Source organism: Furipterus horrens, unplaced genomic scaffold (assembly GCF_987537825.1).
Source record: "Furipterus horrens unplaced genomic scaffold, mFurHor1.1.pri manual_scaffold_10, whole genome shotgun sequence".
NCBI lineage: Eukaryota > Metazoa > Chordata > Mammalia > Chiroptera > Furipteridae > Furipterus > Furipterus horrens.
Window position 1 is genome coordinate 11,070,099 of NW_028327180.1, and position 71,810 is coordinate 11,141,908.

General features: G+C 45.6%; 1 protein-coding gene across 1 annotated transcript; it reads right to left on the minus strand.

Moving 5' to 3' along the window:
- Nucleotides 1-3,743: 3,743 nt before the first annotated feature.
- On the minus strand, nucleotides 3,744-44,752 carry SETD7 (SET domain containing 7, histone lysine methyltransferase). The gene is made up of 8 exons (XM_090288366.1): nucleotides 44,413-44,752; nucleotides 36,059-36,188; nucleotides 24,355-24,556; nucleotides 19,853-20,042; nucleotides 15,949-16,030; nucleotides 13,123-13,240; nucleotides 10,220-10,377; nucleotides 3,744-6,194 (listed from the first exon to the last, which is right to left on the minus strand). The coding sequence occupies exons 1-8, from the start codon at nucleotides 44,450-44,452 to the stop codon at nucleotides 6,014-6,016; spliced, it is 1,101 nt and encodes a 366-aa protein (XP_090144492.1). The 5' UTR covers nucleotides 44,453-44,752; the 3' UTR covers nucleotides 3,744-6,013.
- Between the last annotated feature and the right edge of the window lie 27,058 nt (nucleotides 44,753-71,810).

The following is a 71,810-nucleotide window of genomic DNA, read 5'->3' on the forward strand; positions in this document are numbered from 1 at the left end:
AGATACACTTGCTGGTCCCCCAAAGCCAGTCATCTGAGGGGAGGCGACCTCAATGGTTTGCTCATGAGACAGTTGACAATGTGCACGTGGCTTGTGATCGGGTGCGGCCTGTCGGCTGCTGTGGTGCGGACAAGGGACCAGTGACGGCAGGTTTTCCTGTGTTGTTGTCCCATCTGCCAGGGATTCTCCCCAATCATCTCGTTTATGGTCAATGCCCTGATCCATCCATCAGAGACACTTCGGGCTGATCTTGCTAAGGTTTCTGGATTCATGGGTGTATGTGAGTCATGCCAAGTACACAGCAAACTCCTAATCTTTCCACATGCCTCCTCAGGCCTTGCTACAATGCTCTGAAAATGGGAAATGATGAATAATATTTTTAAACAACTTAAAATGTAAAGTTTGCTTAGTGATTTAAATATATAGGTGGATGGGTCGTAAGAAAACGTTATTCCTTTTCTGCTCTTGACGCCCAAAGGAAGACAAGGACAGGTGATTGTATATTTTGTTTAATACTTGCATTGTTTCTATAGCGCAATTATAGCAATCTTTAAATTCTCTTTTCATTACAAATATTTGTCAAGTTTTGTTTCAGAAACATTTTTTCCTACTCTCTTGCACATGCACCCAGACACACTACAAAAAACTCATTCATAACACAGTAAGGGCAAACGTTATTCATGTAAACAGCTTTCATTAATTTCCCATTATTTAAAAAAAAATCATAGAATTACAGATATTGAATAAGGCTCATAGATTTAGTTCAAATTCCACAGAAGACCAGTCAAAGATGCTCATTAACTGCGCTGGGGTTAACTTTTGGTTGCGATAAATGCTGAAAGCGCCCCCCAGGCTTTCACTCCGTAAACATACCTCGCGACCTCATAAATGCATTTCACAATAAAAAGAGAATGTAGAAAACCCAGGAGGAAAAAACTGTTGAAGTAGGGAGCTGAGAACCATGAACTTAATTTCTTCTGTGATAAGCAGGCATTACTTAGTCCCTGTATTTCCCAATACATGAGTCAAGATTAATTATAGTAACCCAAAATGTAACCAAGTCAATATGTTAAGATACATTGGCATGTGTGTACATATTGCTAGTATACACAGTGAAATTTGTCATAAAAGTGATCATTTCATTATATCCAGGACCAAAGTTGAAAGAAGAAAACCCCCACTCAAGTTGAAAATCATTATAAAGGAGTATTTTAGTAACCTAAGAGTCAGGGAGGTTGGGAGGTATGTCCTAGGGATGTGATTGGTCTTGGGATTGAAGTCACAGCCAGAGGAAGCGAGGACTGGCATTATCCGAGGGTGTCTCTCTCTGGTCGGAAGTTTGGTGCCTTCTTCCATCGTCTCCCAGAGCTGAGACCGGAAAGGTACTGTGCTGAGGAACGGGCCCCTGGCCAGCTGCGCCCTCCTCCATCCTCTGCGAGGTGGAGGTCAGGAGGCAGGGACCGCTGGCAAAACCGCATAGTCCCACCCTGGGGTCTGAGCCCCAGCTCCACTGAGGGCAGCCCCCTGACATGTGAGACTAGGCAGTAAGGGTGGCGGTTGGTGGCGGCCAGAAAACCCAGTTCCGAGGTTCACATGGCCACGTCTGGCTTCGGATTCTGCTGCCCTGCAAAGAAATTGTGCTCTGGGTAAATGCACCAGTGTCTCTAATGCCTTGAATCCACTCGCAGGCCCCCCGAAGGCCCCGAGTGATGTCACTGAAAGGTGGACACACCTTCACGAGCACCGAACTTACACCAGGAAGCGGCTGAGGCACTGGGGCAGCCTACAAGCTCTCTCTGCACCGGGCGCAACCACACAGGGAAGTTGCCTTGGGTCAGAGTTATTTGTAGGCTTTTGATTTTCCAAAAAATCAAAACTGATCTGCATGATATCTCAATAGACTCAGATCATTCTCACCAAAAATTTTGTAATTTGTTTAAACAGCACTGGAATAATTCAACTTCATTTAAATATATTCATTCTACCATGAAAATATTTCATACAAACATCTATTTACATACAAACACATTAAAATTTGTGAAAAGGGTTTCCAACTCTGTGGTCGTATGGCTTGAAATTGTTTCATTGCTTTTGAATATTGTATGCACACGGTTGGCAAAATAAAACCATTAAAATTTAGAATTTTTAAAACAAAAAAGTGACACTGAGGCTCCAATTTCTGAAGGGAGAGATGAAAGAAAAAACCAGTCTATCAGGGTACCTCAAGTAGATGTAAATTTGATATATTTTGTGAACCTTTGATCTGTGGCAAATAAACATCATCACAGCGATCCGTCTTGCAACATAGTTTTGCTTGTTTTTCTAAAACAAAAGATGTCTGGATCCTAAATCACTACTCTTAAGACAAAAACTCGAGGCAACTGTTTTAAAACAAAGCAAAACAGAAAACTATTCCTTCTTGGAAGATCTTCAATGCATTTTGCAGTTGCGTGATTTAACATTTTATATATTAAAGCAAAGTTACTAAAGTGCCGCATACTGTCTCACTGAGAAAAATCCTTGAATTCATCATTCACAGTTAGCTCCTTTTTTAAGTTATAATTAAGTGTGGTAAATGGTTACACTCGGCCTCCACCTTGGCCTTGTCAGATTGTTGGTGATAAGGAAATACCTTTTCAAGTGTGAAGAACCTTCAGAACCTTAAGTCAGCCACAGCCCCAGGCAGGTTCAGAGAGGTCTTGAAAAATGAATCTCCTTCCTAGTTTCTCAGGTAGACCAGGGATGAAGCAGGTTAAAATAAGAATAGGTCCTACCAAACTCAAGTCTTCCTCGCCTGTTGCTTCTTAATTTCATCATTCCTTTGCCTCAGAAACTCAGTTCCTACAGTTGTGTTTGTGAGTCCGTTCCAGTGTCCATCTGGGGACATACTCCTACGGATTAGTTCCTATTTCTAACACACACAAGATACCACTTCATCACGGAAAAGCTGCGAAGGAACGTTCTAGTCATGCAGGAGTTGGGCTGAGATGGCTCTGAGTAAATCTGCTGGAGGCCCGGGGCGTCCTGCGCACCCCCAGGTGCCAGCGGGTCTGGGGGAGAGCAAAAGTGATTCCTTTATTTCCCACCACATGGAATCTTCCCCATTTCTGTGGGGATCCTGATGCTGATGAAATCACTATCTCCCACAGTGGATGCAAAGAGTCAGAAGAAAAGTACATGCCGAGGCTTTCCTGTCGCCTTTGGCTCAAACAGGGAACAATCCCTCACTTACTCACCAGTTACTCCTTAGGGAACGTCAACCGCCTCCACCTCTTTTCCCACCTATGGATCACGGTGAATCTCAAGTCCCCTCTAACTGTACTCCCCCCCCCCCCCCCTAGAAACACACAAAGCCTGTGTGCGTGTGCGGCGGGGGAGAGCAGGACCGAATGAGCCAGCCAGAAAGGGAGACTAAGAGGGTCTCGTGGGGGGGCTCTGGGAGCCAGAGAGACCGGCCAGGGAGGAGCGCAGACCTCGCAGGAGAGAGAGGGGAACAGAGTGGAAGAGATCGGCTGGGGGTGTTGTCACCCACAGACCCCCAAGTCTTGTCACAGACAAGAGAGCAGAGGGAGCAGAGCGCAGAACAGCAGGAAGACACGCGGAGGAGAGGAGGGAGACAGACCGACAGAGGGCGTGCTTGGGTGTGTTTCCTCTGATTTGTCTGAAGGTCAAGACACACTGCTGGGCTTTAAACTCAGAGTGTTATCAACCAATATGTAATGGATTAGTTGGGTAACCACTACTTACAACATTTTGATCCCTTTTATTAAAAAAAAGAAAGAAAGAAAAGAAACAGAGAGAGAAAGAAAGGAAGAAAGAAAGATCATTTGAACAGAGGAATTAGACTAACCTATTAGGACAGAAATTATGCCCACTGCAGTCTCAACCAGAGCAAGACGGGCCTCAGAAATGAAATCTTTCAGACTGTGGCTGCATCGGAGGTGGGACCCGGCTACCCTGTCCCTGACCTCCCTCCCAGGCCTGACTCCACAGCCCAACCCACGGGGGTTGATTAAAGCCCTTTTTCTCCTGCTAACAGTCATGCACCCTGGGACCCATTGAATCAAAGTGCCTATCAGAACACATGCCCCACAACTGCCTATCTGCCTCCGTTTACAGAATGGTCTCTTTCTACAGAATAGAAGCGATCCTATCCTGGTGCCTTTTCATCTAAAAACTCTCTCTGACCTTTTGTGGGCAAACTTCCTGGCAGCCTGGACAACTTCTCCTGTGTGAACCTTCAGCTGATCTCCCGGAACCTGCCACCTGCTGCTCTGGCCCTGCTGGGCAAGGAGCCCCCACAAGCTCGGCCTTGCAAAAAAAGGAAGGGCAGCTGCTGTCACTGTCTTTAGGGCTGAGTCCTGCACCCAGGGGCTGCCTGAACTAAAGGTTGTGAGCCGCCCCTCGTCCAAGAGCAACGTGAAACTGACAAGAACGATCACACTTCCTTCTGCCTGCTTCCTGACTCTTGCCCCCTCCCAGCAAGCCTTCTCTCCCTAGCCAGCACTCTCTTCCGGCTACAGCTTGGAAGGCTTGAGCTTTCAGGACCAAACTGGCTCAGGTGACAGGTGCCACCGCTGACAATTGCAGGTCAGAGTCACTGCTGCTGGCCAGATCTCCCAGCTACCTCGTTGAGGCATCCAGAGAAGACATAACTATGGTATGTGGTGAGGGGGCTTATGAAACCCCCCAACCCTCAGAATTCATTCAGAGCGATCCCACATATGTTACATACCTAATTAGCTAAACTAAAGACAGGGTTTCTCCTCCTTACTTCTGCAGCTGTGATTACACATGGCTTGCAAAAAGGCTGAAATGCTATTGATATCGTTGCTGTTAAACTATACAGGTGTTATTCTTAATTCACAATGCTCTGAAGCAGATAAGTGCTTTGAAATTACAACGATGAAGAGTTTTAGCGTTAAGGATTGATTTGTACCTAGTGAGCAGTATATCTCTCTTAATAGTAGCGATTTAAAAAAACCACAACTTCTGAATTCTGTGTGAGAATTCAAGTTTGCTATTTGACTTTTGAGTTCAATGCACTGTGCTATAAGCCAGACTGCTCTATATGTTATGTACATTTAATGTGTATGCACAAAGAAAAAAAGTACTAGCACTATTGAAGATATTGCAAAATCGCCACAGATACTGCTTAGAAATATTAATTTCCCTCTTTTCTTTCTTAAAATATATATTACAACTCTCCCATAACTTAATGCAGACAAAGTAAACTCTTTCTTCTCACATCTTAACGCAAAGATATCTTTGTTTACATGCGAGAATAATAATTCTATAATAATACCCCGGCTCTAGGAGCCAGTTCTTTATATTAGGACATAATAATAAAACAATGATATAGAAAGAGCCAGAGAGACCTACATACCGGCACCAACACAAAACCCATTTGGAAGTTTTCTCCTGTAGAAGGTATCTAAGATGGCAAACAGGACCGAGGCATTAAATGACTCAAGAATGGGGTTCTGTTTGCTAGGGAAAAAAACAAAGCCATTCTATTGCAAGATACAGATCAAAGGTTAAAAGGCAAATTATACTACATTTAGAGAATAAAAATGTAGTAATTCTCTATCCCCCTACGGCCCACCTGCAGGTGTGATAACAGCACCCTTTGCAATGGCCATAGGAAAAAACCTCATGGAAAAACCACTGGCTAAAAATGACTGAAACCCCCCCCCCTTTCCCTTTTTCAGTCTGATCATTTGGCATCTCTGAGCGTGGTCCGGAGGTAAACCGAACCACCCAAGAACATCATGCTATGTCAGATGCGTGACAATACCTCTCAGTAGGACGCTGCTGCAAGGCTAGCTAATTTTAAATCTGGTATGAGTAATACAGTCAAACCTAGTTAGTATGCGAGAAAGTCGTTGGGAACGCAGAGTGAGAGGATGTGATGTCACAGCAGGAGCAGTCCCTGGTTGTCCCTTAGTTGCGTGGACGTAGTGCATAGATCCAAGTTTCTATTCCAGGTCTCTGGTGCCCATAGCCAGGCCCTTCACTTCTGCTGGGAGGCCTGGAAGGCCTTCAGCTCCACCTGGTACCACTCGGGGGCTTCAGGCCCGCTCTTCCCTGGTGGGCTGTGGTCATAGCCGTAGGCCACGGTGAGCTCCTCGTCGGCCTCCACAGCCCGGAGTGTGCGGATGCACTTGATGGGCCCGAAACGGGGGTGGACAAACCTAGGCATCAAGAGTGCACAGTCATTCCCTGACATGTTAGGAGCAAAGACAGGCTGGAGTGTGGGGGGCTGATGCGGGAATCCCCCTGCGCGTTCTTCCCTGATGCCATGGGAAGGTCCTCAGTGGGTGGTCCCCAGTACAGCCAGCTCCCGCTTCACCCAGGAGGTGCTAACAGGGGACTCTCAGCCCCACCCAGACCTGCTGGATTGGCACCTACATTTTGATGACACCCCCAGGTGATCCATAGCCACATGAAAGTTTCAAAAGCACTGCTCTGTCTTCCCTTTTTGAGCACAGTTGGCCCTCTTTATTTATAAATCAACAATCCTGTTCAACAACAAGAATCTGTCCTCGATGAGAAATCCAATCCAGGGCAGGCTGCCCCTATTTCCACTCCCAGGACTACCCAGCTGTCACTGGGGGAGGGGTGGGGAGGGGAAGGGGAGACTTTACGAGGGTGCTCTGGAGTTGTAAGAAAGAGCCCTGTGGAGTTTCAAAAGCAAAAACTCTGTATTCTGCCCTACACAGATAGGGGACGTGTTCTTTTCTAGCAAAAACGTAGATGAAGATTTCTGTCCAAGAGGGAAGTCCAGGCCTCCCTGCCAGCCTGCTTTAGTATTTGCCTGTGGGGCCTCCCTGAAGGAAGCGGCCCTTCCTCCTGTCCCGAGCCCTCTCAGAAGCAGAGGCACGACCCCTCCTGTATTACGCTCCTCTGCCAAAGGCTCCCAAGCCGGCCACCTGCCCGGCGCTCTACGAGGGACAGGAGGCAAATAAGTCACGGACTCCCCCTTGCAGCTGCTGAAACCCGAAACAGGTGTCTGTAAGGCCTGGCCAAAAAAGAAATAAACTTGTTTTATGTACATCTGGCCAAAAACGCGTCATGCATTTATGGTCACATTGTAAACAAAGGGCATGGAGACATCAAAGGAGAAGCTTCCAGACCTAAAGTTAGGTTGGCACAGGGGGCGTGGCAGTAGGTCCTTGGCCGGTTCCCCGTCAGTGGTGGGAAAGGAACGTGTCTGTGGCTTAGGGATATCTTTTGTGTGGGGTTAAAAGGAACAATGTCAACCTCACTCGAGGGGACTGCTATGTCCACCCTGACCACCAGGGGTCACCTTTCCCAAAAAACACACGAGCTGGGGTCAGGCAACTTGACTGCATCCTGGTTGCACACATGATTGCTGCCTCCTCTTGGGAAGTTCAGCTCGTATCTCTGAATCTCACTGACCTCATCTGCAAAGTCATACTACTAGTAATTCTTATCTGGCAAGAGTGGTGGTTGTGACAAAATACGGCCACGTTATAAAGCACCTCACATAGTCCTCACTGGTAGTTACTATGCTGAGCGCGTGCACCTGTGAGCTGCACGTGTAGGAGCGTGCCTGCGTGAGTGCGTGCACCCGCACAGAATTCTCAGGTTGTGCTCCATCACGGAGCAGATCCCAGGACCAGGGATTCAGGAACTCCTTATTAAAATCACAGCTCTTTGTCTCACCTGAAAATAGTTGATTAAAAAAAAAAGAAACTTCTGAAATGGAACTCTAGTTAAAAAAAAAAAAATCCCGGGAGAAGCCTATGACTTCTCTTCATTGCCCTGCTCATTATCATTATTTTCAGCGTGGAAAATGGACAGACTGAAAAGCAACAGCTCGACTTCAGGTGTTGGGTCTTCAAGGCGGTGCTAACACGCAACGGTCAAGAACACTTAACCCCTTTGAGGGCGAGGCCTGCGGTTCCTGCCCGGGATCTGGGGCAGGAAGGCGCGCAGAGGCACTGGGAGGCCGGGAGGCGATTCTACAGGACCAGCTCGGCACCGTGCGGCCCGAGAGTAAGTGCGCGGTGAAGGCTGGCCGCACGGTCCGGCTTGGCCCTTTACCTGTGTTTGCCGCTGGGCACTTTGTACCGGACGACAGTTACAACAGCTTACAGAGGCACAGCTTTGTTTGTGTTGAGTGTGCATCACAGTTTAGAAGCAAATGAATGCCATGAATCGGTATCTGAATTTTACATTTGATCGTTTTCCATAGAGTCTTCCCATTGCCCCCCAAAACTAACTGGTCACCCTGGGCTTGAAAAAATAACCCTGAAGAGCACAGGGACTTGATTTTGCACAAATAGCCCCTTCTCTCGACTCCTGTTCCCTCTTTTTTTTGGTGAGAAAAATCATGTCCTTGCAGTGAAATCACAGAACTGATTTAAGACAGCAGCTGAACCAGCTTTTATAACTGTTGTTACCACTGCCTGAAAGGGTTGTTGTTAAGCCGTGTGCAGCTTGGAATGATGCTTCAGGCTAATTCACATTGGCCATGAAAGGCTTGGAGTCAGTTTCATTTCATATGACACATGTCCTTTGCCATTTCTACCTGCCCTTTAAACAGAAGTTGGAGCTTCAGTACTTCTTACTGGCTGCCAAGGAGAGCAAGTCACTACCAGAACAATTTTGAAGCCTTCTCAGGGATGCAATAAGGGACAGTCAAATCCTGGCAATTTTCCGACAGATTAAATGTACACGATGTGACCGTGCTTTTGGTAACAAGCTGGAGAATGAGGGACTGCAAGCTACAGCTGAGCGGGAGCGTGGGGCGGCTCTGGCTCCCAGGGAGTGAGCTCAGGACAGCAATGGCAACAGTACAAACAATCCCAGCTGTACCCTTTACGGAATTTAAGTCAGAGAGACCTGACTTTGGGAAGAGAGCTAAGGGGGCACATAAAAACTACTAAAATATTTGTACGGTTACTATGTGCAGGAAATGGACATTCGACACCAGAAAGGGAGATAATTAGGGCCAACGGCTGGATGTTACAGGGAAACCCATTTGGCCTCAATAAAAAAGAATATCCCACCCTGGCTGGTGTGGCTCAGTGAACTGGGCACCCACGTGAGAACCAAAAGGTCATTGGTTTGATTCCCAGTCAGGACACATTCCTGGGCTGCAGGCTAGGTCTCTGGTTGGGGAGGGTGTGCGAGTATCTCTCCCACATCGATGTTTCTCTCCCTCTCTTTCTCCCTCCCTTCCCCTCTCTCTAAAAATAAATAAATAAAATCTTCAAAAAAAAAAAAAAAATTCAGAGAGCCCAAAAGCTAATTTCAGAACATATATTTGTTTGTCCCGACAGCTGCCTTTGTGGATAATAGTAAGCTCCCCATCAGCAGAGGTTTCTAAGAAGAGGTTCAATGAGCAGTTGGAAGAAGACTCAACCCCCGAGAGGAAGGTAGGATTATTTGATTTAAAACCAAATAACAGCTTTGTTGAGATGTAACTCGCATTATCATAAAATGTATCCATTTAGAGTGTACAATGCAGTAGTCTTCAGTGATGCAACCGTCGACACTGTTAAATTTAAAAATCTTTCATCACCCTTAAACCCCATATTCAGTAGCCATCAGCCCCCACTTCTCCCCACTCCCCCCCACTCTAGGCAACCACTGGTCTGCATCCTGTCTCTATGAATTTGGCTACATTAGATAATTCAAATACATGGTCTCCTGTGACAGGCTTCTTGCACTTGGCCTAATGTTTTCAAGGCTCATCCATGGTGTAACATTTGTCAATACATCATTCTTCTCTATTGTCAACTAATAGGGATTCTTTGGTTTTATGGTCTTTTACAACACATAGGCCACATGCCCTGGGCTTAGGAATTGTTCCTCCCTCCTTTCCCGTCATAAAAGCCTTCTCTACTCCCCAGTATGCAAAGTAGTTTCAATGTTTACTATTATTTCGAATAATAATTTGACCAGAATGAGAACACTGATAGGCAAAAAAAACCCTACAGTAAGAGAGCAACCACTAAATATAGTATTTGGATAGCATTCCTACTCTTCAAAGTGCTTTCCATTTCTTAGCCTGCCCACGTCAGAGTGGGGTTGTTTAGATTCTGAGTTTAAAGTCATAACCATGAGGCCCTGGGCAGGGGACCCTTGGATATGCTGGGGCAGGCTAACAGGGCCACTTTTCACATGGCCTCTTCTGCCTCAGGGCCCCGAGGCGCAGACGTGCCCCGCAGCGAGGTGTCCTACTTACGTGTTGTAGATACAGTTTGGAGTGAAGGAGTGATTTGCCTTGTGTCCCAAGGAGGCACAGTAGTTGGACAAGTGGTTGTACGGCTCAGGCACGTCAATGACCGTTTCTTCATCAAGGGAGAGGGTGTTCCCATTGAGGGCCCAGTCCCTGCTGTCGACCTGCAGAAAACAAGACAGTGAGCATCAGAGCGGACCTTTCTCCCCAAACCTCAGAGATATCAGCTCCGGTGTGAGGGCCCCAAGCACGACAAGAGCCCAAGGCACCCTCAGTGGCTGATGGTGCCAAAGGCACAGGTGGCCATCGCCAGGGAGCTCAACTTATTATTTATTGATTTCTTTCTTTATCTCATGTGAAAAAAAGGATTAAAAATCCCTCACAAAGACACACACAAAAATATAACCAGCTGTCTCTCGGCTGTTTATTTCTTTATGGCATGCCAAAGCCTGGTACTTTAAAAGCCGAGCAGCATCAAACTCCAAGTTTTACACATCCGTTAGTTTTTTAAGTAGCCCAAACAAAGCAGAGTGGTAGCCATTTAAAACCTACTTTCAAGGGGACACCTCGCCCTTCTTCTGCGAGCAGTAGATGAGATAAACCCAGGACCATAAGGACCCCAGATGGCCACTGTCCTTTGGCGTGCCCCGGCCCAGACCCTCCTCACTGTGCTCCATCACCTGGACACAGCGTCCACTCTGACCCCCCTCTTTCCCAGGAGCTCCCCACCCTCTTCTCCTCTCTGGAAGGCAGCTCCGGGGCCATAAATGGTATATGCTGGGAGGACATCCCTTCCCCCGCAACCTGTCCAAACCCCACCCAAAGCTTGTTGGGTGTTGCTGCCTCTGCTGCTCAGATCTTTTTCTTTGATCAGCCCCCCAAGCCCTTGAACCCCTACAATGAGGAAGAGGAGGCAAATCAAACAAAAGTGAGAACATCAAATAGATCCAGGAATGTAAGGAATGTAAAACTGCTCCAGAACAGCCCCACACCTGTTACAGGTGGGCAATCACTGTGGCCAGCCTGGGCCACCGATTGGCAGCACTATCTTACCTCCGGTCAGACTCACTACCTACAGGGCAAGCAGCAGGCTTCCCTTCTCCACGCCACACCCCAGGATCTGCGGATGCCCACAGAGCAGCCGTTTGAAGCAAACTTTCATACAAAGCTGTTGACTCTCAGAGGTATACCATCTCTCCTGCCTCTAAATTACAATTAGGCTGTTATTTGTCTCTGATAATTCATTCAAGAGGTATTCACTGGGTGCCAGGCGCCCTTTTAGCTAGGGATACAGCAATGATGAACATGAAAAAAATATTTATGGCTCTTAATATTCCAGACCTGTGACATGATCCTAATATATGGCACGTGGTATTGTTGATGTTATGGTGCTATTAGTTGTGTATTCTTCTTATCTCCCCAACAGAATCTACGGTTCTTGCAGACCGGGGGTGGGGTGGGGGGTGTGCCTCATTATCCAGGATGGCACAGTGAGTCTCAGCACAGAGCCAGACTCTGCTCTGTGAGACCCTGCCTGAACTCTGTCAGGTACCGTATTGGTGACCTTGGGCCAACTGCTGAACCTTTCTGGGCTTCAGTTTCCTTCTCTGTAAAATGTTTGAATGAATAAATTTTAGATCAATGTCCTGAGTCATATTTCATATGCTGAATTTCTGAGACTTTCAGGATTGCCCACACAGAGTTCTAGCCATCACAGGGGCACATGGAGAACAAGGGGACACTGTGTGCCGGACCACAGCTCAGTGTGACTGCGCGTGCTTTGAATGAGCAATAACTTAGTTATTGCAGGGCATTCCCCCCCTAATCATCCCATAACAATAAGTGAACATTGAAGACATGAATGAGGGATATGAGCTGAAGCCCCATACGCTTAACCCAAGTCAGGCCAGCATGGAAAGTACAAGCTGTGCTAAAAGCATTGAACTTGTTGCCTTTAGGCAGACACCGAAGGAAGTTAATTGTGATGTGAAGAAATTAGAACAAAGACTATAAAATCTGGGAAATATATCAAAGATTGTGTCTTAAAGGCAAGAGGTGATTCAATTCTTTCACTTTTTGTTTTTAATTTTTTTGGGGGGGGGGCTGGTTAATAGAACCCTTCCTGGCTAGATGTAGGCAATTGTATGGCTTTTGCACAAACAGAAGTAGGGGGTCTTCTTACGAAGCACCCTGCCCAATATCAGAAATTAGATATTGACAGTCCAATTGGATCTCATGTTTTTAGACACTGGGTACCCCCCGATACAAAGCAATTACTGTCTCTTTGATGGCACCACCCCACTTTCTATAACATAGATGTGGAACTTAAGCATCATTTTAAGGCTCAATATGAAAAGGAAATTAAAAGTAATTATTTTAAGGCTCAAAATAAGGAGGAAAACATCTGCTGTATCTGAAAGTTTATGTCCCCCTGAAATTCATATGTTGAAACCTAATCTCCAGTGTGGTATTAGGAGGCAGAGCCCTCATGACTGGGATTAGTGCAAAAAGCACTGTAACCTTTCAAAATAGTCCTTCTCTAGCACTTTATAGAAGAGACCCCAGGGGGCTCCGTCACCTCCCACCATTTGAGGTTACAGAGCGAAGGAGCTGCCTAAGAACCAGGAAGCAGGCTCTCCCCAGACATGGAATATGCCCACAACTTGGTCTTGAACTTTGGACCCTCCAGAACTCTGAGAAATAAATGCGTGTTGCTCACAGGTCACCCAGTCTATGGTATTTTTTACTATAAGACACTAGCCAATCCATTTTACAAAAAAGTCTTTATGTTTGTTCCTTTTATATTTCTAGTGCACATCCTAAAGTAAAGGGACTAAGGAGAAAATTAAGGGTGCCTGAAACAAAGCTTTTAACCAATCATACTGATTTTCCACTTCTACCCCGCTCACCTCTTGGTGTGTAATTCGGACTCCATTATAAAAGGACATAACAGTTTGCGACCCCACGGCAACCTTTGAAAATAGTCCTTCTCCAGCACTGGAGATGAGCGATTCAGCAACATAAACCCTAAAGAGCGAAAAGAGTCAAATAATGGTTGTTTAAGTTTGAAATGTCTTGGATGTGCTCCTTCCATCAACCACCAAAATATCATTACGGCAACTGACTCCAAAACGTCAGTTCATAATAATCCAATGAGGAAGGAAGGAAGAAAAGTTAAACCCTAATATTTTGGCATTGGAAACTGAAGAACTGGTACTTATGTCTCTTTTTAAGAGTGGTGTTTATAAGTTGCTCTCTAATAAGAGGGTGATTATGATATATTCATAAAACAAGTCAGTGACTGATAGAAGGTTTTAATTTTTTTTCAAATATATTTTATTTATTTTTAGAGAGAGGGGAAGGGAGGAAGAAAGGGGAGAGAAACATCAGTGCGTGGTTGCCTCTCATGCACCCCCAACTGGGGACCTGGCCTGCAACCCAGGCATGTGCCCTTACTGGGAATTGAACCGGTGACCCCTTGGTTCACAGGCCAGTGCTCAATCACTGAGCCACACCAGCCAGGGAAGGTTTAAAAATTTTAAATGTTTTTAGCTCATGTCAATTTTCACTATCTTCCTGGACAAATAAAATATTTTCCCAAGTTAAAGCTATACCCAAGTTTGTCAGCACCATAGAGGAGGGAAAGTCTTTTAATTAAGCCACAGGATGAATGTTTTACATGACAGAGTGACAAACAGTCAATAAAATCTATCCAGTAAGCACTTCCCCGTAAAGGAGTTTATAATGGGTCAGCTAACTATGGCCTGAGGGCCAATTCTGGCTGCTGCGCATTTTCGTACATAAAGTTTTATTGGGACACAGCCACATCTATTTCTTTAGTGTCGTCTATGACTGCTTTCATGTTACAAAGGCAGAGCTCACTAGTTGCAATAGAGCCCTACGAAGCCTAAAATGTTTATTATGTAACCCTTTACGGAAAAACTTTGCCAACCACTTGTTTTATAAGAAAATAGCACTCGTGGGCTGGATTGAACAAGACAATGCATGTTCCATCAACAACTGTTTCAGTCCTTTGGGCACTGTGATGCCATGACTGGTGGAACTTTTGTTACATGGACTTTATGCTTATTTTACGGACTAGAAGACTGAATTATTGCTTCCAACTCTTTTCTCCCTCCCTGTCCTAGAATTATACCTTCTGCCGCTTTGCCATGTGACCACGTGGTGTTTCTTCAGAGCTGGCAGAGGCTAGACCCCCGCCTGCCTGACGTGGGGCCTGGCTGTAAGGTCTGTTCCCTACAGGAATGTGAGCAGCAGTGCCTGCCTGCTGGCTCTCAGGCGCTAAGGGGCGCAGCAAGTTCTGCCAGCCTCCTCCAGAGTTCCCATGCATCCCCTCAAGAAGAAGGTGGCCCAGGGGGCTGCTGGTCCTTCAGCTTCAGTCTTGGAATGAAGACACAGGAAACAGACCTGAACCCAACTTGAAATCTGGAGCCCAGCCTAGTCCAACTGAGCTGAGTTGAGCCCTGTCAAGAGTGGCTGAACCCCAGCCAACTCCAGAACCAGGAGCATAAAGGAAAATGTTGCATTTGCCCCCCACTGATAGTCTGGATATCATTAGGCAGCATCATCACAATGAGAGTGACATTGTCACAGTGACAAAAAAGACTGATACATACCATAATGTATTGTTGTGTTTCAGGGCTAAAAAGAGCCCAACCCCTCCCTTTCTGAGTGGGCCAGAGCCTCGTGCCAAGGAAGAGGCCGTTTATTCATTGTGACATTGTGGCGTCAGCCCTGCCCGTTAAACCAGGGAAAAGGGCCGTTTTCGAGATGGGAACAGAATAGAAACTGAATGGAGCTAAACCTCGCAAGCCAGGTTTACAAAAAGTGAGGCCAAGAGGAAACCACCTGCAGATGGTGCTCTTACTCATCAACAGGCCAGTTGCTGGGGAGTAAGAGCCCGGAGCAGGGCACCAGAAGCCATACCAAGGACCGGGAGCTGAGTTCAGATAAAACAGGGAATGGAGCAGGATGTCACACTCTGGGAGTGAGCTCATAGAATCAGGTACTCGTCATTTATAGGCTCATGAGTTTTATGCTTCATATGGTTTTTCATTCCCCTCCTGTTGTCTCTTAGTGAATAACTTGTCTTGTCTTCCAGACCCTCTCAGCTGGGCTGAGTAGAAAAGCAGGCATTCTGCCCTGGCGGGTGGGGCTCAGTGGATTGGGCGCCAGCCTGTGAACCAAAGCATTGCTGGTTGAGTCCCATCAGGGCACATGCCTGGGTTGTGGGTCAGGTCCCCAGTTGGGGGCATGCGAGAGAAACCACACATTGATGTTTCTCTTCCTCTCTTTCTCCTTCCCTTCTCCTCTCTCTAAAAGTAAATAAATAAAATTTTTAAAAAATGAAAGAAAGAAAAAAAGAAAAGAAAAGAAAAGAAGGCATTCTGGTGCCTGGCCATGCTCAAACTTTAAAGAGTGTGAAATGCTCCCCTAGAGGCCAGCATGTGGCTGCCACATAAATTGTGGCACCAGATCCCCATTCTAGGACTGACCCATGGGTTGTTCTGTGCTTTATGAGTGGGGCAACTCTCTTATAGGGACAGATTTTACATGAGAATAAAAACAGTCTTCTCAGAATACATGAACATTATTTTTTCTGGTCAGGAACTCAGACTGAGCAGACAGCCACAGCAGACCACGGGTCCCCACCACTAGAGTTATTTAACCGCACATAAACAGTGCCATTTAAACCACAAGGGGAAAAAAAATACCTGTCTGATTCATACGGATCTGGGAGAAGAGCATTGGTGGAAATGCAAGATGAAGTCGACTTATCGAAGTGGAACACGGAACCTAAGAAGCAAACAAAAGTCTCAGTCCAGGGACAGAGTGAGGGAAAAACATTGCAAACATTTCTCCTTATCCACGGGACTAGAAAGAGTTAAATAACAAAAAATGTTATTTAAGTTATGCCAACTAGAATGAAATTCTTTGATATAAACAGACAGTTTTTAGATTTGCTCTTGAGTGTTAGATTCAGGTGATAATGAATGGCCCTTACAGGTATCTCTTAAAATGCGATTTTTTCCTTTTGAAATTTCTTTATTCAAATGGTTTAAATGATGCTTGTGTAATTAAATTTTTTAATCAAGAAAATGCCTTGTCATGAAATTTTGAAATCTCTCTGTTTGGATCAGATTGGATAATGGTTTAAAATTTTTCTTGTGGTTTTCTTCATACTAGACACAGCCGGTAGAATCCAACCACCCAGCCCTGGCAATTGTCTCCTTCACTAAAAATAAACATTTGGCTTCAGCAGAGTTAAAGAGGACAGAACTGCTGTTGATGAAGCATTTACAGTCATCCTGTTTCTTGTATAGTGGTTCAGAAGCCAATTAGTCATTTATTCCAGAAACCGCAGCCCTAGAATTATCAACAGTTCTAGAATTAACAGTGGTTCTCTGCAAAGGATGAGCCTCAGCGGACCCTCCCAGAGTACAGTGAAGACAGATGCTGCTGCAAAGGCTAATGAATAAAGAAACAAGTTGTGGAACTCGAGGGCTTACTCCTGCAAAGTCAATTATTTTAGGCAATAAGGCATCACAAATAATTCCATTAAGCAGTTCCTTAGTGGTTCCCAATGGTTACCAGGTCCTTTTTCTGTCTTTTTGTTTGTTTGTTTGTTTTTAAATACAGTCAAAACCCAAATGACTGTCTCAAACTAAAAGACAGAAGACAATCCAGTCAGTCAGTGTCTAACTAGGAAACAGATTGCTTGAGTATTGCAAAGAGAGAGAACCGAGTTCAGGGAATTGGTAACACAGAGGATGGAAGAGCTGAGAAGCCAGGCAGGGCAGTGCAGGGCCTGGAAATTGCCAAGAGAAGGAAGCCACAACCCTGCACCCAAGGGACAAAGGCAGAACTGGGGTTCCTGAAACTGCAGAGTTCATGTTCCTGGAGCTCTAGAGCTAGAGTTCTGGAGCTCAAGAACTGATATTCCTGAAGCTCTAGAGTTGGGATTCTTGAAACTATAGAGCTGAGGTCCCTGAAGCTCAAGAACCGATATTCCTGGAGCTCTAGACCTGGGATTCCTGAAACTGTAGACTTGATGTTCCTGGAACTCCCGAGCTGGAGTTCCAGGAGCTCAAGTGGTATTCCCGGAGCTCCAGAGCTGGAGTTCCTGGAGCTTGAGAGCTAGGGCAGCCCAAGGAAGCTGGAACCATGGCATCTTCCTGGAATCGGGAGGCAGGCCACTGCTGGAGACACTGCTGGGCAGTGAGGGCTTCTCCCTGCCGCCTTCCCTCATGTCCCTGGCCAGTGCCTCTCTGTGGCCAAACCCAGAGGCACAAGAGCCTGGGAAATGCAGCCTGCAAGGGGCAGACTGCTGCATAGAAGCAGGGCAGGGACAGGCCGAGGCAGGGGTCTGACAGCACATCGGCAAGCCCTCTGGTAATGGACCAGCACATGCTCCATTGAAGGAAGTTAGTTCAAAACAGGAAAAAAAAAAACAACCCTGCACTTTTTAAGCGCTCTTCCGTGGAACACATGCTCTGTTGTGCAGAGGTGCTTCTGTGAACTTCCACCGCCTTTCCTTGGATGCACACTTCCATCACAAACGTACCGAGTGCCAAGCGCAGGTAAGGCACCGTGTTAGGGGCTGTGCAGGTACCAACAGGAGCGACATCTCTTCCCGCTTCCAAGGAGCTGATGGCACCTTTTCCGACGCTTGCTGCTCCTTCCGCTACTCCTGTAGGCAGCTTGATGCTCCAGGCAAACAGAAGGCACCCTTTACTGCTCCTCCTGTCCTCTAATTTATACTAGAACCTTTGACTAGAAGCCATTCGTTCACTTGACAAATGTTAATCCTAAAAGGTGTGCCAAGTCTTAAAGCTGGAATAGGAACTAGCCAGGGACAGAAATTCCTGTGTGCAGAGGGGATGTGATGGGGAGAAGAAACTCCAGCCCGAGGCATAATGAGGAAATCAGCAAGAAAAAAGTGGAGACCTAGATGCAAGTAGGCAGTGGTTGCAGAAGCATAAGGAGAAAGGGTGGGGTGGGGTGGTCAGGGGGAGAGGTCAAGGAGGAGAGGTCAGCGGGGAGGCAGGTCAGGAGTGTTTCAGGTGAGATATTTGCATTCTGTTTTCCTCCTCCTGCCCCAACCGCTGGGCCCGATGGCCACATGACCCTGTTAGACAGGATCTGTCAATGAGTCAGCACTTCAATAAATGTAGCTGAATGAGGCAGCGGGGGAGAAACAGAAGTGGCAGAACATTAGGGATCTGAGTCACCCAAAGCAGCCACAGTTCCTGACCCTCCTAAGACCCAAATTGTGCAACAGCCCTTTAAGGAGCTGCGGCCTGCCAGGACCTTGCCAACACACCATGGCCCACGCCTTGTTTTTGGCCTTCCGTTAGTTTGATGAGGGTATTTGTTATTTGCAACCAGGAGTTCTAAGAAAAACCATCATTCCCCTGAGAACTACCACTCTCACTTCCCAAAATCTGTTTCTTACTAATACCAAGAAGAATGTAATAACAAGAATTTCCATTATAACGTTTTATGGTAGGTGCCAAAATCTGTGTTTTATAATGAACAAACAGGTTCTGAAAAGATAAATGAAAATAACCTGCCTAAGAGTATAATCGAGGAAATGTTGGAGCTGAGACTCAAATTAGGTGACTTTTTTCTTTCCCACCGTCATTATTTATTCTTTTATAAAATTTTAAATTAAAGTTACTGGGATAATATTGGTGAATAACATTATATAAGTTTCAGGTATATAACTTTATAATAGAACATCTGTATTATAAAGTTGTATACCTGTTCATCATCCAAAGTCTAATCTCCTTCCGTTACCATGGATTTGACCCCCTTTACCTTCTTCACAAATAAGGTGACACTTAAGTTCAAGGATCTTGCCACTAAAAATGCTGCCACTTCTGACGTTTTAAAATTCGCATCACCAATTGGGATCCTCTGGCCCAAGTCTCCCTGTTGCTAAGCATTATGATGCTGTCTCCTTTCAGAACAAAATGTGAAGAGCACAGATACTAGAGTCTGAACTTCAAAGATTATTGTTTCACTTAAAATTTTTTGATTTTGGAATAATTTTAAATTTACAGAAAACTTGCAGAGATAGTACAGAGAGTTCCTAATACCCCTCACTGTTTCTCCTAATATTAGCCTTTCATGTTGCATGGTACATTTGTCAAAATTGAAAAACCAGCATAGCTACATAACTATTAACTAAACTCCAGCCTTTATTCAGATTTGACCAGTTTTCCACTAATGTCCTTTTCCGTTCCAAGAGCCAATCTAGAATCCCACATTATAATTAGATGGCCTAACTATTAACTGACAACAAAGACAAAAAAAAAAAAAAATGACACATTAAAGACAACCCAAGTTGGACCTAAATGCAAAATGCTAGATTTTCTATTCTTGGACAAGCTCCCCTTGGAGAATCTCTACAGATTATAAATAGCTAAAGATTATGTAGGCCCATTAATGCCTACATTTATTATTATCTTTTCTGCTTCTTTTTCCCCCCTCTGATAATTTAACTTGGATTGGAAATATACCATTAAAGTGGACCAGACAAAGAAATGAACTGTCAAGTAAGCCGTCACAACCTGCTTTGGAATCAGAACAGCCCGTCAAGCCCCCTCCACGTACCTCCAGGCATCAGCTCGAAGTGAGGCCTGCCTTCCTCCGTGGACGTGAGCACAGCCAGTTTCCCTTCTATCATCTCTCCGTCGATGAATTTTCCGTAAAGGGCCGTCCTCTTGTCCGGGTACACGTAGGCGATCTTCTCACCGGTCATTTCTCCGTCTTCATTTACTTCTCCTACAAGGCTGCCTCCATCCTGACGGGAGAAACCAAAATCCAGAAAAATTACATGTAGTATTGATCTAGATGCACACATTTCAAGAAATTTCTCTGGTGCACTCCTGTTCTTAAGAGCACTAACGTGGGCCGGGACAGGTGAAGAACTCAGAGCTCTTCAGATGAGCGAGAAAAATGGTGCCACCTGCCTGTCCAGGTCCTGCTCGGACAAGCTGCGGGCAGTGACGTGTGTGGGGGCGCAGAGCCGGGGACTGAGTGTAGAGGCTGGGTCGCACTTTACGACATTGGGCAAGTTCCTGATACTTGATCTTGGTTTGTTATCTAAGAAACAGATACAGGTACGTCATATTTGTAATATTAGTTACGAACAATGAAAGGAAATGAAACTAAGTGTTGCTTTGGGCCATGAGCAAAGATGATGAGGACCGGCGGTAAGACAGTCTTACCTACTATCCTCACGCTCTCACTCCTCAGTGTTCAATTTTGGATTTTCTGGTCACGTATGAAAATCTTTAGTCCAAATGTACTGAGTTAATTTAGTGTCTGTGAGTAAAGAGAGTTGGCTGCATTTTCTAAGAGATACACTAAAGGACATCTGGATACTGCCTTTCTGAGAATCCCATGCCATCACTCTTCTTGGAGTCAGAAGAAAAAGTAAAAAAAGATCAACAAGACGGCACTTCTTTCCCCATCATGTCTTTTCCCCTCTTTTCTCTATTTACTGCTCCTTCCCGCCTCCTTCCCCGGAGAGCAGCCAGTTGGGCATCCTCTCTAACTGCCACTTACTCCTTTCTAAGGGTCATTAACTGCTTTAGGGCAGAGGCTGTCATAGAATTCTGTATCCTGGTAAGTGCTAGGGATGCAGTAGGAGATCCATAAGTACTTTTTTGAATTGAACTGGAAGAATAATCTAATGAATAATAAAAAATCTAATCTTAAGGTGCAAGAGATTTTCTTTCTCTTTTCTTTCCCCTTCCCTCTCTCCCTCCCTCCCTCCTTTCCTTCCTTCCCTTCTTCCTTCCCACACAGAAGGGCCTTTTGGCGTAACTTTGCATTGTGGGTTTGCTATAACAACAGTAATGCCAGCACATCTTCTAAAAGCTTGGTTATTCCCCACCTCAGAGGTTCTGGGAGCAGCTACCCAAAGCCAGGGATGTAGGGTGACTTCCCAGCAACCCCCAGTGCTGCCCTTCCGGAGAGCCTGCAGGCACATGTAGCATCAGGTATGTGGTGTGTGCGGTTCCCTGAAGCCTAACTGCTCTTTGGAGAAAAAAGGGTATAAATTAAAAAATGAACCACAGCACTTCCATAGAAAGAAAAATACTTGGAAGTGTTTTTCACAGAGAGAAAGTGCATTAGGGATATATTATTGCTGCCTCTCCTCCCAAGTTAATTCTTAATAGCCTTGCATAGCGGGGATGATACTTTTTGCAAAATCGGCCTTCAGGCTTTCCGTGATTAGAGTTCTGCTTCTTACATGCTGGAAGGAATATGAGGCATCATTACTATTTATTCTGCCTTTCTAGGGTCCCACATTTTTTCTCTTAGATGCTTTAAGCTTCTGGTTGGGTAAGGGGGTGGGAGCGGCAAGTGCATTTATTTGTCTGGAATGATAAAGAGAGATTCTTCTTTTATTTCCAAAAGGGGTTATGAACGCTGGCTGGTGTGGCTAGGTGGATTGAGCGCTGGCCTGAGAACCAAAGGGTCACCAATTTGACTCCCAGTCAGGGTACATTCCTGGGTTGCAGGCCAGGTCCCCAGTTGGGGGTGCACAAGAGGCAACCACACATTGATGTTCCTCTCCTCCTATTTCTTCCTCCCTTCCCCTCTCTCTAAAAATAAGTAAAATCTTTAAAAACGGGGTGCGGGTATGAATTTTTAATTAAAAACTTTGTATCACAGTTCCAAGGTAAAATTTCAGAAGAAACTGTCCTGCAGGGAGAATCATTTTCCCCTCCCCTTGTTCTTGCTTGGACCGCATGTCACAGAACTTCCTTGTCTGCCGTGTCAGCGAGTGTTGGGGCAGAAGCTGCTGCTTTCCCTCCTCTGCTCACTCACTGACACCCAGTTTGCTGCTGGGTAAGGGGTTAACAGGATCACGCTGCGGCCCCCATGTCCTGCCTGCCTTTGCCATCACCCTCCCACCCGGGGCTGCAATTGGCAGGTTGGCCGTCCCCGCAGGGGCACCTGTCCCTTCTCCACTCCTGTCCTCCCTGTGGGGAAGCTCCCTGGGCAGGCTCTACTTTCCCAGGGGTGACCAGGAGCTTTCAAACTGCTCCGTCTGCAGCTGATCCATGAGTCCGGTTCAGAGGGGAGGGTAGAAGCCCACACTGCATCTCCCACCAGCACTGCCATCATAAGCCCGCACCGTGATCCCTGACACCTCTGCCTATTTCTTAGTTCATTCTAGAGCTGAAGCAGCTGAGAGCAGCGGGCTGGGCTTAGCTCCCTCCGCTGCCAGCAGACACCAGAGGTAAAGCAAGTGTTATTGACCAAGTTATTTTGAAAGCTTGTAGCTCCCCAGCGCTTCCTTCCTAAGCCAGAATCTTCTCTTCGCATCTAATGAGATAACAATTAAGGCAAAGAGCTAAAATGTAGCTGCATATTTAGGTTTCAAAATGCAACTACATTTGGGTTAGGGGGACCCAGTCACTTACTGTAGCGTTGATCTCCCCTAGGCACTTTGATTGATCACAGGGACAAGTAAAATGACAAGTCGTGAGAGAACCTGCTAATCCCTGTTTTGCGTCTTTCCTATAACCATCCTCACGCTGGAAGTTCCACTTGCCCTGATGTCCAGAGTCATTGTCATATCAGCAGCAAGATGTTCACTCTGCCTCTTCACAAGGGTAGAAAGTGTTAGTCTTTCAGAACCGGTAAGTGCCTCCACCACGTCCCTCTTTCTGCTACTTCTAGGCAGCATGAAAGGACTTCTGATCTATTGCAGATCAGACCATGAGCCTGTGTAAATGCTCCAGTAACTATTTAAAAAAATGTTTCACAACGTTCTTTGGTTATGGCGTGTTCCTGGAGGATACTTATCTTTTAAGAACAATAATGTGTAAGTAAATTTGGGTGGGACTAGTTTTCTTGTTACGCATGTAATTGATACTTTGTTTTTATTAATGTTTTTAATCATAAGAAGATAGGGTTCAGAGTAAGAAAAATATGTATTTTCACCGAAGCTCTAGACAAAATAAAATATGAGATAAAACATTTTCTAGGTCTATTTTTGGAGACATTTTCTGGAAGTTCACTAACAACAGATGGGGATATTTGAAATGTAAACAAAAATTGGAGCATTAATTCCCACCCTGGGGTTTTGCCACATCTTTTTTGCTCTAGTAAACTTCAGAATATCATAACATGTTATCAAATTCGCAAAGGCAAGTTAATTTTAATCACCTTAACTTAAGCAATATAAGCCATAAATCACCTTAATAATGTAAGGAGTAGGGTTATAAAATCAAGTAACTACAGTGTAGGAAGTCCAAAAAGAGGGGGAATTGCTGGATTAGTCCTTACATATGAGAAACGGAATAAAAGTAAATGCAACAATGAAATATTGCACTACCTCTTTCTATACTAGAGCACAAGAAATATTTTAGAAAATAATATATTTTTGTCTTTATTCGTGGTACAGTATAACCAATTTGTCTCAACTTGCTTTAATCAGGATTAATCATGCTTTTCCAAAATGACGCTGAGAAGGAATTCATGGTAGGTGGAAGGGCCAACAACCTACGTCAACAGTGAGAGGATGTACATGGTCCCTCTCTGTGTCACGGTTCACTTATCGCGGCCTTGCTGTGTCTCGGGATTTTAAAAATATTATACTTAATTATTTATCGTGGATTTTTCGCTATATCGCAGGGTTTTGCGGTACTGTATACGTATGTTGTTAAAGTTAACATAGGTTTAAGAGTGCAGAATATGTTTAAGAACATAAGTAGTGTTTATAAAAGTGTGGAAAAGGTTAATAAGGGAGTGGGAAAGGTTAATAAGGGACTGGGAACGGTTTATAAGTGTGTGGGAAGGGTTTCTAAAGCCTTAAAATATATATAAATACTAAAATAAATGTAAGGTTCCTGCTTCGTGGATTTTCACCTGTCGCGAGGGTGGGGGTGGGGGAGGGTCTAGAATGTAATACCCGCGATAAGCGAGGGAATACTGTAGTTCCTAAACTCGTGGCTTCAGCTGCTGTGACGCTCAAGTCTCACAGCTTCACATTTCCTTACGGAGAGAATACAGTTGACTGTGCTGTGAAGCCTGGCAAAGCACAGCCTGAAAACGTGCTACTTTCCAGCAAAACAAGAAGTCGGGAGGCTTACTGGGTAATAAATCCAGCACACTCCATGCCGAATGTTATCTTTATATTGTCCCTTGAAGATCAGTATCCCATCTGTGTCGTATTCCTGGGCCGGCCCATTGAGCTCTCCATCCACGTAGGTGCCCTGCAGAACGCCCGCGTCCTCGTAGGTGTAAATGCCCTGGCCCTGCAGGGCGTCGTCCACATAATATCCCTCCAGGGTGCTGAGAGAGAAGGGAGAACAAAAGGCATCGTCAGGCCACGGCTCAGCTCTCCAACGGGAAGGGGTCACGTCTGAGAACTCGGCCCCACTGCTAGGAAAAGCCTTGTGAAGGATTAGGAACAGAGAGGGAGATTTCATTCCTCATCTCCTGGTTTCCACTGATCTGTTTCCTCTGCTGGAGGAAATAGAGAAGAAAGAAGCCACAGGTGGAAACTGAGAACAAGCCTCATCTGAGCATGCTTCCAAGACGGGATGCCGACCACTACCCAGCAACAGAGGCTTTGGCGTCACCCTCTCCCCCTATCAGCCACGTAGGCCTAACTTCCCTGAGGAGCAGTCCAAAACCCACCCGTAGACTCCACGTCTTCCAGATGGCTTGTATAGAGTGGTCTCTAATAATGCAAATGTGGTAGAGGATGTGTAAATGTCTGCATAGTTGTTTTAAATCATTAATGTATTATTTGTTGGTGACAGCCATACTTGGTATCCAATCGAAGGAATCCCCTTCTATCTCTTTGGAGGATATACAGAAATTTACTTAAGCGTGTGTGTGAGTACACGCGTGATCATGGAAAATGGGGACAAGCAAGGAAAACCGCAGGCTAAACCTTGCTAATATCATTAGCAGCCTGATAATGTTTGAGACCCACAGGCCTAGAACAGAATAGCACTCAGGAAGCTACTCATGCTGATTTTACAAGTACCTCTCCATCTCTCTCCTCACAAGACACTTGTGGAGTTTCAATAACATCTTTTCAGTGTTAGCTTCACAAAGGCCATAAAACTAACATCACCCAAATTTAGAATAAGGGGGGAGACCAACTCAAATTATTTTTTGAGTTTAAAATGGGAGATGTTTAGCAACAAAGACAGTTTGGTTATTTTAACATGTACAGACAGCATTCATTCATTAAATCGACTCACAGACATTTACAGCGTGCCTTCTAAGTAGCAAGCGTGGTGTGAGATTCCAGAGAGCCCAAGGCACTGTGTACTGGTGACAGGTGGGATGCAAAGGGACCATGAGGACTGAGGTGGGCTGCACCTGACTGCCTGGTAAAGTCTTGTCTTGCTTTAAAAGGTGACAGAATGATCTGTAATTATTAACTGAAAAGTACCGTCCAAATCACGCTCGCCTCTGATCACACTGTAATTGCCCATTTGTGGTCTCCCAAGGAGATCAATGGTTCTCTTTCGGTTTTGTTTGTGCTATGAATGACAAATAGGCTTATTTTAAAGTGCACTTTAGCAGAACCCTTGCCTAAATCATCAAAATTCTAAACCAGCAAGGCTGGAATTAATGAGATTTGACTGCCATTAGACTCCCACAATTAAAAACAAACAAAAAACGACTTGGTGAAGGATAACTAATCAACGGACATAATGATGCAATAAATATTGCAAAAAGAAACTTCATCCTCTATCTTCATTTTTAGGATTGCCAGAGAAAATACAGAAAGCTCAGTTACATCTGAATTTCGGATAAACAACAAGTAAATTTTTAGCATACGGATGCCCCAAATATTGAATGGGACGTTGTGACACTACAATATTTTTTATTGTTTATCCAATAGGCCATTTTCCCTGGGAGCCCTGGATTTTTATTGTCTAACCCTGGCAACCAGATTGACTGGATTCTTAGCAGCATTCAAAACTGAATTGCATGTTGGGTAGAATTGGTCTGTCAATACTTCTCAGGTTTATGATCAACGCTACAAGGCAGGGGTCTTGTGAATTAGTTAAACAATAATATGGACTGACATATTCCCTTCTCCAAATATCCAGTTGCTTGTTCCTGGCAATGAAGCCCATCTTTATTAGTATCATAAGACCAAAAATAAATCCTTTTAGCCCCGTTGACACAACACACCCAAATGCAAATTTTTGAGGGATTGGAGAGCAAAATTTAAGTGCATTATTTTCAGCACCTGCCTAAGGAAACAGCTTCGCTTCCTGGGCAAATGTATTTTTGGTGCCTTAGATGGTACCTGAAGACAAGAGGGGCATGTTTCCACACCGGGTCCTCCAGAGCAGTAAAAATGACACACCTTTGCAATCCTCTGTCATGTAGGAAATAAAATAAAACCCTCTCAGTCTGATGTTAAAGGACCTAACTTTTCTTTCCAATTCTTTGCTCCTCCAGGGGAGGTTGGCAAACCATGGCCTGCCGCCTATTTGTGTAAATACAGTGTTAGCGGAACACATCCACATGTACTTCTTCCCGGATCCTCCGTGGCTGCTTTCCTGTTACAACAACAGAGCCGAATAGTTGTGACAGAGACTGTATGTGGCCTGAAAAGCCTAAAATACTGACTGTCTCACTCTGTACAGAAAAGGTTTGCTGACTCCTGCTCAGGAACCCTCTGCTTACTTTATTTACTGGCCCCAGGCATGCATCTATGTATCCTAGCTTCCATACTGTGTTTTCCTTGCTTCTTCCTTTAAAACACATGAGCAAACTTTTAAAACCCCCCGAGAAGGACTTTCAGTCAAGATGGAGGTGTATGTAGACACGCTTCGCTGCCTTGCGCAACCACAAGAAGACTTACAACTAACCTCAAAACAAATAATGCCCAGAACTTCCAGAAAACCTAGCTGTATGGAAGTCTGACAATCAAGGATTTAAAGAAGCCACGTTCATCAAGACGGATGGCAGGGGTGGAGATATAGAGTCAGGCAGAGAGGCAAGGAGACAGGGGTGGCAAGGAGAGGCAGTAAAGTGGGTGTGGTGGATAAAATTTGGGAGGGATGCCTTGGGAGCAAGCAATCCCAGCCCCAGGCCAGACTGCACAGCCCAGGATTCCAGTGCTGGGAAGATAAAGCCCCATAACTTCTGACTGTAAACACCATTGGGGTTGGGGCAGCAGAAGTAACTGCCAGTTTCTCAGGAGAGTCTGTTTAAAGAGCCTTCATGGACTTAGAACATATGCAAACCCACACACTCTGGGCAACAGCTGGAAGGGCACCGGTTACATATGGGAAGTGGGTGAAGTGACTGGAAATGGAGCAAGTGCCAGGCAAACCTCCAGAAGCCAGGCAGCGGCCTCTCCCACCCCTCCCCACACACAGAGCCACAAAGCAGTGAAGAAGGTTGCCCTGCCCTGGTGAATACCTAAGGCTCCACCCCATACAATTTAAGACAGGGAGTCAAAGCAGCTCTACCTAATACACAGAAACAGACACAAGGAGGCTGCCAAATTGAGGAGGCAAGGAAATATGGCCCAAAGGAAAGAACAGAACAAAATCTCCAGAAAAAGAACTAAACAAAATGGAGATAGCCAACCTACCAGATGAAGAGTTCAAAACACTGGTGATCAGGATGCTCAGAGGACTCATTGAATATGGCAACAACATAAAAGAGGAAATGAAGATTATGTTAAGTGAAATAAAGAAAAATCCACAGGGAACCAACAGTGAAGGGAAGGAAGCTGAGATTCAAATAAAAAGTTTGAAATATAGGGAGGAAATAAACATTCAACCAGAGCAGAAAGAAGAAACAAGAATTCCAAAAAAAACCCAAGAAAAGTATAAGACTATGGGACATCTCCAAAAGTGCCAACCTCATAGGGATGCTAGAAGGAGAAGAGGAAGAGAGAGAAATTTAAAAAATAATAAAAGAAAACTTCCTTAATTTGGCAAAGGAAGTAGACATACAAGTCTAGGAAGCACAGAGAATCCCAAACAAGTTGGACCCAAAGAAGACCACACCAAGACACATCATAATTAAAATGCCAAAAGTTAAAGATAAAGAGAGAATCTTAAAAGCAGCAAGAAAAAAGCAGAGTTACCTACAAAGAAGTTCCCATAAGACTATCAGCTGATTTCTCAAGAGAAACTTTGCAGGCAAGAAGGGGCTTGCAAGAAGTATTCAAAGTGATGAAAAGCAAGGATCTACAACCTACATTACTCTATCCAGCAAAGTTGTCATTTAAAATGGAAGGCAGATAAAGTGCTTCCCAGACAAGGTAGAGCTAAAGGAGTTCATGATCACCAAGCCCTTATTATATGAAATGTTAAAGGGACTTATTTAAGAAAAAGAAGAAGATCAAAACTATGAACATTAAAATGACAACAAACTCACAACTATCAACTACTGAATCTAAAAACAAATAAATAAACAAACTAAGCAAACAACCAGAACAGGAACAGAATCATAGGTATGGGGATCCTTTGGAGGGCTGTCAGCTGGGAAAGGAAAGGGGAAGAAAGGGGGAAATGGTGCAGGGATTAAGAAGCATAATTGGTAGGTACAAAATAGACAGGGGCTTATTAAGAAGAGTATAGGAAATGGAGAAGCCAAAGAACTTACATGCATGACTTATGAACATGAACTAAGTGGGGGGGGGGTGGTTGCTGGAGGGAAGGGAGTACTGAGTGGAGGGGGGCAAAGGGGGAAAATTGGAACAACTGTAATAGCATAATCAATAAAATATACTTAAAAAGAAAAAGAAAAAGAAAACGCCTGAGGATACCATCAGAAAAAAATTTATGGGTCACATTCTCTTTTACCTAGACCACACGTTTACATTCTCTTCAAATATTACTGTATTCATTTAAAAATTCTCTTTAATTCTGAATACACAAAAGTGGTCATCAGACACCTAATAGCTTTGACTTTTCCTTCATAGTTTAGGGGTCTAGATGGTTTTGAGCTCTACCACCTGAGGCATAAACTCTGTTCTCTCCCCCAGTGAGTTCCCTGCCTTTCCCAGGCACTACAGCAATATAAGAACCAAGAGGGAAATTTAAAATGAATCACAATTCTTCTTTAAATTCCCATCTATAATAAAATTAAACTGTGATTCTTATGAAAAACATTGTTTTAGAAATTATTTTCTATGACAATATATGTTATCTCTTAAAATACTGACAAGTAAGTAAAGAAGAATAGCAACAACAAACCCAAACCATCTGCTTGGATCCCTTAGCCCAGAACCTTCGGCTTTTTCCACAATGTGCTAAGCAGCTGAAGGAAGCACCACCAGCTTCCATATAATACAGCAGTCCCTCTCTATATCGCAGTTCACTTATCGTGGCCTCACTGTATCGCGGGATTTTTAAAAATATTATATTTAATTATTTATCGCGGATTTTTCCCTATATCATGGGATTTTGTGGTACTGTATACGTATGTTGTTAAAGTTACGTAGGTTTAAGAGTGTAGAAGAAATGTAAGGTTCCTACTTTGCGGGGTTGTCTAGAACGTAATACCCGTGATAAGTGAGGGAATACTACATTGCGCATCTGTCGTCAAAGTCTTTCACCCTTTAGAATGTCTATAAGTCTGCAGGATCTGATTCTTCTAGAGCAGTGGTTCTCAACCTTCCTAATGCTGAGACCCTTTAATACAGTTCCTCATGTTGTGGTGACCCCCAACCATAACTAAGCATAGTGATTAATCACAAATACAATATGTAATTATATATGTGTTTTCTGATGGTCTCAGACGACCCCTGTGAAAGGGGTGTTCAACCCCCAAAGGGGGTCACGACCCACAAGTTGAGAACCGCTGTTCTAGAGGCTCAAGATGACAGTAAAATATTTGAAAAACTATCAGTGAAATTTAGTTTTGCTCTCAAAAAACAAACTGTAAGAAAACTCTGCTAGCATTTTTATCAATTGATAATAATAGTAACAACAATCATATACAAGATAATAATCCACCATTGACCTTGAGGGCATTATGCCAAGTGAAACAAGCCAGACAAAGAAAGACAAACACTATATGTCCTCGCTTACATGTGAAATCTAAAAGAGCCCAACTCATAGAGACTGAGAGTAGAGTGGTGGCTGCCAGGGGCTGGGGGGGCGGGGGAGGGGCCGTGGGGAGCCATTGATCAAAGGGTACAAACTTCCAGCTATAAAATGAGTAAGTCCTGGGTATCTAATGTATAGCATGGCGATTATAAGTCATAATACTCTTATCAAATACCTGAAACTTGTTAAGAGAATAGATCTTAAATGTCATTGTCACACACATACAAATGTTAATTATGTAAAGGGATGGAGGTGTAATCTAACCTTATTGTGGTAATCATTTCTGAATATATATGTATATCTAATCATCACACTGTACCCCTTAAATGTGTATATGTCATGTCAATTATAGCTCCATACAGCTGGGGAGAATGCAGGTACATAGTAACAACAGAAAAACAACACAAAACATGCTTTCCCGGGAGAACCTACTGGGTGCCCTCCAGTCCACAAGGTCTTTACAGGTTTTCTCTTCAAGCTTCATGACAGCTCAGAGCAGTAGGTATGATTATCTCCATTTTATAAATGAGGAAGAGGCCAATTCCCTCGTACTGGGCTCCTCTGAGTTGTTCCTCAGGAAAACCTTCATCAAACGGCCAGGCTCTGACTAAGTTGTTCCAGCTCCTACAGGAAAGTCACAGAATTCACCCCAGGGCTCCGCTGTACTTCTCATAGTTATAGCTAAGGAGCGTCCTCAAATCAAGGTAAAGCCTGGAAGAAAAGCTCCGGGATCAGAGGTATTTCCTTGCTTCCGGTTAGAGGAGGGTAGTAGATGCAACGAGAAGAGGGGCAGCTCTGCACTTGAACTCACCTTGGTTGGTATCTCAGCTCCAACCCTGACCAATGGGGACCTTGGGCAAGTTAGTTAACCACTCTGTGCCTTAACTTCGTCCCATGTAAAATAGGATTATAAAACCGACTTCACAGATTGGTACGAAAGCAAGTGAACAAGTGATAGGCATTCAAAGTGATCTATTCTCTTCCACTCCCTCTCTTCTTGTGTGCCCCCAAAATGTTTGCCTTAGTCAGAACTGTTTATTAGACTACAGATGAATACATTTGTTGAGTCTAGTTCCAACAAAAGCTGGATGACTGTCAGAAAAAGAAGACTTGTTTTTTTTTTTTGCTTTGTGTGGGAGGCTGGATCACATGACTTCAACTCTAATTTCTCCAAAATGTGACCAAGCACTTTCTAAAAAACAAACACAAGAAATCCTTCCCAGACCTGTGCCCTAGAACACGACAGCTTTTCTCAGTGGCTTGTCAGATGGGCAGCCTCAGGGAGGCCATTTAGCCAGTGATAAACTACAAGGAGTCCCCTTGGCCCGACACATTCATGCAGCAAATCAACTTGAGGGAAACCTTCATCCAACGGCCAGGCTCCTACCAAGTTGTCCTGGGGTGCAGGACAGTGAAGTCACAGAGCAGTCAGTCATACTTGGGAACCTAATGGGCATGTAAGGAGAAGCAACAATAACACAGAAAAAAAAAAAAAAAAGAAAAAAACCTGAATGAATTAACTCATCTCTGCCTCATAATCGGGCTACAAACGCACAATTCCCTAACATTACAGAACCCAAAGCTGATCTGCGTTGAAATACCCCTTCCTTGTTGTCCTTCTAGATTTTGAGGAGTTCTGCTAAATTGTCTTTACAGCCCATAATCTTGGCTGAAATGAGGACAATTATGAGAAAAAAATTATAATAAATATCCAGAATTGAGGATTACTATGAAAATTAGAGATGCGTATATCAAGGCATTTTGTATAGTAAACATTTTCATAACACCCCACTGTGGCCCAGCAGATCCACCCCAGAGCCAGCCAGCAAAGCCCCAGCTTCCTTTCCCCTCTCTGCGTGGACGTCTTTATCTAGGACCAGTAACCGAATCTTCACACATTTTCTTCTTTCCTTTGGAAAAGAGGAAAAAAATGGAAAACAACAGCTGCTTGAAAAGACAATTTTCAAGTGAAGGTCAATTTCCACATTCATTTCTCATTTGTTAACTGTCTGGCCAAGGGAGGCCGTCTGACTTCAGGTTTCTGACTTAACACACCTGTTGTAGTAACTCGGCCCTTCCCGCCTCCATTTTGTCATAGAATGAGGGGAAGACTCACTGTTGACTAAGATCTCAAAACTTGCAAACATTCGGAAGCTGAGACAGAGGTAAAAGGGTAGGCAAGGTACAGTTTGACTGTTTAAACTTAATTTAGAGATTTAGAAATAGCCATGTCCTTACTTTCCCTTGCATATGCTTAATGAAGATGCTTCAGTCCTCTGCCAACCGTGGGCACCACTGTGGTGTGAGGGTCAGAGCACAAAAACAAGGACGCACACTCACTCTTTATATTTCCGTGTTGCTTGGAACAAGCTTGTTCTATTCTACCAAGCATTTGCCACATGTGTACTTTAAAAATAAAATAAAATCTGCTTTAATCTAGGAACTTGGATAAAAAATTTAATAGGTCCATTTTCCTGGTGATCAGAATATTTAAAGCCCTTACTTAGGTTTATCATAATCTGTATTAAGGGAAAAATTGATCATGGGATTTTCTTTCTTTTTAAAAAAATTTCACTTCTTTATTTTTAGAGTGAGAGGAAGGCGGGGAGAAAGAGAGGGAGAGAAACATCGATGTGTGAGGGAGAAACGTCAATGGACTGCTTCTTTCGTGCCTCCAACCAGGGACCTGGCCCACAACCCAGGCATGTGCCCTGACTGGGAATCGAACCAGCGACCTTTTGGTTCTCAAGCTGATGCTCAATCCACTGAACCACACCAGCCAGGGTAGAATTTTCTTGATATAAATTCGCATCTCTATGAAACCTTCTTGTCACTTACACACCCAGTTAATGGCAGGAACCTGTGATTTTGCCAACACAGGTTCCTGCAGTTGTAAGCAAACCCTTTGAGGGAACATTAGCCAGCACCACATGCTCAGACAACTTCTAAAAACTCTAACCGAAACTTACTGTTTCCTCACCTGTTATTTCAAAACCTTGATTTCAGCCTTTGTGAGGGGATTTTTCCAGACCAAAGCCTCCTGAATGGCAGTGAAGGTGTACGGTTCCCACTTTATTTTACCTAACACATCAATACACTAGAAATTAGGAGGGGCAATAGGGAGAAAAATTGACAAATGGAAAGTAAGGTGCTGTTTCATGGAGAAGCAACTGACTTCTCCATGACCAAATCCAGGCGCTAGATGATCTCACCAACTCTTACAGTGAATCCTTTTAGCAGGTATCTCTTAACAGGATCAGTACTAGGTTTCAGAAAGACGGTGATGAGAGCCTGTCACCACCCTGCTTCATCGGGCGTCATACAAGCAATGATACTGACCCACTCCCCTCGAGGCATCTGTGCCCATCTGCTTGAAGAAAGCTAACAAAGGTCAGCCGTCATTCTTTGAGTCCACGACTTGAGCTAAGTGTCTTCTGGGGTTTCGGTGGTAGGTATGAACACTAGCAAAGTGTGCCTCAAAAACAAAAAAGTCAATGAATTTATTTCTGTCCCCCAGATAGTTACTGGCCCAGTGCTTCAGCTCTGTCACACCATGACACATAATAGGCAAATGACTGCATTTGAGCAAAACACTGGGGTGACTGGATGCAGTGGCTTGGAGCCAGCAGTGACTGGCTTGATAGAGGAAGAGAAGTTCTGGGGAGCTGTAGGCCCCACTCACCGCTCAGGGGCGAGGGGATCAGCATTCCGGAGTTAACCTGTCTCTAGCTCATTCTTGGCACCCTGGACTGGCGTCGTGGTCTAGGCCATCTGCACTCTGTGGATCAGGTCTGGGAAACAGTCAAGTAACCAACACCAAATGCCAAGGGCACTAACACTAATACCTAACCAAGCCTGCTGGACTGGTTTCCCAGAGCCAATCAATTCCTTGCTCCTATCATCAAACTACCAGATGCGAAGCATGAGTGAGCGTGTGGATGTGCTCTGGGGGAATTCTCTCCTTCAGCTCCCACACTCATTCAGCAAGAGTTTGGGTTTTTTTTAAGCATTAAATTATGGGAAAGTGCTAGGAAGCCCAGAAGAGGAAACAGACAAGATTCTGCCCTCAAGGAAACTGCTGTCCTGCAGGGGAAACAAGACATTTACATAAGCTGCATTTGCTAAATGAATCAAACAGTAATTGCCGCATGAGGTAAGGAGAGAGACTTTCCAGAAGAGAGCAGTCAAGACTCTGCGATGGAAGTGGGACAGGAGGAAATAGGAGAGGTCTCCCTGTGGACAGAAGGATCATGGGAGAAGAAAGCACTGACCTCAAGTCCAAAGAGCATTCCATGGGACGTAGGTATTCCACCCCGCTCCTCTAATCAAAGCAGGGCAAAAGAAAGAAGTGACATCTGACCATTTTAAATGTACAAAGCTCTGCTTAAAAAAAAAAAAAAAAAGGATGGGGTGTAGGGCTGGGGGCAACGGGAAAGAAGGTTGGAATGAATAATCAAAACAAAACTTTACAAAAGCTCTGTAATGGGTTTATATTGCTTTCCTCACCCCTCCTTATGGCAGATCATTGACAGCCTGAGGAACCGTTCATAGCTTTAAAAACAACCTCCTCCGTCTATGGCAAAGGGATCCTGGGTCACAAACCAGTCCCTGCGGTCATCCTTCAACTGCCCGCCGAGACACTTCCTTTCCCAGAGGAATGCCGCGGCGTAGACAGCTGCAGGCTGCCACCAGTGTCCAGAGCTGAGGACGCGGTGCTGTGTCCCGTGGAATGCTATAGCTGTGTGAGCTAAACCCATCTCTGCACTGCCCACCCAAGGGGTCTGAAGGAGCAGGCACTTCTGTGGCTCTTGTGCCTCTGAATGCCTGGGAAAGCCACGTGGTCACTTTTCATTTCCGACGCTGACATGGTTTGAAAGCCATCACTGGAAGGCTGAGCTCAGGCAACCCGTCTCTGCTGGAACGAGGGACGTCCAACAGTCACTGCAGCCATCACAAGGGGGTAAGCGGCTTCTGCCCCCCAGCGTCCTCTTACAGGAGTTGAAAGCAAAGTCAAAAGGACGCAGCTGAGGAAAAGGTTTTCACTAGAGGTAGAACACAGAAAGTGCTTGTGCAAACATTAGCGTCCAGGCATCCCGAGACAAGCACTCCCAGCACTGGGGCCTGAACACTGGGAGGCCGGAGCGCTATACCTTCTGTGTCTGCCTGTCCACCTCTTCCTGCTTGGACCGGGATGACGTGGCTTTGCAGAACTTAGCTAACTACCTTCCTGACCAGCCCCTGGAGGAGAGGGGACCCGCCGAGAGACGGATGAAGCTGCAGCGCCAGCGCGGCGGCTGGATCTTCCTCGAGGGCAGCAGGAAAGCAGGCCATGAGGACGGGGCGAGTGACTATGGCCAGCCCCTGATGCAAACGACTCCACTGGGTGGTTTCCTTGAAGCTCATGACCCAGGTGAGCAGGTGAAATCCATCAGAGAAAGGGGTGACCACCTAAGCAACGTGTACAAGACGTGGGCCACGGACCTGGCACTGCAGAGCATCCCTTTGACAAGCACGCCGAGGAGGCAGCAGTGACAGGGCTCAGCCTTGGGCTGGCTTCTCCATAACCACGGGGGGTGACTTCCCCGGTCCCCAAAGCAGGGCGCGCATGCATGTTGGGATTACTTTTACCTTTTCTGTAAGTTCTACCAAAACATCCACTTAATTTCCTTCACTGGTATCATTCCTTCAAATAAAGTAATCGGGTACCCTTCCCCCAAACGAAAGAAAACAAAACCGTGCGTGCTACCTGCCATCGAAGAAGAAGAATTTCCCGCGTCCGTTCTTTTCTCCGTGAACAAAGTTCCCCTCAAATCTGTCGGTGGAGGAGTAGGTGACCGTGCAGAACCCGTGCGGTAACCCGTCGTCGTCCAGGTGCCCTGGAGGAAGGGAATCACAAGGCAAACCTTAACGCCTTCCACGCTCCGCACCGGTGCACTGAAACGAGAAGCTTCCAGCAGGGCCCTGAGCAGCCCGACGGTCCCTTCCCTGCTCGAGAGCAGAAGCAAAGGCTCTTCGCCCGCGCCTGCAGGATAGCCTGACTGTTCTGCGCGCTTTGTGAATGGGCGGGTCCACCATAGAGCGACGTAGACATATTTCTGACATGAACCCAAAATAAGCTTGCATTTTCGTGGCGACTGAGGATTCTTATCAATAATGACACCTGCGGTGCCTATTTCAGTTTACCAAGTCCTTCCCCACCTGGTACTTCTCACATTAGGAATTAAGGCCCCCCACACTGATGCTTACCAGAAATGGAGTTGAGATAACTCCATTGCATAGTCTGTCGCCAGGTACCCTGTCTTTGCAATGAGTCACCTAACTCAAGAACGAGTATGCACTATGATTTTATATACCACTGAATAGTATGACATGGAGAGCTGCTAGCCAGGGCACTTCTGAAGACCCCACTGCAATTAGTTACATTCAAACAAGGGACATGGCCCTGTCTCTAAAACTGTCCGAGTATTTCTATACCTCAGTGTGCTAACATGTGAACTCAGAGTCCAAGGTTGAGCTTCGGGTTACCCTTGAACTTCCTGCTTCACTTTACAAAATCTTCCAGCTTTGAATGTTTGGTAATAACCTTGTCATTTACCTTCTACCCCTGTATTCAGAGGGCTGGTGCTTTAAATGTAGCGAGCAGCAGCCACATGGCCCTTTAAGCAGTGATTTGGAACAGCAGCAGCAGTTAAGACACTGTGATCTTTAAATTGCTGGTTCTGCCTGGGGCACAGGCTAGGATATTTCGGTCAATGTTTAGGATTTTTATTATCATCTTCATATTTCCCAGAACCCAGCAGTCCCCTCCCTGATGTCTCCCCCAATCATTCGGGTGAGCTGATTTTGCAGAGGTGATGAAAAGGAAGGCGGTAGTTAATCTGGTGGCTTTTTCTTGAGTGAATGACCTGGGTCATGGGAAAAAAGGTACAAAAAGGTACAAAAGCATTAAAAACTGTGGGCAGTGCAAGGACATTAGACACTTAAAATGTGGCTTCCAGATGGCCCACAGACATAAAAGAAAAAACAAACCATATCACCACGTGAACACTCTAGTCTCCTAAAATGATTTCTTCTAAAGTGCTGGAAGGATATCATCCCTTTGAAGAGATGGTAAATAAACACTCTTGTAAAGAACAAAAATCTTTTTATATTTATTGAATTATTACATAAGCATAAAATAACAATGGGCAAATATGCTAGTTTATTTTTACACCTGACTCTGTATGGAATGAGTTATCTTAGATATATTGCAATAAAACATGGCTACCTAGATAAATCACAACTGATAGAGTTCCTTTCCTCCCAATACAGGTTTTTTTTCTACCAAGGGCCAGGAAATTAATGGTCAGAAGGGAAATAAGCCATAATTGCTTTCTTCTCCCTCAAAACCCAACTGTGTGTCTTATAACTCAATGGCACTGAGTCATATAAAATAGTTTGGACAATTATTGTCTAAATATCTACTGATGACATTTCTCTTGTTGAAAGAAATTAAATCTATTTTTTTATTTTCATTTTTAAAAAACCACTCAGTATATAGCTAAACACTTTCTTTCATGAAATGTTGTTGGGATCAAATTCAATTTAGCTATTAACATACCTATGAATTTAACATTTCACTTTTCATTTAGGTATAAGTATCAGAATAATCATTTTAGCCTTGTGTTGAAGTATTTACTAATTTGTTGAAAATGCATTCCCCACAGTTCATATATTTCAGACTTTAAAAAGTTAATGGTTGATAAAATCTATTATTCTATTTTAGCTCAAAAGAAATATTATGATAGCCATGAACACTAAAGGATAAAGAAACCCAATGTAAATTCATTTCCACCTTTCCTCAGTCACAATAGTCCTGTCCTATTTCTAAATAAAACACTGCAGGTGCACGCTCAGCAATGGAATTTAGATATTAGGGAAAATGGGAAGTGTCACATAACACACTAAAAGTACTCAAGGGTCAGTACTGATCCCAGTGAAGATGAAGGCAAAAATATCAGCCTCGTTCAATGAGGGCCACTTGTTTCAATGTCTCTTTTGACAGGTCAGTGAAGAGGGTCCCATCACCTTTTTAATCTCTAGGGAGAGAGGGAAACAGAGAGGAGCTGTGGGATGATGGCTATTTTCTGGTGACATCGTGTATTTAGAAGGAGGTGTCTGGACACCTGATGTTTCCCTGCCATTTTAAAGGCATTAAGTTGCTTGTTGAGAAAAAGTTGTGAAATCTCCCTCTATCAGGCCAGTGTTGGCCTGTTTGTTATTTTCTTCCCAAAGGAGGAGATGTGATCAATGAACAGGATCAATGAACAGGAGGAGCTAGATATTAAGGCTTGTCATCATTCAAGACTTCCAACCTGAATGTTTGATGGTCTGGAGTAGTTGTCCTAGCTAGAGAATTTAACATATAAAACAGCAGCCCAACCCAAAGAGTAACAATGAAGAGACTTCCCCAGAAAAGAAACATAGGCAGGAGAAGGGACGGGCTGCTACGCCCTCACCTCTCCCCTCGACGTTACTGCTAGAGGAGACTTTGGCACAGCTCTTGTTCAAATGCAATCTGGCCAATAGATCATGTCATATTTGTCTTGTCAGTAATAGTCAATGTGATGGAAAGGGAAACTGATACGCAGAAAAGAAACAAGTTTGTGTCCCTGACCATTCATCCGGCATGGCGTTGTGTGCTCTCCTGTTATCTAAATTAAACCTCATGACAACCTCCCAAGTGCCAGTGGTAGAGACGAAGAAGCCAATTCTATGTGACTTGCCCAAGAAGCATATTACCTGCTCTGAACGTGCTACTCAATGCTAAAAGGCCCTTTCCTAAGTCTTTCTATTTTCTTTCTCTTTAGATGAGGAAAGACTAGTGGAAGCCCCTCCCTTCCCTGCTGATGGTGGAAGCAGGTACCTCTAAACAGGTAGGGGGGCCCAGGTCCCAGGCACAGAATTGGAAGAGCTTTTGCAGTAAAGACAGTTCTCATAGAGGCACCAGGACTTGCAACAGCATATCCTGGATGCAAACTCCTGGCTCTTCCAAGTGTTACCTAACTCAAAGAGAAACACTAGTCCCCCTTGCTCCGAGTGAGGCCAATTTGTGAAATGTGCAAGTCAGCCAACAGCCTTCCAAGCCAGTTCCCACTGCACAGAGGTTGACCAGTCAGCCGAACAACAAGGAAGATTCACTGGAATGACTGTTCTGTGTTGATAATGCTGTCCCAAGCTCCCGTACTGTCTGTCTGTCTGCAGCATGATTTTAAATATTTATAGAAGTTAGAGAAAGGGAAAAATGTAATAGCCTCACAGTCTACTTTTCCAATTTGTTCTGAAGATCACTGTCTTCTGAATGGATAGAACGTGAAATTTTTCCCTTCGAGTTACCTCTGAGCTTTTTCCTTAACCTGATGAAAGCCAGGCCTGTCTGTATTCTGCATAGTGATGGTACATCTGGGCAAGGCAAACTCCCTCTGCATCAGACACCGGCCTGCTTCCTGCCTCAGGCTCACTCACAGCAGATCTAACAGTGGTGAGTGTGTGCATGTGTGTGCATGTGTGCGTTTCCCTTAGAACAAAAGATTCTGACTTGGGTTGTTGGTTTTGTAGACTAGAACTGCTTAAGGGGGAAAAAAGGAATAATAAAAATAATGAAAGGCAAGCTTATTCTGTTCAGTGCAAAGAACATGCCCTCATGATGATGCATTTACACCGGTTGTTAAAAAACATCATTTGATTTTTTAAAAAGATTTTATTTATTTATTTTTAAAGAGGGGAAGGGGGGGAGAAAGAGAGGGAGGGAAACATCTATGTGAGAGAGAAACACCCATCAGCTGCCTCCTGTACGTGCCCGGACCAGGGACCAAACCCACACACTGGGCCAAAGTGACCTGATGACCCTTCGCTTTGTGCTATGATGCCCAGTCCCCTGAGCCACACTGGTCAGGGATAAAAACATAATTTGATGTTTGAGAGTAATTCTTTACCAGAGCTCAATTATTAGTTGTGAGGGCCAAGATTTTAAGGTGTGGCCACAAGGAGAGGGCCGGTACACTGAGCAGGAGCAGGCTTATGAGAGACAGGCAGGGTAAGATATTAGGGGCACAGGTCAAAACATTCTTGATATTTTGAGGAGCTTGGGGCAGTGCAACACTGGGATGCTTGTTTTCGTTCTGGCTCCTTAGTTCCGGGGTTCTGTATTTCCCCTTTTTGTCTCCTGTATGTTTCCGGGCCTTTCCATTTCTTCCTGCCCTCATGGGCACACAGCAGATTATTGCAAAGAGCCTCCCAGGTGATGGCCTCCCCTGCTCACCCCTGCCTTCCCACCTGCCCAGAGCAGAGCTCTGATCTTGTCATTCCCAGCTCTCAAGAGCCCCCGCGGCTTCCCACGGCTCCCAGCCCAGTTCACGTCTGTGTCCTGTGTCCTGTGACACAGCCACTTTTTCCTGAATGACCCTCCACTCTTCTGGGCCCTCCGTGAGAGCAGAACCAAAGGAGTTGTCTCTGAACGTGCCTGCTAAGGCCACCCTCTCTGCCTTCACTCACCAGGTTCCCTGCTCAACTGGACTGAACTCCGTACTACCTCTTCTGGGAGCTCCTGCCCCACCTCCTTCCCCAGTCTGGAAGGAATGTTTACTTCCTCTCAAACCTCCCTAATTCATCTACTTAGATATGACATATTCATTTGAGATTATATTAGGAACCATGCTGTATTTATCCTTTTATCTGTGAGTAGACAAAGACATAGATATTGTAATAAATATGTTTCCAAAGCTCAACCTTACTGCCCACTAAACCAAAGAGCCTCAAAAAGTTTTTAAAAATCCATTGCAGCAGCTCAGGAGGAGTCCTTGGGCCTCTGAGCCCAGGGCTGGCTTCCTTCCCAGAGGAGCACAGCTGATCTGGTACACAGACATGTCCTCGGGGATTCATCCCCTGGGAACTCAGAACTTCTCTGGAGCCACAGTTCCTCCTCCATGACAGAGAACCAAAGCATTTATGATGTGACAAAAAGACACTTCAAGCCCTGAACGGACCAATCTGGTCCCCGGAGTAAATTTCTTCGGAGGAAGAAGAAGGAATTCTGTTGCAGAGGCTTTAAGTTAAATTCTCTTTCCCCAAATACATTTTTTTTCCCTGAATGTCATTGAACTCCATCAGAATCAACCTCTCAAGAGTTGCCACTGATCAAGAGTGAGAGTGACATAATATTTAACTGTTGCTTCCAGCCTGTTCCCAAGCGTTTCATATACGTGATGACTTATTTAAAGTCAAAAATAAGAAAAATGTAGAGATGTAGTTGGGTACAGCGGAGTGGGGCTCTGGAGGTCCCAGCCTGCCTCCCACCCCACTGAGTGTCCTTGGATTAGTTCTTAACCTTTCTAGGCTTTAGTTTCCTCCTCTATAAAATTTGGATAATAACACCCACCCCATAAGACTGAGTGGATAATGTGCATGTGACGCATTCAGCACAGAACCTGCACAGAATAAGAACCACACAATTACAGCCATAATAACAGCGAAGACGATGCAACTACTGAGCACAGAGGCTTTGTTTATGGAGAGAGGCAGCTTAGCTGGTACTTGAACACCAGGATACTCAGACCGGCTTTCTACCAGTCTCTCCGCATGTGCCTGATGCTAAGTTAAGCTGTCGCAGATGGCACTAAAAGGCTGAGAATGGCTGGAGGAGAGCCCACTGGTGCAGGTTCCCGCGTGTGCACTCTCATACCTTCGACGCGGTGCAGCTCTGAGCTTTCGATGCCTCTATGACTTTTAAAGATTCGATATTACTCGAATTGTTTACTATTAGGTTCAACTGAGTGATCATGTGTCCTGGATTGCCCCAAACATTCAAGGCTTAAGCTGAAATTGTCCCAGTCTAAGTATATGCATATAAAAGTTTCAGGCGTGCAACACTGTAATTCATCTGTATGTACTACGAAGGGATCACCCCAAAAGTCTAATTCCTATCGATCACCATACAGTTGACCTCTTTGACCTCTTTCACCCACCCCACCTCCTTTCTCTCTGGTAACCACTGATCTGTTCTCTGTATCTATGAGTTTGTTTTTGTTTTCCCAGCCTAAGTATTCATTGTGACCCCTGTCATTCTCAAGCATGGTCTGATTTGGGGCAATACCATATGTACATGGCACCCTAGAAAGCAGAACCTTCCTTGTTTATATAAAGAATTTTCTCTGTTTCTGTGAACTGAGCAAACTCAGAAACAATATTGATACATTTCTAAAGTTGCCTGTTCACATTCTGCAAGGAGCCTGGGGACCATGGACTTATATTTCTAGACAGCTTCAAAGGAGAAAGTAGTTTAATCTGGAGAGCACTTCCCATGATCAAGGGTTTGCATTAAAATTTTACAAGCACAAGTAAAAGTGAACTTTGAAGAATGAGAGCAAGCCCCGACAATTTGAGAAGAGCATTTTTTTTTCATGTATCTTTCATAACATGAAGGCACAAGAAGTTAATAACTTAAAATGTAAGAAGGCTTCCCATGGATGGACTCGGTGTCTTGGGTCGCAATGACTTATCAGAGAGATAAATACTTCCATGAGTTCACAACATGGTGAAATTAAAACAACAACAAACCCTCTTTGAAGCTGGTGAAGAAATATGTTTTAATAGTTACATTATAATGGAAACCTTTCAGAGAATTCAGAAAGAGCCTTCTACTTAAGCTTATCCGAAGATCTCAGGAGCACTGCAAAAGGAGTCAATTATGTTTTATGAAAACACAAAAATGGGCTTCTTCTCCCAATGCAGCAATAACTGTGTGTTTTTATGTATTTGCACAGTGTTGCTACTTTGTTTTTCTTTACCATTTATGAGAACTTGTTTCTACAGATGAGAGAGAAACCAGGTTCAACCCAAAGCTAAACATTATGTACTTAGATGCTAAGTTTAAAATATGCTGGGTTTTAACCTTTTGCAAAGAAATATATCGCAGTAGTATGAATTAAAATTATAAAAAATAAGAATAAATATTCTGGAATAATACCACACGACATTGCCAAACATCACGATACACAGGCTGAGTAGAATCAAATAAATAAATACGCCAAAGGGTATTTTCCAGTATTCACTGTTACAAAATCACAACATCTCATGATACAAACAACGAGATTGTATAACGTCCCCACCTCGGTTTTTAGAACTAGCCAAAAAAAAAAAAAAAAAAAAAAAGATGTGGGGAAACTCGGCAAAACAAAGTGGCGAGAAAACTCGGGGGAGGGGCACCAGGAGAGAAGGGGCGGAGAAACACGACGCCCAGGCGGTGATATCACCCACAGCCAACTGCACGGAATTCAGAAAGTTAAGTGTCACCCAGCGATTTCGGTCCGGGCTCGCGGCGCGCCTGCACAGCGTGGCGGCGGCAGCTCCGGCTCGGAAGCAGGAAGGGGGAGGGGGCGGTGCGGCTGAGTTCGCTCGGGGACAGCGAGGGGAGGGCCACCCGCCTCCCGGCTGGCGCGCGTTCCAGCCCCGGGTCGGGAGCGTTGTCCCTTGCCTGGCAATGATTTCATCTTTTCGAAAGAGCGGCCGCCCAGGACACGGCTGCCACGTGCCAGGTTCGGCGCCGTGCGCTGCGCCGGGGGACCCACCCGGACGCGGTCGCGGTCGCGGTCCCCGCGGGTCCCAGCGGCGAAAGGAAGGAAAGGGCTGGCGGCTGGAGAGGGGCTCGGGGTTCCCAACCCCGGTGGGGGCATCGCTCCGCCGAGACCGCGGGTCTCAGGGGGCGGTCCTCTGGCGCGCCCCTACCGTCCATCCCCGAAAGGGGGAAGGCCAGAGTGCGGAGCAGGGTTCGTAACTCCGAGGACTGGGTGCAGGCTGTGGCCGGCGGGAGGGGGCCGCCGTGCCCTCCCCGGAGCCGCGACCCCGCGGAACCCGGCTCCCGGCCTGAGCCCCGCCACGCAGTGCGCGCTCCCGGCAGCGGCGCGGCGGCGGCTCTCCGGCCCCTGCCTGAGCCGGGCAGCGGGCCACCCGCGTAGGGGACAGTGGCGGCCGTGGGGCCCGGTGCCGCGCCGGGCACAGCCTGCCACTCCTTCCGCGTTCCGAGCTTTCGGCGCCTCCTCCCCGGCCCCAGAGAAACGCGTGTACCTTCCACCGCCTCCTCCACCATCTCGTCGTCGCTATCCATGGCGGCTGGGGACCCTGCCCAGCTCGGGGCCGCGCGGCTGCCTCCCGCCGCTCCGGGTGCTCCGGCGGCTGGGTGAGCGCTGAGGCTGAACCCTGCGAGTTTGGAGGAGGAGGAGGAGGAAGAGGAGGAGCAGTCGGGGCTGACTCGCACTGCCTCCCCCTGCAGCCTTTTCAGCTCCTTGGCCTTCAGCTGCCGCGGCCGCGGCCGTCCCTCCTCCCTTCGCCCACTTGCCCCTCGCCTCCGAGGCCCCGGGGTGCCGCCGTGGCCGCCACCGCCGCAACTTTCTCCTGTAATAACCCCTCTTTGTTAGCGAGCAGCTGATCCGCTGACATCACCCTGCGCGGTGCGCTCCCTCCCTCGCTGATTGACAGTTCCCTGTCCCTTCCCAGAAGTAAGGCTCCTTAAAACGAAAGGCGCTCCGGGTCCGCGCTGCCTCTGCGTCCTAGCCAACCAGCCCCCTGGCCCATCAGGGTCTCTCCTTGGCTTCTCCGCGTCTCTGCGCGCTCTGAGCTCGCCACGCGGTCCTGGGCATCGAGGGGGTCTGGCGGGCACTTGGGACCGCTGGGTACCTGCCCTCTGGGGGCTCCGCGCCCTCGCCCTCCAGCTGTGCCTGGGCACTTGGAAATTCGCCCTGCCGGCCAGCCGCTCCCCACCCACCCCTGACAGCCCCCAAAGACCGAGGGACGCTAAGGCAACGTCTCTGAGGCTCTGGCGCCACGACTTCCTCTCGCCCACGTCCCCATTTCACCCCGTTTGCCACCCGGAGCTGCACGAGTGCGGCACGCACGCGAGCGCAGGTGTCCCCGCGTCGCCGCCGCACAGCAGAGTAGGTTTCCCAGACTCCAGGCGGTGACACCCAGCCCCGATTCCGCCGAGGGCTGTGTAACCCCAGAGGGCTGCGTAATTGCCCTGCTCGGGACCGCTAGGCTTCTCCGAGATTCAAAAATTCAGCAAGTCCCAACGGCCGCAGGCTCTGTACCAGGCAGGAAACTGGCCGCACGAAAGGCAAGCTGGTTCCTCCTCGCGGTGTGGTCGTGGAAAAGGAGCCGACGAGGAAGGACCCTCCGTCTGGCGCGCCTCTCGCCCTGTCCCCAAGCGTCACCCTGTTTCTCTAAGGGCCAACCACTTCACAGATTCGGGTTCTTCCAAATGGAGAAAATCCCTGGGCACCCGGTTCCCTGCCCAGCCACGTAGCTTCATTGTCTCTTTTTACAGGTGGCAGAGAGGGCAGCTGTAAGTAGCTGGTAAAGTAGATGCAAATGCGCACAGTGTACCGAGGAAGTACCGGGTGCTGCCGGGGCACCTGCCAAGAACAGCTACTGCACCGGGGAGGGGCGGGGGAGAGCAATGAAAGTTGTTCCATTTTGTTTGCAGAACAATGGACGAACGAGGCTTCGGAGGCTTCAAAGTATTATATCTCCAGCACCCAGGAGACCGACCACGCCTTGCTTTTTGGCTCTGTGCTTAAATGCGAGATATTTTTATAGAGTATTAGGAGTTTCTTCTTAAATTCAGTTTTCCTCTGTGAAAAAGAACAATGTTAGGGACATTTGTTCCGTATACTGCCAGGAATTCCACCCCCCTTTGGTGGTTTTGGAAAGGCTGGGAGGGGCCCTGCACCAGCAGCTAGAAGGCTTGCGTTCGGTGCTTCGCCCCATGCGGCCAGCCGGAGCTCCTCCCCCAGGTGATAGGAGGCTCAGGCTACTCTAGGATAAGGTCCCCTTCGGCTTAGCTACACCACTTAAGAGGTCCGCCAGCTTAGGCAAGACAACTCTGAGGGCCTCCAGCTCAGCCTGCACCTCTCCGAACTCTTCTGGCTTAAGTCGAATCTCCTTAAAGTCCTCCAGGGCAGATTCGTACCTGGGCACCAAAGCTACACAGAAACGGTGTTCCTGCAGTAGAAGACGCAAGAGCTACTCAGGTTACATCCTTTTCAAATATGAACCACAGTAAAAGCATTTTATTCCAGATTTTTAAAAAAGCCATCATGTACTCACGATCATGGCCACCCACTGTCACTTTTTTTTTCTTATTTTCCCCCTTTATACAGATCATCTCCTACCTTCTACGTTACTCTGATACACAAAAACACACCAGATACTCATCTTCTTCCTCAGTTTCCAATTCATTTTCAGTGTGGAGAAAGAAATTTTTTGAAAGCAGAAAGGAAGCAAAAACTATTTATTCCTTTACTAAAAGGGGGCCAAGGCAGGGACAATATAGTTGGAAGAAATGTCCCCTCAAAACACACAGGTGAACCATAGAGACACAAGTTCACGCTGTGGGGGCGGGTGAAGGGGTGGTGTGAGGACACACGTCCTGCTCCAATCTTTGGGTTCAGAGGAGGATGTCCAGCCATCCCCTTCGTGCCATGGGGGCCCCCAGCCTGCATTGCACAGCCAAACCGTTAAGGGTTCCCTTTCCACCTGCTAGGTAGGCCGAGAACACCAGGAACGCTGCACAAGGCCGATACCAGGAAAGCAGGCCTCCCCTGGGCCTGTAAGGGGTCGAAATGGGAAGCAAGCAGGGGCTTCCTCCAGCAGGGGGACAGAAGAGAGGGGACTGAAAGCTCCCTGAGAACCTTCGTCAGACTTGCGCCCGAAGCAGGCAGCAGCCAAGACGCACTCCTGCCGGCTCTGGGCCCCAAATTAAGGCAAATGTTTTTAGGACCCCCTTAAGGTACATCTACATTTTTACAAATCGTTCTGGGTATGTTTTCAATGCCTTTCTCCAGACGGACTGGTTCTCCTTTAAAGCCCCAGAGCCCCGCTGGGCACCTGGCACGCAGTGAAGGTGAAGACCGGCGTGGTGATGCTGCAGAGAGCAACGGCCTGCTTCCTGTGCGCCCGGCCCAGTCGTGCCTCCTGGCTTGGCAGCGCGCTTTGTTTCAGCTCCAGTCGGAAGAGCGTTTTTGAGCTGTTCCACTTTCCCACATCTACTGGACCCAAAGCTGCTTCCATCGCCGCCTTTCCCATAGTTTCCTTCATTGAGAACTCATTGCAGAAACCCTTTCCACTTGGCTTCCTGCCATCCTCCTCTGTCGTGCTCTGTCCCTGCCACCGTGGTCATGGGCTAGAAAATCAATAGAGCTCTTAATCACCGTGGGCGCCTGCCGCGGCCTCGTGGCTCGGCTCCTCACTCAGCAGATCAATGCGCCAGAAGCAGCCTCCCTGGGAGACAGGCGACCGCGCCGGCCGTCCGGTAGTCGGCCGGGGTGGGACCTGTTTCTGCGTTCGCGCCCAGCAGTGGCTTTTCTAAGCTGCTGTGGTTTGCTTCCTTCGCGTGCAAGGATATGTTCCTCTCCTCAGGCGTACTTTAGGGGAAACAACTCTGTGAACCCACTACTATGCGCCCTGGCAAACTGAGAAAGGCCTCGTGGGTGTGGACCTCGTGCGGACCCCTCATCCTGCCCTGCTGGTTCTGGCCCGGGCTGGAGCAGCCCCTGCCGTTTTCCGGGTCTCCGTGCGCCTGGGAGGCAGGAGCCTCTCCAGGTATCCGTGGATCTACGGCTGGTGTCTCCGTTCTGCTTTGTGTGTTTGCACTGATGGCAGGAAAACCGGGACAGAATGAGTGAAGGAACTCTTAAGTAATCATCAAAGCTCATCTGGGTACTCCTCATGCCTTAACAAGAATATTTCCCACCAAATTTGCCAACTGGACGAGTTCACACCCTATTTGTTTTGCTTCCTCCAAGCATTAGTCATGCAGCTGGTCCGTGAAGCTCTCCGGACCCCAGTTTTCCCATCTGCAGTGAGGCGTTGGGGCTGCAGATACTCTAAGCGCAAACCTTCTCTGGGCCCCGTTCCTGGGGAAAAGCCAGGCAGAGCAGGGGGAGTCCCAGGGACAGGCACGGAAACAGGGAAGGGGAAGACGTCGTGCTCAGGTTCCAGAGTCATCTCAGCTCAGTGGCGCTGAGATCTGGGCGCCAGGGAGGGATCTTCATCTTGCTCTAGGAAGAGAGGCCTGGGCCTTTCAGGAGAACCAAGAAGCTTGGACTCTGAAGCACTGGGTCACAAATCAAGTGGCTCCCTGTGCTGGTGACAACTGCAGACGGGCACGGCGCAGCGAGGGGGAGCCGCGGGTGAGAAGCGGATGAAAGGGAGGCCTTGACCGCAGGTGGAGCGCTGCGGAACCTGGACCGGCAAGGGCTCCAAACAAGGTCCGGGAGCGAAGGAAGAAATGGAGAGCTTACATTCCGCTGCAGACAGGCCCGCAGTGGTGAGGAGGCCGCAGGAATTCAGGGTGACCTGATTTGCTTACAACAGGGAGTGCAGGAGAGAGAGGGGAGAATATCCTGACCTGAGGACGCGGAGGAAATAATAGAGAAGACAGGATAGTTAACATGGCACTAAAATACCTCACGCCACATTAAGCTGCTTTTTTTCTCTTTTGCTTGACTCTAGTTCTTGCAACATGTTGACGCCATTGCAGTCTTTCCAGTACCCTAAATTTAGATCTTTTGGGGCACGGAGGCAAGGAAGACAGGATCACCCTGTTCAGGTCCACTCTGGGCACTTACTCTTCCTGCAAAGTGTGCCAGGTTTTTCTGGCCTTGGCATTATGGGATATGAAAACCCTTGCCAGGCTGGGGTCCGATAAAGCTGCTGAATGTTGTAATTTGGAAAAAAAAAAAAAAAAAAAAAAAAAAAAGGATAACTGGAAATGATTTTTGAAGAGGCAACTGTTTTAAAATTACTTCAGAAAAATCAACAGGATGCAGAAATTTGGAAAAATAAAACTACCATCAAAATCAAATGTGTTTTCTTAAGTATTTACTTATTTTTTTTCTTTTTAAAAATTATTTTACTGGGTTATAATTAAGATTACTGGGTCATGTAATTGGTCATATGCAAAGGCTAACATCGGAGATAATGGGTACATTGTGTATTCTTTGACATTTCTGTACAGAGTGAATGAAAGGGTATGTCCAGATTACTTATTTGTCACTAAATGTCACTAAATTCACCGAGGCCTAGACCTTGATCTTCCACAAGTGAACTCACATTAACCAAACCTCAGAGACTGATGTACATACCTGAATTATGACCGACAGACTAGAATACTCATTTGTCATGGCAAGCACCATCTCCCTTTGTAGATAAATGTACTTGGGAAGACAAATTCCATCTAGATGTTTGCTTAGTTAACCTGGAGTTAGAATAAGTGAAATTAACAGTGTGGGCCACAAGAGAAACTCCTGATACAATGTCCTGAAAGAATGAGGTTGCCCACCCACCCCACCTATCCCTGTTCAGATGGCCTATCCACTTCTGAGACTTTGGACTTCTTTTTATATTTCTTCTCCTCCCCCTCTCTCTCCTTCTCCTTCTTCTCCTCCTCCCCCACCGCCTCCCTCTTCTTCTTCCTCCTTCTCTTCTTCCATGTTCTAGTCTCTTCAAACTGGTTTCTCCACACAGCATCCTATATAGCCAACTAGGTAATTTATACTTTTAAAGTCATAATCACATTCTGTTTCTACCTTCCTGATATGACAGTCAAGTCACTGTGATAGGAATTTAGGGGTTGCTCCAAATTCTTCAGACATAAATTGTCACTGTCTTGATTTACTCTCACCAAATCCTTGTCATTGTGTGAGCACATTTTGCTAGGAAAACTTTCTGAGAGGGACCTGGTACCCAAGTTCTGGAGAAGCACCTCATTTTTGCTTCATGAGCCACCAACAGTGGCCTAACCTTCTCCAGGCTGCCATGACCATTGGATAAAGAGATCAGGCTGATTAAGGTCCACACGCCCCATGCTGTCACAGAGTTGTCCATCTTTTCCTGGGTCCCCAACTCAAGGGTATTTTTCCTCTTCTCTGCAGAACAGGCTGGCCTTTTGCTATGACTTAGGCTGTGAAATTTCACCTTTGGGGTGCAGGTACTGTCTACTATAACATATATATGGAGAGCAAAATATCCAGACAGGACTCTGATTTTGAACTCAATATCCAGGAATAAAAAAATTCATATGGCCCTGTTAACTCAAGTCACAAACAAGGCCAGATTGAAGAGGTGTTTCTGGGCTCCCTGGCATTGAAATGACACTGTTGCCCTAAAGACTGCCCATATCTGGAGGGACTTGATGTTAAGCCATTCCTTCCTGAGTTGTATTTTCCTCTGGATCTGCCTTGCGATGTTTTTGAACATAGAGTGTCCTTTCAGGTCATTTAAGGACCTATTGATCCTCCTTGCTGAGTCCATAGATCAATTCCTGGGAAAAGATGCTGGAGTAGCTTTCACCCAGATTTAAAGAGCCCAGTTCAAATGCTCCTGTGCTCAAGGTAACAGAACACAAAGAAGGAGCCTGGTGGCAGACCTTGCATTGTCTCCTTGGAAAGCAATGCTAGCCGAGCAGCTTTGCTGTGGGGGCAGGTCTTCTGTAAGCCCTAAGGATTTCTTCCCAAGCTAGCATCTGGGCAATGCCTGAAGCCTGGGCTGAGCATGGGTCCCTGTCAGAGGGGGCAGCCTTGTTATTGGTCAGCTCGGAAGGCAGGGCACCTCCTCCACATTGCCTGGATGTGCCTCCGCTGCCGTTCTCTACCCATTTCCATGTGCCAAAAGGTTGTTATTTGAAGCAGATGAGGTTCATTCTCAGTTACATATGAGATAAGAGAGAGAGGCAAGTCCATTTTCTTTTCCCGCCAACCAATCTTGCATTAGAGTTGGTATTTTGCAATTAATTTTCCTATTTCAAGATAGTCCCTCTGAAAATGTTCATTGAACATTTTTGGCTTATACAGTAGATTTATCTTATTTATAGGTTCATTTTCATCCAAGGGCTTATTTCTCTTGTTGCTCTACTCTTCTAGTATTTGATAACTTTATCTTAAATAGAAAGTAATTTGGTATCTGTGATCTCATCTGTATCTCACAGTAACTCCCAGGACCATGATGGTTTAAAGACTTGCCCAGGATTTCACAGCAAAAACATGGCTGAACGGGGTTCAGATCAAGGCCCATTGGAACTTCAACCATCATGCAGAGTAGTGAGATCCTTTAGAGGGTGGGCCTACAAGGGCAGGAGAGAACTGAGACAAATGGTATTTAGAGACAATCTGCTGTATCCCAGGAGCCTGGTCCATGTGATTTCATTTAATCCTGAAAATGACCTTACAGAATATTATCTCCACTTATAGATGAGGAAACCTTAGACTCTGAGTTTAAATAACTTGTCTGAGGCCACATACCTAGTAGTAGTGGGATTGGAGCCATGGCTGTTCAAACCATGGAGGGGCACGTACAGAGAAATGGGAAATAACCAGATGGTGGTAGAGAAACAGTTCTAGAAACAGTTCTAGAGTAAAGAAAAGGTTCTCGAGGAAGCTCTAAATCAAATTTCATGGTGTTACCCTGGCTGGTGTGATTGAGTGGATTGAGCGCTGGCCTGTGAACCAAAGGGTCACCAGTTCAATTCCTGGTCAGAGCACATGCCTGGGTTTCAGGCCAGGTCCCCAGTTGGGGGTGTGTGAGAGGCAACCACACATCGATGCTTCTCTCCCTCTCTTCCTCCCTCCCTTCCCCTCTCTAAAAATAAATAAATAAAATCTTTAAGAAATAATTTCATGGTGTCATACAAGCTGGGTTGAAGGGGGACAAAACCACCAGAGCATATCCATGGCTGCCTCAGAGGGCAGAGGAGAGCGTGCGCTTTCTTTCTGGAGGTGTGCTCTTATGGAGGTGTGCCAAGTGACCCTCCCTTATTTGAGATGATGTGATGCTTGAGCCCAAGTCGCTCATTTTCTTTTTCTGGCTGTGGGAGCTGAGGTGAGGGACAGAAATTGCGTTTGCTGCTGTTGTGCTGGCCTTTGTGTGCCTAGCACGGTGCTGGATGTGTGCGGGCTTGGTGCAAGGATGCGGCCTCTGTCCCTGAGGGACCGATCCAGATAAGCCCACTAGAGCAGGTTGCTGAGCATGGCTGTCTTGGGAGCAGTTTGAGTCTGACAGATGACTTTTGAACTGTGTGCGTGGAAGAGGACAGAAAGTTGGAAGTTCTCTTGCTTTGGAGAACATCATTAAATTAAGAAAAATCCAGTCTTAATCTATAATTTTACATTACCACTTACTTTATTATTTTTAGGGGGAAAAAGTTGTGGAAATCCTAGAAAGATAGAATATCAAAAAGAAGGGAGCAAAACTCACTTGAAATCCTAACAACCAACACTAACCTCTATAAACAATGTGATATATATTCTTTCAGATGCTTTCTAAAAACATATAATCATAGACAAACTGGGTTTACAGGATATGTAATATTTTGTAATTTGTCAATTAACTCCATTCTTAATCAGTATTTCATATTAGTTAATTATTCAATAGTATACTTGATTCTAGGTATTGTAATTCAACTATTTTTTTCCTACTGTCATTCAAGATGGGTTTATGGACAGTATTCTTAAAAGTAATAAAAAATGTAAAAAATCTGTAACCTTGGAATTGTGTCATATAGAGAAGTAAGCAGTCATATGCTTTTGAGAACAGTAGATGATATATTTGCATCTGGAAAAATATAAACCAAAATGTTAACAACAGTTATCTCAGAATGATGTGATCTCAAGTGATATTTTTGCTTTTCATTTAAAAAAGTTTTCTTATAATGACTATTAACTTATATAATTATAAAAGAAGGTTATTTAATCTTGACCAATGTGGCTCAGTGGGTTAGGCATCATCCCACAAACCAAAAGGTTGCCAATTTGATTCCCAGTCAGAGCACATGCCTGGGTTGTGGGTGGCAACCGATCAGTATTTCTCTTTCACCTAGATGTTTCTCTCCCTGTCTTTTTCCTTCCCTTCCTCTCTCTCTAAAAACAAATAAATAAAAAAAAATATTTTTAAAAGTTTATTTTTTAAAAACCTACCAGCTGGCGGCAACGTTCTTTACTTTTCCAGGCTTTATTTTCTTTATGTGTAGTATTGAAATTCTAATAATTTCCACTCCATAGAGTGGTTGTGAGGACCGATCAACATCAGGCAGGCAAAGCACGTCAAAGAGTTCCAGGCACATGGGAAATACACAGAACCTGACGGCCGCCTCCAACCCGGCTGCCATTGTATTCATGCTTCTGCTTCCACGCTTGCCTTCCCTGGAGTAGGAGAGTGGCCTTTCAAGTCAGATCCCATAAGCCCCTGCCTTGCTGAAAGCCTTCCAATGTTGTCTTTGCATTTAGGATTAGAGCTAAAGAACCTACCTTGGAAGCAAGGTCCTGCGCATCAGGTCCCTCCCCACCTCTGTAAGCAGCTCATACATTACCCTCCTTTCTTTTCAGGTGCTACCCTCCAGCCACACTGACCCTTTTGTTCCTAGAATAAAAATCAAGTTCTATCCTACCTCAGGGCCTTTGCACTCACTTTTCCCTTTACCTGGAATCCTCTTCCCTATAACTGTCTCATAGCTGGGTTTTGGTCTTAGTGCTAAAACCCCTCCTCAGGGACGCCTTCTCTGGCCACTCAGATGGAAGTCTTTGTCCAGGCACACTTCTCCTGTTTACTGCTTCTCCTGTTATATTCATCATAGCATCTGTTGCTACTTTGCATGTTTTTCTTATTTGCTTTATTCTGTTACCTAGCGTCAGTCTCCCCATAGACCTTGTTCATTTCATCAGAGTTTTCACTGAAACAGCTAGAACATTGTCCAGCACATCATAGGCGCCCAATATATGGATAATTTAATTAATCAGGAAGATCATCTTTGTCAAGTGAATGAACAGTTTAATCATCTGCTACCACCTTCTCCTTCCAGGGCTGATGTTTTCCTAAAGAAGAAGGCAATCATATTACTGTTTCTATACCCACCCTTCCTAGTTAGAAACAGGATGATTTTTTAAAAATCAGAACGGTCTGTTTCTCAGGACCCTCCACATGAGGCCTGATTCATTTCATAGCTTTTCACTCCAGACTGAGACTGCCCCACTCCCCCAAAAAAGAGGCTGCCCATATTTGAAAAGAGAAGGCTTTTAGGCTTTGACGCCCATACATGAGGCTGGACAGGCAGTCCCCACTCTACAAAGAGGTCGTGTTCCCGAGGTTTCTTTGTGTATGGTGTTTGTTTCCAGCACAGAATGTGTTTTTCACTGCAAGCACCATCCCCAGACTAGCCTACAAAAGCCTATTTAACCCACCATGCTCAGTAGAACAAGAAATACGTTGAAGTTCTAGGAAGCAAAACAGGGAGAACAAGTAAGAAATACAATTTAAATGTATGTGTTAAAAACTAATGCTTGAGGAAATGCAGCTTATAGCAGAGGAGGGTGACGCTGGGGCTAGGGGCGGGGCCTAGGGTGTGGAAGATTCGAGAACTAGGTGGGAGCCCAGCAGTCCGGGCCACACCTCAACCCTGTGTCTGATTGGCTGAGGCTGCAGACAAAAGCCACGCCTGCTCAGGACACCTTGGGCTTGGGCTTTGGCAGGTCTGAGCCTGTCTGAGGGAACATTCCTGCTGATTTACCTGCAAAGGAGGGCAGGCGGATCTGCAGCCAACACTTTTACCTATGGAATTCTGGAACTTAGAATCAATGTGAGAGCTGTTCACTCAGCTTTTATTGATGCAGGTTCACTCAGAGTAGAACGTCAACATGCATTAATATCCTACTCACACGCTAACAATCTAAGAGAATTATAACACAAACACACAGCAATCCAGGGGGGATAATGAACCCGAGTTCCAGAGCCTCAGTCTGCAGGTCTGGGAGACAGCATGGTAGGCAGAGGAGTTGTCAGCGTCTGGCAAGGAAGGGTCTCTGAAGCCAGGTGGGCAGCAGGGCAGACAAAGTCCTCAGTCCAGCAGGGCAGAGCCTCTGGCAGCTGATGACAAGGGAGGTCAACGAGGTGTGCAGCAGCACTATGGTGTGTGGGGCTCGGCTGTCTCAGCAGTGGTCTGGAGCCTGCCTCAGTTATACCTGGAAAGTGTGTTCTCCACCCTTCTGGGTCTTTTCGATAAGTGTCTTAACACCCCTGATGCCAAGTTTGAAATTTGTCCAGAAGCCTATGGGTGGTACCTGGCTGTTCTTCTTGACAAACCTGCTGGGAAGTGTGGAATTTCCCCAGGAACTTTTGGGTGGTACATAGCTGTTCTGCTTGGCACCCATGATGCCAAGTGTGGAATTTCCCCAGGAGCCTATCTTTGGGTGGGTCTGCTCTGCAGACATGGCTGTTCTGATCGCAGGTGCATATATCTTAGGTGTGCCTTCTTGCCAGATGAGTCTGCTCTGACTTAGGTAGTTTCCGTCTTGAGCCAAAGTGTCATGGCTGACTGGCCACCATCTTGCTTGACATGAGTGACTCCATTTCGTTTAATATGCCTTATGCTGTCTTGACCGGACCAATGCCATTTTATTGGTCCTGCTCTCCACATAAGCTTTCCCAGGGAATTTCTGCTTGAGTTATCCAAGTATAAGCAGAATAATACAACTTCAAAATAAAAGGTTCAGTTTTGGTTTCATCATTGAAAAATTATCATTTCATCATTGAAATTACTACTATATAATCTCAAGTATTTTTCCCCCATATCTGATCTTTGTGCTGTTACCTTGAGGCTGAAGTTTTATTGCCTAAAAAGCCTCACAAAACAGAGAAGGGGTCTCCTTATAGGGGAGTTCTTATAAAAATTCTTGTGTTGTTTTGTATATGAAAGTGTTCTATGTACTTGGGAAAGACCCATTAACCTTAAACAACTTCACTCACCCCTAATTTTGGAAGCTTGTAGAGATGATCTCCTGGTAGAATTGGTAAAGAAGGATGCAAAGAAATTTAACACACAATCGGTTAGTTACTATTCCTAGAGAGAGAATCTCACAATTGTCTGTCTGTCATTGTAAATGAACTCTTAAAGATCACCTAAAAGAAATAGCAGTAGTTGTACTTGTAGCCATCTACATTTAGAAGAAAAATATAATGGAGGTACCATTTCCAATGACAGTGTCTTATATGGAACTTCAAGTGCTTAGGCAGGAAAAGAAAGGATCCAAGAAATGATGAAGGCGTTCATGTCGAAAATGTTTGTGAAGAGTTTGAATAAATTTCTTTCATGGCACAAGACTAAAAATAGCAATATTTATTAAGTAAGAGATTATTTTATGGAATATGTGATTTAAATATATAGGAACCAAATTAATATATTACATATTACAGGCATTGGATTCTTTCATCTACAGCCCTAATAGTTTCTATTTTCTACTGGGCCATTCAGGGGGAAAAAAAATCTCATTGGAAAAATAAGGATCACATGATATGTCATCTCTTTGTAAACAGGTATAGGAGAAATACATCATATACATGTTTGCTTCTAAAGGAGGCAGGACCTATGAGACTAAGAGTAAAATGGAGAGACTATCCAGGCTCTGGTTCTGAACTAATTATAGCACATCCTCTGGGCAAGTCCCCCACCCCCTCTCTGCAGTGGCTCAGTTTCATCAACTGTGAAATGGAAACCATCGTACTTCTTCTATTACTGTCTTTATCATCTTTATTGTAAATATATAGACTCAATTACTGATTGCTTTATATAGTAGAAGCAGGGTCTGAGTCATCTCAGGTGACTTCATTTAAAACCATTTGACATTTACTGTATTTTGGTGTGTACCTATTAAATCTGACCTGCAACTTTATGTTAAACAAAATAATGAGACTAGGCCGTAAACACTGGCCTCAGGGGGGTTGAAGAATTGCCTCGGTTTTCTTTACTGGGGTTAGTTCTTCCATGGAGCTGACTCTATAGTATTGTCTGCAGTATAATATGGAAGGAAAGCTTTGGGGTCAGACAGCCCGAGATCAAATCCATGCCCCATCCCTTTCTAGCTGTCTGATCTTCAGCAAACTTCTTAATCTTACTTGGCCATGCTAGACTCTTTTCTGAAATGAGTGAGGACAGTAAAATATAAGCGGGACTGATAAGCCCACTGCATTGGATTATTGAGAGGATTCAATGAAGTCACACATGTGAAATCCCAGGGCTGCCATAACAAAGCACCACAAGTGGAGTGACTTGAAACAACAGAAATGTATTGTCTCACAGTTCTCGAGGCTAGAGGTCTTAAATCAAGGTGTCAGCAGGGCCATGCTCCCCCCGAAACATGCAGAGGTGTCCCTCCTCGTCTCTTCCTAGCTCTGGTGTTTGTCAACAACCTGTCATTCCTTAAGTGTATAGATGCCTCACTCCAGTCACATGACATGTTCTTCATGTGTGTCTTCACATGGCCTTCCTGGTGTGTGTGTCTGTCTCTGTCTGCATTTCCCCTTTCTAAAAGTGCCCACTCATGTTGAATTAGGGCCTCATTTTAAATTGATCACCTCCACAAAGATCCTGTTTCCAAATAAGGTCACATTCTGAGGTACTGGGATTCAGACTTCAATATATCCTTTTTTGGGGGGGTGGGGCGCAGAGGTAGAAACAAAGGTGTTTTTTTCAATAATTCTCCAAAGTAAGAACTAGTATCTTACATTTTGCTATCTAAAATCTCTTCCCTGTAAGATGTTACCATTACAGAGATTTTGCTCATCAGGTATGTTCAGATGTAAAAACATCAAACTCTTAAGTTGGGTCTGTTCATCAATAAACTGGAAAGTGAGGAATTCACTTTGTTCACAGAGGGAGGGATTCTTTGCAGCAGGACTCTGTCAAGAATTGTGTTATGAACTGTCTGTTTCCAGAGAAGTATTCACTGCTTTCCATCGAGACAGGCAAGAACCAAACCCCACTCTCTCTTGGGTGGCAGCCAAGCCCCTCACTGAGTCTTGCTTTCAAATGGTCATCAAAATCCATCCTTGAGATTTCCGATCTGCAATAAAGACCAATGTCCCTGCCTTCCCAGACATTTGGGATGCACTAGGCAGTAACAGGAACGCGGGGAAGGGAAAATTTCATAGGTTCTTAGAATTGGAAGGTGTTTTAGATATCATCTAGTCCGATGGTTCCCAAATCTGGCTGCGGGTAGGCATCACCCAGGGAGCTTTTAAAACCTGTTGATTCCTAAGCTTTATCTCAAAGATAGTCCACCAAGTTGCAGGGTAGAGCGGGACATTTGAGAAGCTCTCCACGTGATTTGGTTATGACCACCCTGGCACCAGCATTTGGAGTCGCTGGCAGATGCGACGCTGAGGCCCAGAGAGGCTCTGTCTGAGGTTGTTCAGTAGCTGAGTGACTCCTAGGTAAGAGCTGGTTTCACTGCTCCAACTTTCTTCTTTGACAGTGTCCGGGCTTTAGTGCTGGTGATGTTTGCAGGGGGAGCACCAAGACCTCACTGCCCGTGCGAGTTCCGGAGCCTTTCCAGGTCCTTGCCCACGGAGGTGTGCGCGGTCGCCCGATGCAATAATAGCTCTGTGATAGGTTGTACAGGTTTGCTTTGTCTCCTTTTAAGAGTTCTGTCTTTTGTGTTCTTTGCTGTGACATTATTTTTTACTTCACTGAATTACGCTTCCACGTGTTAAAATACATTTTTCATTTTTTATAAAAGAACTAAAAGGATAGTTATACAGAGTCATCTATACCTTTGCATCAGAAACGACCCACGAGAGGGAGAGAGGTTGCAGGGAATGGGTCAGGCTGGTGAGAAAAGTTGCAGGAAATCAGCTTCCCACAGAGGCCAGAGTTTGGGATGCAGAAGAGGAGGAAGAGACCACCGCTGCAGCAGCATCCAGCCCCCTGCATTAGGACACTGTCCCACTCAGGGCAGCCTGGCACGCCCCAGCCACCCCACAGTTAGGCTGGACGTAGAAGAATGCAGAAGTCTAGAACATGGCTGTTGAAGTCAAGTAGACCTGGGCTCAGATCCAAGCTCTGTCACCGATGGGCCAGTCACTAATGTCCCTGAGCCTCATCTGTAACATGGGGGTCATACCACCTCCTAGAGGTGGTGGTAGGATTAGCAGTGCCTGATCCCTGGTTGAAGGAAGGAGGGGTTATTGCCTCTCATATTTCACAGGATAGTAAAGAACAGAAAGCTTAAGTAATGTTCCCAAGGTCGCATAGTGAATCATTAACAGAGGCAGGGAAAGGGTTTGGGTTTCTGGCCCGTCCAGTTTTGTTACCTTAAGTCTTGCTATCTCTAAATCCCATATTTATTTAGGAACGGGGGCTGTAAACTGTGAATTAGTTCCAGCTTAACTTTTCTCATTTAAAAGGGGGGGGGGGTGGCCCTTGCTTTTCTAATCTTCTACTGCAAAAGTGCTCTGAGTTTATTGAGCCAGGCTGGAAGCTGGTGGCACTTTCCCGTGGACCCGTGAACAGCCCCTTCTTCCCGCAGCTGGTATTTGGCATCAGCTGTCCTCCAGCTGCTGCTGAGCCAGGGTTCGCCCTAGCAAGAGGGGCGCAAAGGAATGGAATTTTCCCCTTCTGAATAGTTTGAAGGCAACCAACAGGAAGTGAGCTCTGACAGAAGCTAAATCATGTCAGATGACAAAAACGAGGTCATTTACAGTGCTCCTCCAACTGGAATGTGCATGGGAATCACCCAGAGTAGCTTGAAAAGACACCCCCGGGCATCACCCCCAGAGATTTTGAACTGGGGGGGGGGGGCAGAGGCCGAGAATGTGTATTTCTCTCACGTTGTGGGGTCCTGCCAATGCTGCCCTGTAATGGGCGGGGTGCTCAGGGAGAGGCCGTTATGTGTGGCAGCGGACTGAACCAAAGGAACACACTGATGTGCACCCCAACAATCTTTCTGGTGATCCTGCTGTCCCTGTCCAATCAAAACCGATCACTCCCGACCCAGCACCATTGGGGCAAAGATGTTCTTTTATAAAGAAAGAAAATAGCGTAAAGGGATAGGGCTCATAAGAAATATGTGTGTGTGGACTATTTAGTATAAATTATTTTTATCTCTCTTCTTTCTCCAGTGAGAAAATGCAATTAATTTGGTCATTTTATCACATTATAATGTTTGGAGTGAAGGCTGGCAGATTTGACCTCCACTTTCAATTTCAAGCAGAGCCAAACATGGGCCCTGTAGGCTGATGAGGTCATCTGTCTTTGATCCAGGGCCAGGGAAAAGCCAGGGGGCAGGCACTGGAAGAATGTAGCTGATCTGCTGAGTAGACCATGACCTTGGCTTTGGCCTCTGAATTTCTTGCATGAGATTGCCCTGGTTAGATTTTCTGCTTCTTTCTGAGTGAATTTGGATAGTTTACATTTTCTTCAAAAATTATTTATTTTACTCATATTTTCAAAATATTAGCACATATTTGTACAAATTCTTTTATAAGAATTATAGTTTCCTATATACAAATAGTATGTTATATACCTGAAACTAATATTATACATGTTCTACACCTGACACTAATATCATGTTATGTGTCAATTACACCTCAAATAAATAATAAAAGTTTAAAAAAGGGAATTATAGTTTCCTATATATATGTCTGTTAATCTATTTTGTAATTCCTAACTTAAATAGTTACCCCCTTTTCTCTTGATAGACTTGCTAGTGAATGTTTTATTATTGTTTATTGTGGTTCTCTTTGTTTTCAGTGAACCAGCTCTGAATTTCTTTATCACTGTGAGGACCTGCAAAGGGTCTGAGAGTTTCCCCCACGCGTGCACTGACAAGGCAGTGGGCTGGTGGAACACGGAGCCGCCCAGGTCTGAGAGGAACAGCGTCGTACCTGTTCCTCCACCCGCCTTCTCACAGGTCCACACTGCGATGCCTGCTCGTGTGGTGGGTTGAGTTATAGGCGGAGAATCTGACACCTTATGCTTTAGGAGCTTGAATCTTTTTTAATGGACAGTAAGAAAGCCTGCCGTTGGCTCTGGGTAGAGGCGTTCTATCTTCCCAAGGTGTTTGCTACACAAATCTCCTAGAAAAGAGTCTAGAATAACAGCAGCCAGCATTTCTGTGAGAACGTTCACAATAAAACACTGCGACACAGGACTGGAGCAGCAAAGCGAGGCGTTTATTCATGAGTCTGCAGAGTCGGACGCACAGCCAGCCAGGGGCATGTGTGCATGAAGTAGACAAAGTAAACTGGTTTTATACTAAAGCGATTAGCTCCCCTTCCCTCTCCTTCTCCCCAGTCTCTCCATTACTGGTTAATCTGGGTTCACAATCTAACGTGATTAACTACTTAACTAAAGGTGTGAGTAACTAAGGGTAATCTAGTTATAGGTCTATCTCCAATTTATTTGCAAAGTTATCTAGCTACATCTTCCGATTTCTCTGTGTTTGGTGATGACAATCTTCCCCCTTTTGATCCCAGAGGTATGTGTGAGGAGCTGCAGAATGTCATTTCCTTGTCCCTTTTCCATGATTCATCTGTTAATTATCTCCCACTGGTTTGAGAGTCACTGGCTTCTTTGTCCCTTACGCTTCTGCTCTTGTTGTGCAGAAATGCAAGAGACACGTGGACCATTGTCTATCCTGACAATCAAGTCCAAGGATTTTGTTTTCTACTTCATTATATTCTGCTTTCATTTTTAATTCTTCTTTTAGATTTAACAAATTATTCTTTCCCCATCTTCTTGACTTACATATTCACTTCCTTCACAGTCATTCTTCTTAAACTAAAAAGGTTTAACAATGATGACTTTTCCTCTGAACAAACCTTTGACCAAGTCTCATAGGCTTTAATACGCGGTGTTCTCCTGATCAGGATTTGCTAAATTATCTGGTTTTTCTTTCTTATTTACAGAAATCAAAGGTTTTGAACAAAACCCATCAATCATCTTTGGGTCTCCTTTCCCTCTCGGTTTACTCTGGAAGCTACTCTTTTTTCCTCAGATCCTTGTAGAGTACAGCCATAAAACTCTTTTGAACAGGATCTCTGTGTGCTAAACAAGGTTACCTTGTACTTATATTGTACTTCACTGCAATTTAAGAGGAAATAGAATTTGGAAGATAAAGGTTCAAGTTCTGACTCTGCTACTGCCTACTGGTAATCCAGTAAACTACCTACTTTGAGTCTCACTTTTGTGCACAAATCTCTAATGTCCTTTTGAAGTTATGACTCCAAGAGATTTGGAACCGGTTTCTTTTTTCTTTTTTAACTGATTTTTAGAGAGAAAGAGAGCAACGGAAAGAGAGGGAGCGAGAAACACCGATTTGTTGTTCCACTTATTTATGCATTCATTGGTTGCTTCTTGTATGTGGCCTGACGGGGGATTGAACCTGAAACCTTGGAGTATCCGGATGATGCTCTAACCAACCAAGCTAGCTGGCCAGGGCTGGAATTAGTTTCAAGTGATTTCTAGGCCAACTTGTTAGCTGAGGCAGCATGGCCAAATAGAAAGGTCCTGGTCTTAGAAACTGGAAAAGTTGAGTTCTGTCCTGGCCTCAGGCAAGCAAATGCCTCAGTGTCCTCCCATGTTTTCTTGTGTGACGCTGACAGAAGAGGGAACATCTTATGGCCCTGGGGGCCCATTTCCTCCTCTCTTGTAGCAGGAAGCCCACCCGGTTGGTCAGTTGGCTGATGGAGGAGGAAGCTCTTGCTGGCCTGGAGCCTCCTCTGTCTAACAAGGTTGTTTCCAGGCTTGGGAAGCCCCATCACTACAGAATTATCTAGAAGATAACTGGAGTTATCTAAATGAGGCCACACTTCTTTCTCCAATGTGTGCAGAGCACTAAAGGCTTTGAGCCCCTCTCCTGGGGTCTCTCCATGGTGAGTCCGTCCTCCTGTGCTGAGTCCACATACCGGTCTGGTGCATTATGGGGCATCAGAGCCTCACAAACACTCCTTACTTCTCTGCTGGTAAGTTTTCCCCCGATAATTCCTACTTTGAGTTTATGTACACCATGTACACTGTTAACATGTGTGCTCCTGTCCTTTTGTACAAGCCATACTATTTAATGAGCATACTGCCAAGGACTTTACACACATCATCTCATTTAATCTCCATGAGAAGCTTGATAGTGCGGTATATTATCACCAGTGCTCAGAAAAGTTAAACAATTTGCCCAAGCTCACACTGCTGGAAGAGGCAGAGCTAAAGTTTAAATCCAGATTGTTTGGGCATCATAGACAGTTTTCCTGAAAATGGCACCCAGGGGTCTTATTCAAACAAAATCAGCATACCATGACAAATTCTTTAATAGCGGAAGGTCAAGTGTAAGGAGACCTTTCCTAATTTGTCCAACAGCACCATATGGACTAGCGGGAGTCCTGATGTAATACGACCATCTCATAGGAAGCAGTTAAAACATGGTGATAAAAATGTATATATTTTAAATGAAACGTTTCATTCAACTCACATTTAACACTCATGAGAAAGCAGAGCCCGGGCTCAGAGGGAAGGAGGGAGAAGCAGGGCCAGAGGTGCAGCGTCCCAGGCCCCAATGCACTGGCCTCGGAGGCCGGAGCATTCACGATTCACACAGCTCTCACTCCGTCCGTCCTAGGCTGCTGCTGACACTTATCCAATAGTTCCCAGATCTCATAGGAGACTTATTGGGAACTGGTGTGTCTATGAGCGTTCTGTAGCGCTGCTGTTTGAAGGAAATAGTTTGTTGTCTTATTCTTGATGTGGAAGTCTGTGGTAAGGAACATTGTTTTATAAAAGGCAGATGGGGGTACATCTTCACTTTGAAGAAATTAACTTTATTATGTTTCATGAGCTAAAAATGACCCATTGGATCCATAGTGCTTCAGATGCACATGAGGCCGTAGAGGTCTCCTACCTTCCCACCAGCATTTTGTTACAAAATAGCCTTTAATTCTTTTCCAGAAAGCTCAAATGTCCTACTTCCACATGCTATTTTCAGTTTTTGTGAGCAAAATAGTCTTCTGAGAGCTGCCAGCACTCAGATTAACTCGTTCCCTTCTGTTCTCCATGGCTCAGCATGACCTGCTCTGGGGTCCAAGCAGGGTCCAGTCTTCCACATTCTTCCTTGACTTGACTTGCAACTGGTAGAAACAGCTTATCACTTCAGGGCAGCAGCAGTCCTCAAAGTGCCCCGAAGACTTGTGATAGCAAGTATGTGTGTATTCTTTCAAAACCCAGATACACACATGCACACATCCTTGGCTAGGTGATGTGTCTAAACAGTGAGGTGAGTGTTCACGTGCAGGTTGTGAAATAAAGCACAGACTTTGCTGTCACACTAAGTGCATCTGCTTGGAGAGCCACACAGAAGATATGCTCATGTCCATGCAGAAATAGCTACATTATGTAGAGAGGGTCGATAGATGCATGGAGGCCTTCCTGTAAGAAGCATACAAAAGCCTTCATAGGCTCATGAGTTGAAAGGATGCCAGGAACTAGAAGGAAGGTGAAAGTGGCACCAGCTCGAGAAGATAACTGCGTTAGAGAATAAGTTCACACTCAAAAGCCAAATAATAGGGCCCCGGAATTTCATTTAAGGGTCGTTCCTGGACTGGACTCTGGGATGAGAAATAATCCCAACAATGTGATTTGCTATGACTTCTGAGCACTACAAACAGAAGAACTGATCTACACAGAAATGTCCCTAGTAGGAAAGTACGTAGTTTTATGCAAGTTGTATAAATGTTACATCTTGAATTAATGTCCTTTAAATCTACATATTTACCATTTTACTGATTAGCCTTCTAATACTTAATCTGGTTCTCTGAGAGGTCTGCCGCTGCTGCTCAGCTCAACAGAAATTTAGTAATACCAAGAAACGGTTCGCTTGGAGGTCGGTTTTTTGTTTGTTTTGGTTTTTTTTTTTTTTTTTTTTTTTTTTTTGGTGCTTCCTGGGGAAATATTAAATCAGGCATCTCTCCCACTGCAAAATAATAAATGTATCCTGGTGGTATATAAATTAGTGTCTTGCGAGTTTGGTTAAGAAAATTTATTCAGTAGAATTTGAGCTAAGAAAGTTGAGTTTCTTATCTTTAACATCAGCCAAAATAGAGTTCCCTCAGGGAATTCACCCTAACCCTTCATAGGTAAGAAAAAAAAAGAAAAAAAAAAAAAGGCAAACAAAACCATATCTCCAGTACAGCAGAGAAAGGGACAATCTGAAATAATGGTGTCAATACTGAAAAGAGAATGAGTCCAATATTTGGGTAACAAACCCTTTGTAAGCCAGGTGTTTCTAATCCTTTGCTTTGATCTGTGTTGAAGAAGAACCTAAACACATATTTAGCTGGTAGACCATAAAAAATAATGTTAGATGTTAGATCACTGTGTGATTGTTGGTCTATAACTTGGAAGGTTTTGAGATAATTAAGTACAATTACACAAAAGTCATTCCATTTTTACCCTCTTATTCATGTCAACAATATTCTTTAAAAAATAAAAGAAGAGAATTCATAATGAAGCCTGTATCATTTAGCTATAAGTAATATTCATTTAAAAAACTAAAACTAATGGAAAAAGTAACAGTTTCATTAAGAGACACATTTCGAACAAAATTTTACTTTTCACATTTAATATATGTTTTGTTTAATTGTATGCTACTACTAATAATAACTTAATCCAAAATAAAAGTTTTGAACACCCAGAGCCTTATAGTTATAGGAAACTTATATAAGTTTGTATTTCAACTCCTATACACATGTATATTTATGGCAAAAATATATGAAAGAGCATCAATAAAATACTTTTAAGAATAAAATACATTATTTACACTAGCATACAATTCAATGGAAAGGAAAGCTCTAGGATAAAAAGGAACAACACACAATTTCCAATAGTCAAGAAGAGCTTATACTTGTGTTTTTAAAAATGGATATTGTGGCTTTCAACTTGCTGTGGTTTTTATCCCACTAGGTGCATTTAAAAGGGTGATATGACGGTTTTATTTAAAAATGTCAATATCTATAATACGCCGGGGCAGCAGTTCTCCGTGCGTGGTTCCTGAGCCAGCAGCATTGGGATCGCCTGGGAACCGGCCGGACATGCAGGTTCTCAGGTCCCAGCCCAGCCGCACTCAGTCAGCAGCTCTTGGGTTCTAACCTGCCCTCAGCTGGTTCTGACCCACGGCATCAGGAATGGCTGCCTCTGCGGATACTTAAACTTGTCATGAAAATCTCTTCATGTCAATTTCAAATGTGTGAGGGGGACACATGCTCTTACAAAAATGTATTTGAGGCATAAATGTGTGAGAACCGCTACACCACGCCATGCATGCCTATCTGTAAAGAAAAGAGTTTTTCCCGGAGGAGCAGCCTCGAGGGTGGCTTCAGGTAGGACGTGCACGCGATTTGACACGCAGGAGCGTGACAGGCGGGGGGGGGGCGGTCTGAGAACACGCGGAGGTGGGAGTGAGGGCGCGGGTGGGCTACACCGGAGCCCGGAGCGTGGGGGATGGGGGAGTAGTTGGAAGGTAAGTTCACAAAGACTAGAGGGAAGGGATGCCAGGGCCTGGGAGCAGGAGGGAGATGTGGTCGGAGAATCGCTTTGCTGGACCGAGTCTGGGGGACACCAGGAGGGGCCGGAGGCTGTGAGGCCAGGTGCTGGGGCGGCACCCATGCTTGCCCCAGGGGGTCACCACCCTCTGTTGGCTGAAGCAGTCCCTGCCCTTTATCATGGAAAGTAGAGGCCATGCCAGCCTGGGGTAGGATAAGAAATATATTTGGTGTTTGTCCCTGGTTCCTGGCTCAGAGCTCACCTGAGTTCACGCTAATGGGGTGACCTAGGGGTGGCGCTGCTGGAGAACCTCAGGATGGGGCTGGTCGCCAGAAAGACCAAGTCTTTAAGAGGCTTGAACTTCTGGGAACGCGGAAGGGGGCGGGGCTTCCGTAAGCTTCTTAAAACCTGAACAATGAGCTCCAGTGAGCTTCTAGGTTGCTGGAAGCATCCCCGTTCTCTGCACCTCACCCTGTGCGCCTCTTCATCTCTATCCCTTATGCCCTTTAATGGGAGTAGATGTTTCTCCGCGTTCCACGAGCCACTGGAGCAAATGAATCGATCCTGGGGAGGAGGGTTGTTGAAGGCTCCTACTGAGAGCCATTTGGTCAGGGGCACAGGGGACAACCTGGACCTGGGAGAGGTGTTTGAATTGGGGACTGAGGGGTGGGGGTGGGGCTTCAGCCCTAACCTGTGGTATCTGAGGCTGTCTCCGGGTAGTGTCAGAACTGGGTTGAATTTGTGGGGCACCCAGTCAGTGTCGCTGAGAACTGGGAGGATTGCTTGGTGGTAGAAAACACACCTGACAGCCTAACCCAGGGCGACGGGCAAACCCTCGGGGCTGAAGGAGTCTCGCTGCTGTTCCACCTGTTGCTTTGGGCTCTAGCCTGGAGCTACGTTTGGAATCCTCGCCATTCCCTCAGTAGAGATGATGCCCATGTGGAGAAAGGGGAAAACTCTTGCTCCCCTGCGTTGGTTCTTTTGGCTGGTTAAGTAATCAAATCAACATGAGAAATGGAGGAGAGAAAATCAAATTTAATTTGGTGCACATGGGAACTGCCTAGACAGGAGAGAGCCAGAGACCCCACATATATGAGAAGTTCAGGGACAGAGAGGAAAGGGAGGCACAGATGACATCCTGAGCTAGAAACACGGTAGGGCACCCTGAGGCTTCAGAGGGTCATTGCAGGGCGATAAGGAAAGCAGATGTTCTGTAATTAGCAGTTTGCCCTGCCATACAGATAGGTCAGAAGAGGTTATCTCTGACAACCTCTTATTATGGGCAAGGCCTCTAATTCAAATTCCTCTAGTTAGTTAAAATGGTGGTGGTGGGCGGGGGAAGGCAGAGGTTTCTCTTGAGCCCTGACCCCCTCCGTTGTTTTTAGCTCGAACTAATCCGCATACCACAGAGGCACTTCTAGGGGGTGGCTCATTCTGAACCCGTGCACCCACCTACTGAGATCAATGAGGTGTCTGCAAAATGCCAGGAGCTGTTCAGGCAGAAGGAATTTACAATTTCCTGGAGAACATTATTGTGATCTTTGTTTCTATTTAACCAAGGACTGGCCAGGGAGAAAAGACATTACATCATCCAAGCAGTCTCTCATTGGCTGTCCATTCCCCAAGGGGAGGTTCTCTTTCCAGTTGCTTAGTTCCTCTCAGCATTATCTCAGCACAGCCGACTGTCCTGTCATGTCAATGTCACTAGGTTAGAGCCAGGAGAGGGAGAGCGCACAGTGATGGTCAATTGAAGTTGACAGAGTGGCGCACCTTAGCTAAGCCGCTGGGAGCCCCGTACTTTCCCCTTTTCGGTGCTTCCGGTTTTACTTCCCAATATGAATGCGTAATGTAATATGCATGAGGGGCAGGGATAACGAAACTGTGACACTCGCTTTTCCACTTCGTGTCCTATAAAATGGGATGCAAATAAATTGGTTCTGTGGGTGCATTTTATCACAAAGCTTCGGTGTGCAGTGCCTGCAAGGATGGCTGCCCCTGAGCTGATGAGTTTCAGGTGCTTTCTCAGTGTTCATTATTTGTCCCATTTCTTGAAGGTTAATGATCGAAGTGATTTCTTAAAGAAGTCTTATACAATGATGTTGGAAAGGGAGGAAGTCATCACAATTTCTTTTCTCCAGACTTTAATTTGATGTTCCTTTTGGATGAGAAGAAGAATGAAAATGAATATCTCATTTACTTGGTAGTAATAAAAAAGATCAACATAATCCATCACACAGTCCCAATCATTTGATGAAAAAAAATGGAAAGGATAACAGATCAAAGGGATTTTATTTTAAAATAATCACTGGACCTGTACTGTCAGAAGGCATTCAATGACGATCTTCTTTTTCATTTCTGAGCTCATCTTTAGTGAAATTAGTTGGTGGTGCATAGAACCAGAGCCATGGCCTGGGAGACAGAACTGCTTGGTTTCTGAAATGATGGAAAAAAGTAGCATCCTCTGGTGGTTCCATCTGTTTCAGGAACTCAAAGCTCCCTCCAAGCGGTCTTGCCCAATCCCAGGCATATTCCCTCAGGGCTGGCCGGTGGGGGGCATGGCCTCACCTGCTACCTTTCTTCTGGCTTTGAAGAAGCCCTGCGGGTGCCTGAGACTTTTCTGAGGACACACAGCCCCTGAATCAAGTGAAACTCAGAGGCCATGAACTCCTGGGAAGAGCTCTTCCCACCTATGGATCTCCCAGAGCTACATGCCCAGCAGCTTCCTGGGGCCAGTCCTCCAAGAGGGGGGAGCTGCAGGGCAGACGGACCCGCTGAGGCCTGGCAGCCTCACAGAACTCAGGAGGATCTGACCCCGGAAGTGTGCTTTTTCTGTCCCTCACATTTGTCCTTCTGGAACACAGCCCAAATTCACCGCAATGGTGTCCAAAGGCACCGTTCCATGACCTTGTGTTTTATGTAGGACTTTCCTGTTTTCTGAGGGAGTTTGGGGTGATAGTTTTACGTCTGAGTGTTAAGAGCCAACATGGTTTTGGGGTTCAGAGCTCAGGCTATGGAGTTAGACTGGGCTGGGCTCCTGGGTTCAACATTACCAGCTACTGGCCTTGTTAATGAAAACTTTATGAACCACAGTTTCCTTTTTTTTTTTTTGTAAAACTCGGATACTAAATCCACATTGTAAGTTTGGTGTATGGATTAAGTAAGATTGTATATAAAATGCTTAGCACAGTGCCAAGGACATAGTAAATATTCAAATAAACTAAATTTCTTCTTATTACACTATTGAAAATCTCACATATTATCGGAAGGCTCTAGCTTGCTGAATCCCTTTCTCTCTGCAGAATAACCCAACAGTGTGTGTATCTGGGCAAGCGGGATTGGAGAAAGAAACAGTTTGGTCTCCACTTAAGGAGACCCTCTCTTGGGTTCTTAGAGGCTGGGTCAAGACTGGAATAATTCCCTTGGTGCCCCAGGCCCACTAGGAGCAACCTGCAGGGTTCTGTGGTGTTGAGGGTCTGGAGCTTGCAGGGAGCAGTGGATGGGCCCCTCCTCCAAAGGGCTTTGCTCCCTGCTCCTGTAGTTTTGCCTTTTGCTGGAGCTGTTCACGACTCCAGAAGTCGGAGGTGGGGGGCCTCCCAGGGACACAGGAACCTGCTGAGTGCCAGGCCGACTCACCACAAAGGCCTGTAGGAACACGACTTCCAGAGCTGCCTTCCATGCAGGCAGCAGGATTTCAGGGTTTCATGCAGGGGGAGAAAAGAGCTTTGTGCCTGAGTTGAAAGGGCTGGTGACTAAGGCTTGTGACATTTAGAGGCTCAAGAAGTCTTGCGCTGTCAACCCGCTGAGTGTAAGCAGAGAATGCTCTGACTTCACTGGAGGTAAAGCCTGTCTCCCACACGAGTTTCAGAAGCGTTCCAGCCCCATGAGCACAGGGTAAAGCAAGGGGCCTGGGAGGGCAGAGCAGCCACCAGCGTGGAGGGGCTTCTCTGGGGTCAGGGTGGAGGTCCTCTCTCAGCCAAGCTTGTGACTTTAGGGTTACTATAAATACACACCCTGGGGATTCCCAGATACACTCAAGGGAGGGGAATTTGACGTCCAGCCGGTAGAGGCCATGAGTCATGGAGATTTGGATGTTAATACTGATGAATCTTGTTTGTGGTCACAGACTAGTGAAGCCTGAGATATTTTGGCTATGGAGACACAAACACAATTTCCAGAAGATGTATTCTTTAGGATTTTGCAGTCAATTCTCTAATTTAACCATTTATTATCATTCACTAAAAAAAGCCAAAAACAGCTCCAGAGGTAAGCTGCCTCTTCTGGATGTTCACTTGGTGGAGAACCCAGTTCCCACTGCATGGCCGACAACCCTCCATCAGTGGATTTGCTCAGAGGTGTGGCACCCTGCAGCAGACTTCCTGTCAGGACAGTGGCATCTAAGAAGTTTTTCACTTGTCTAGTTGCTGTCTTGATTGTTGGGGTGACTACACTATCCTCCAGCAATAATTTAGAACCTTTTAAAACCATTTCCCTGAGTGATTTTCCTCACACAGCCACCAGGACTCTAAAGGACAACAGGGCCATGACCTCAGGAAGGTAAAATTAGGGAAATGGTGTGACTTCAGGCAGCAGTTGCTCAGGATTCAGTCTTTTTCTCCCCAAGATGAACAATGCTGTTTTTAATGGAAACAAAATATGATTAAAACACGTATACTTTAGAAACAGATGTCGAAGATAATTCCAAAATATTTTAGACAATGATGATATTACAATAAGTGTTTGGCAAATTAAGGATGCTATGCATTAAAAAAAAAAAAGCCTCTGGAGTTGGTTAAAACAGATATAGACACATTATATGCATGCAGTATTAATTATGCCCCCAAGCCCATATTTTCTCACAATCTCCAATTTTAGTCTGGCAAGCAGTCAAGTGGTTCCTAAGGAGCAGAAACCGGTGCGCTTGCCACAGCTCCATGTCCTTGGTAAGGAGAACACAGCACACACGGCTGTCGGTCGTTGAGTACTCCTGGCGCAGCAGGCAGCATGACCTCAAGGTCTCGCCGCTTCAGGACCCCGTCCTGACGGCTCCTCTGGCCCCTGCGCAGGGCACTGTCTGCGCTGGAGGGGCAGATGTGGAGGTACCAGGATGTGGATAGCACTGAAA

What these genes read in the sequence shown, in the direction of transcription:
- SETD7 (XM_090288366.1), bottom strand. Translation starts at nt 44,452, where the DNA reads ATGGATAGCGACGACGAGATGGTGGAGGAGGCGGTGGAAG. An exon ending in TTCTTCTTCTTCGATGGCAG is followed by an intron (nt 24,557 to 36,058) that starts GTAGCACGCACG and finishes CTTCTCTCTCAG; the next exon opens with CACCCTGGAGGGATATTATG. An exon ending in TGTGCTGGATTTATTACCCA is followed by an intron (nt 20,043 to 24,354) that starts GTAAGCCTCCCG and finishes TTCTCCCGTCAG; the next exon opens with GATGGAGGCAGCCTTGTAGG.